Genomic DNA, 72,089 nt, shown 5'->3' on the forward strand with positions numbered 1-72,089 from the left:
ACCCCCCTGCCACTTCAAACCCCTCAGATTGTTTTTCAGAGTCCATAGTCTTTCATGATTCACCTCTCCTTCCAATTTACCCCAACTCCCTTCTCCTAACACCCCTTGTCCTCCTTGATATCTGTTATGCTCCATAAATAAGTGAAACCATATAATAATTGACTCTCTCTGCTTGACTTATTTCACTCAGCATAATCTCTTCCAGTCCCGTCCATGTTGCTTACAAAAGTTGGGTATTCATCCTTTCTGATGGAGGCATAATACTCCATAGTGTATATGGACCACATCTTCCTTATCCATTCGTCCGTTGACGGGCATCTTGGTTCTTTCCACAGTTTGGTGACCGTGGCCATTGCTGCTATAAACATTGGGGTACAGATGGCCCTTCTTTTCACGACATCTGTATCTTTGGGGTAAATACCCAGGAGTGCAATGGCAGGGTCATAGGGAAGTTCTATTTTTAATTTCTTGAGGAATCTCCACACTGTTCTCCAAAGAGGCTGCACCAACTTGCATTCCCACCAACAGTGGAAGAGGGTTCCCCTTTCTCCACATCCTCTCCAACACATGTTGTTTCCTGATTTGTTAATTTTGGCCATTCTAACTGGTGTAAGGTGATATCTCAATGTGGTTTTAATTTGAATCTCCCTGAGGGCTAGTGAGGATGAACATTTTTTCATGTGTCTGATAGCCATTTGTATGTCTTGATTGGAGAAGTGTCTGTTCATATCTTCTGCCCATTTTTTGATATGTTTGCCTGTTTCATGTGTGTTGAGTTTGAGGAGTTCATTATAGATCCTGGATATCAACCTTTTGTCTGTACTGTCATTTGCAAATATCTTCTCCCATTCCATGGGTTGCCTCTGTTTTTTTGACTGTTTTGTTTGCTGTGCAGAAGCTTTTGATTTTGATGAAGTCCCAAAAGTTTATTTTCGCTTTTGTTTCCTTTGCCTTTGGAGACATATCTTGAAAGAAGTTGCTGTGGCTGATATAGAAGAGATTACTGCCTATGTTCTTCTCCTCTAGGAGTCTGATGGATTTCTGTCTCACATTGAGGTGAAAATATATAAATATATATATATTTATAAATATAATAATATTTATATAAATAAATTTATATTTATATAAATAAATATATATATATTTTTAATTCCACATGTAAGTGATGCCATGCAGTATTTGCCTTTGTGTCTGGTTTATTTATTTCATTTGGCATAAATTATTCATCCATGTTGTCATGAATGTCAGGATGTCTTTTTCTTTTAAGGCTGAGTTTTATTTATATATGTATATGTATGATCATTTTTCTATCCATTTACTCATCTATCACCACTGAAGTAGTTTCTACACTTTAGCTTTTATGAATAATACTATAATGAACATTGGAATGCAGATATCTCTTCAATATCCTGTTTCCATACCCAGGGGTTGGATTTCTGGGTCACATAATAGTTCTATTTTTAGTATTTTGGGATCTTCCATACTTTTTTGCATAATGGTTGTACCTTTTTATATTCCCTACCACCTCCCAACAGTATATAAGGGTTCCCTTACTCCACATCTTTGCCAACAGTGTTATCTCTTTTCTCTTTTATAGACAGCCTAATAGGTGTGAGTTGATATTTCACTATAATTTCGATTTGCGTTTTCCTGGGGATTAGTGATACTGAGCATCTTTTCATGTATTTGTTAGCCATTTAATGTCTCCTTTGGAAAAATGTTTATTCAAGTCCTTTCCCCATTTTATAGTTGATATATATTTCTTTATATATCTATATAGATATATATCTATATCTCTCTATCATATATATATATATATATATATATATATATATTTGCTGTTGTGTTATTTGTGCTTACCTGTGCATTTTGGGTATTGACCCCTTATTGAATCTGTGATTTACAGATATTTATTACCATTTCATAGGTTGCCTTTTCATTATATTGATAGTTTCTTTTGCTATGTAGAAGAATTTTAGTTTGATGTAATCTTTCATATGTTTTTTGCTTTTCTTCCTTTGCTTTGGGTGTCAAATGGAAAAAAATTATTGCCAAGACCTATGCCAGGAAACTGACTCTCTATGTTTTCTTCCCTGAGTTTTATGGTTTCAGGTCCTGTATTCATATCTTTAATCCATTTTGAGTTGATTTTGTGAATGGTGTTAGGGATTCAGTTCCATTCTTTTATATGTAAATGTCCAGTCTTCCCAGCACAGTTTATTGAATAGCCTGTCCTTTCCCTATTGAAGATTCTTGTCTTCTTTGTTGTAAATTAACTGGTTGCATATGCATGGGTTTATTTCTGGGTGTTCTATTCTGTCCCATAGGTATGTGTGTTTAGAGAATGTTTAAGAGCCAATTTTAAAAGTCCCCAAATTTAAATAAGTCAGAAAAAGTAAAATATAATTTTATCAATCTGGATAAAATTTATACCTTACAAGTTTTATCCAGGAAGATAGAGATCCAATTTTGTAAGTAATAGGGAGATAGAATGGAGAAGTAAGATGTGATGTGTATATATATATATCTATAGATAGATAGATAGATAGATAGATGGATGGATGATAGATATACTATTTTATACACACACACACACACACACAATGGAATATTACTCAGCCATAGAAAAGAATGAAATCTTGCCATTTGCAACAATGTAGATAGAACTAGAGAATATTATGCTAGGTGAAATAAGTCAGTCAGAGGAAGATAAATACCATAAGATTTCACTCTTATGTAAAATTTAAGAAACAAAACAAATGATAACAGGTTAAAAAGAGAGAGGCAAACCGAAAAACAGAATCTTAACTCTAGTGAGCACACTGATGGTTACTAGAGGGGAGGGGAGGAGAACGGGTTAAACAGGTGATGGGGATTAAGGAGTGCACTTGTGATGAGCACTGGGTGTTGCATGGAAGTGTTGAATCACTAAATTGTATACCTGACATTAATATTGCATTGTATGGTAACTAATGGGAATTTAAATAAAAACTTCAAAGAAAGTAGTGAGGACATAGTAGATAATAATGAATTTGATCTAATGCTTAAAATGAACCAGAAAATCATGTTATTTTACTTGTATTACTCATTATATCAGCAATTACATAAAGGAGACCAATGTCTCCTGACTAGAATTTTAATATCATATAATTTGATGATAATGTTTATAAGTTCTTGAGTGAAGAGACTAATGGGCCCAGAGATACTGTAAGTTAAGCATGCCTAAGTCTCTACTTTGGAATGACCATGGACTAGAATCAACCATCACCACAAACCTCCAGGTAGTCATAGAGTTTCACTTGCATCCAATCAACTTCCTGTCTTTTGCTAAAGGGAAATCTCGTCTCTTAAAGTTCCATTAGGCATGTGCTCATCCTTTCACTTTCCCCCAACATCATATTCAGGGCATGGTGGATGTATAAATACACTTCTAACTTCTCTCTGCAATTGCAGACTTTGACTTCTGTCATTGCCTGAATGACACACACTCCTGGAGCTGGTAAAGCTCAGTGGGAACAGAGCCACCGAAAGTGTTACCAAGAAGGGGGAGTTGTAGAGGCCATTCAGTATTTCATTACTGAGACTACAGTTCTTCAAGACATTTTCATAGGCTACATGGCTTTCTGTAATAAACATCTGTATTTTCAATTTTGTTTTTCATACACTATTTTTTTTTAGAAATAATAGTCCTAATTCTGTTTAGAAAAAGAAATCAAGAGAAGAAAATAAATGTGATGGCCCAGACCTATTTTTATTCTTCTTCCTTTTTAGAGACCCCCTTGTTCACCCCTGTCAATATTGTAGCTAAAATATCATGTAATGCCAAGAAATTAGTTAATACAATATCCTTTCAAAAAGTAATAGTTATCAAGACTCTCAAAAGAAACATACTTTCTTAAGTCAGGCATGGGAAACCACAGGCAATGCTTAGTATCAGTGAATTCAGATACTATAGGAAAATAAATGCACCTTGTCCTGGTCACTCACTGTGTTGAACATTGCCCCTAGAGCAGGGGACCTTAGGATCTTAGCCACTTCAAATTAGAATGGGGAGATAGGGACCCAGTTTCCTGAGTTTCAAACTAATTATCTATGAATTTATTTTGGATTCAGAGGCTTACAACTCTTTCAGATGGATTTGACCTCCTCAGACATGAAATGTTAATTCTCCAGAAAAGCAAACAAATTGCTTTTATTTTTTAAGCAGCTTGGAAGAACGTAACAGGAAAGCAACACTCCCCTGCCCCCTCCTCCCCATGAGCAGCAGCAGCGGGAGACTTACTGACTCCCTTGGGCTGAGGTCCATTTACACGAAGCCTGTTGTTGCCTAAGGTAGGTAAGAGTGAGTGGTTAGCTTCTGAGCACCGCACCTAACCAGGTTCAGAGTGAATTTTCACTGCGATCAATACACTGCTCTCCAGGGAACATTCATGAATCGGTCATGTTGACACAGCCTTAAGCAGAGCCTGTGCTTTATGCAGGAAAACTAAAAGGGCACCTTGATGTAAATATTTTTCCATGGCTATATCCCCTGTAGAACTAGATCATCGGATATATATCGGACTTCGAAGCTGTTTCTTAAATAAAGAGCGATCATGTTGGTGGTGAAACCAGTGTTTGATGATGAAAACGATCTCTTATGTGTATGAATGAGATCTTTATCATCAAAATATTGTGAATTTGGTTTTGGTCTGTGCTTCAGCCATGAGTTTATTTTACTATTTGGCTAATCAGCTTTTGGCAAAATTATATGTAATATATTTGCAGACTAACGAAGACCCTGGGAACTCTTTGGTAATGGTATTCTCTATCTATCTATCTATATACCTATCTTTCTATCATCTGTCTTTTTTTTTTTTTACATATTTTACCTCCCTTGTTAAATTCTAGAGGTTGCTAATCATAGGGTACAAGATTTGCACCCTAATCCTAAACTCATTGCAATAATCTTTTGAGAAGGATCGGTGCTGAAACATGGTAAGATCAGAATGCATGTGGGTATTAGCATTACAGAGTTGAGCCTGGAAGATTAGATTAAATTTTATTTGTCTGTCGATTTACAATGAGCCATCAAACAAATAAATAAAGCACAATACCAGGCTGAGAGAAACTGAGTTATATAAACCAGGATTCTTAAAGTATTGAGAACATTGTTCTAGAGAGCTTCAGTATGGAGTAGACTGTTGCCATAGTAGAAAGTATTTATTCATGGCTCATGAAATGGTGGGAAGTTTACATATTTCAGAAATATGGTGTTAGCGTTATTCTTCATGGAGCAAAACACGTGTCTTTTTGATACTAGTAAATTTTGCTTCTAAATGGAAAAAAAATGTTATTGTCATATCAGAATATCAGTGCCAATGGTCAGTGTTCAGACCTCCACCTTTGGGTTCTAACATCCATCATGTCACAGTGGCTCTGACACCAGTGGTTAAAGTTGGGCACCCCAGTAGCCTACTGATGTCATCACACTCTCCTTCTTGCCCGTGAAAAAATGTCAGGTAGGAAAAAAATCGCAAATGCCCAACATACTCTCATTTAAGAAGCAGAGCTATAAGGAGAAGGAAGTCCATTGTTGGGTAGAAAGGAGTTTTTCTCTTGGTCCCTCATTTTGGAGAAAATCAGTGCTAGTATCTCCTACTCATGACTGTGGTGCTTTGAACACAAATGGGAAATCTAATGACATTATAAAGCACCTTTAAAGGAAATTGTTTTGCCTAAAGAAGTTTACAAATAGGGGAAGCATTCATTAGTAAGAAGGCAGGGCAATGCAACAGAGGGCCTCCAGAGAGACCTCCTCACCCCATGAGCCAAGGAATGTATCACCTCACTGCGTTTATTTCAGGAAAAGATGGTTAACTTTTCATTGCTGAAGGGTAGTCATGCTAAAGGGTCCATGGTTGAGTTGCTATGCATGAAACGCCTCTGAGTTGAATTCTTAAATTCTAGAAAATGAGGTTGCATCGTACATACACGAACACCCATGCAAGAACATGTATATAAACACTGTATGTGTGTGCATATACAAAATTGGTCTTGTAGAGAACCAGCATATTTGGGTCTGACATTTTTTAACAATATATTTTATCTTATTCTTGCTCATATTCAGAATATAAGAGTTGTTGAAATTTACCTCTTTGGTTTTGATCATCTTTCATACTATAGTTGGGGAGGCAGCCCACGTTATCTGCAGAGTAAAAGAACCTTTCTTAATGTGACAATGTTCATGAAAGTTCCATCCCAGCCTTATCTTGCTAACTTTGTCTGGACATACCTTAAGGCTTTTATTCTTATCTCTCACTTAGACTTCATTATCCACTTCATCCTTTCCACTTGTAGACTATGAATTATTTAATATTCAGGAGAAAAGTTCCTCCCTGCAAGAAACATTCTAAAATTGTTCCAATCATAAATTAATAGTCTTTCTTTCCCATCAATACTATGTTCATTTTTTTTTTCCTGCCCTGTAGTGGGACAAAAATCATCTGTGTTTCAAGGCCAAAGGACACAAATACAATTATCACATTTAAGGCTAGCATCATCTCTTTCTTTCTTTCTCTTTTTTTAAGATTTTATTTATTTATTTATTTGGTAAAGAGAGGGAAAGAGCGAGCCCAAGTAGGCAGAGCAAGCAGCAGGAAAGGGAGAGGCAGTCTCCCCGCTGAGCAGAGAGCCCAATGTAGGGCTCCATCCCAGAACCCTGGGATCATGACCTGAGCAGAAGGCAAACACTTAACCGACTAAGCCACCCAGGCACCTAGCATGATCTGTTTCTGAGATTAACTGAATGGTTAGTACTTATTAGCTTTCTTGGCTGAAATCTTGCTCTTTCTGACAATCTGTTTTCTATCCCAGTGGTTCTCAACTGTTATGCCGTTATCGTAGAGTATAATTCGAACTATCCATAAACTGTATCGCCAGATTTTGATGATAAATTTTAACTAGAGTTTTATCAATAAACTGTTGAAATAGTTTGAGAGAATACTGAGCAGGGTGGATCATATTAAAACTGTGGGGTTCACCTTGCTCCGAGTCATAATAGAATGCAGAATTCATACCAGAGAAAAATCTAATGTGTACTAAAACACAAACAATTTGCCTTTGGTGAAGTGGGAGAGCAAAGTTTATTCAACAGTGACACAGACATGAAGGCAGTCTGTGGGTTAGATTCAGCATGTGGCTGTTTTTCTAGACACCGAAACGCCATACCTCTACTGTTACTATCATAATTGCTGTTCGGTTGCTTGTTTCAGCTTTCAAACGTCTGCTGTCTTCATGTGTGTCTCTAACATTTTTGATAGATGCCCACCATCCCTCACCCTCTATTCTGAGGCTGAAATGCCTCCACAACCAGACATTTCATTTTAATTAATTTAATGACAAACCCCATCTGAACAGATTAGTCTGATTTAAAGTGAAGATGTATCCATATTGGTGGGGGTATTTTCGTGTATTTGATTGAGGGATGTTTGTTTCAGATCCCCATGGGGGTGTTATGCGATATCCGGTGTGGTGACCTTCCTGCTTTTCTACAGGTCCAATATATTCTGAATTCTAAATCACATGTAGTCTCACAAGTTTTGCAAGAGATTGTGGCCTTGTATTTATAATAGATCCCTCAAAACAAAGGTTCAGAATGACTAATATTCAATGAAGTTTTCCAAAAGGCACATCTGATCCTCCCTGTCTGTTCTTAAAACTCCTACCGTCTCTTCACTGACTTCTACATCTAAGCTCAATCCAACACACATAGTCCTTTGTGTCTTTGCCTCAGTGAATATCTCCATCATCTACTTTTCCTCCAGTCCTACTGAAGTTTGCAGAAATTCCCCAAATTCTTTTGCAATCTACTGAATTTCCACACTCAATTTCTCAGCTTGATTTATTTTTCTCTTCTGGCCAAGTCATTAACTCCTCTTAGGTTTTAGTTTATCAGTTTCATTTACTTCCCTCATAACCCTGAGTTGTTTGTTGTTACTTTCATGGGCTGCCATTGTTTCTTGAATTTTCTTCAACTGTAGCATTATTCTATGCCATAGAGTCCAATTTTCTATTAACTGTACTTTACTTAGTACTGTTCTTTTATATCTTTAAAGACTGGAACTCTCATGTTGGCCTCCTTGTGTTCTCATTGTTCAGCAGACAGATACAATTATCCCAGTTAGGGCTAGCAGCCTCTATAATAAATATTATTTATGCATGTATTTATATATTATATATATTTGTATATATTTATATATATTATATATTATTACATGATAAATATTTGCTTAATAAATGCAATCAAGAATGAATAAAACATAGCTTGAGTGTAGTTCTTTTTTTTTTTTTTTTTTTTTAAAGATTTTATTTATTTATTTGACAGAGACGGATCACAAGTAGGCAGAGAGGCAGGCAGAGAGAGAGAGGAGGAAGCAGGCTCCCTGCCGAGCAGAGAGCCCGATGCGGGACTCGATCCCAGGACCCTGAGATCATGACCTGAGCCGAAGGCAGTGGCTTAACCCACTGAGCCACCCAGGCGCCCCTTGAGTGTAGTTCTGAAGGGAGATTATATTTGTTATTTTTTGACGTTGTAGGTTGAAATGTATGTAAAGCTTTAATAATCTGGCATAACCAGCGTGTGGGATGGTTTAGCTATTTCTCTCAGACTCTAAATGCTCCAGTCTCATATTAACAAATTATATTCTACACATTTCTGTTTTAAGATCATGGGTGAGTACCCGAAATGAAAGCACCAGGTATTGTTAATAAAAACAGAGTTCATGTACTTAAAAAACCAAGAATGTGAAGGATGATATTGACATTTGATGAGGAAAACACCTGACAATTTTTTCCTAGTTATAATTTGATCATTTAATATTTTAATCAAATGAAAATTTAAAATTAGTTCACTGTTTATTAATTATTATTAGTTTATTAGTTTATCTTCAAGTTTTTAGGGGAATATGAACAGGAAGACAAAACTGATTTGAGTCCCTTTATAGTGTCTTGATGGATATGGTGTGAGGAGAAAGATGCATTTTAAGAGAGTCAAATCATTTTTTAGGTGATCTTTTAATTTTAATAGGATTTCAAATCTACAGATAACTTGTAAGAATAGTTAGTAGTAGAACTTCCCTATGACCCTGCCATTGCACTCCTGGGTATTTACCCCAAAGATACAGATGTCGTGAAAAGAAGGGCCATCTGTACCCCAATATTTATAGCAGCAATGGCCACGGTTGCCAAACTGTGGAAAGAACCAAGATGCCCTTCAATGGACGAGTGGATAAGGAAGATGTGGTCCATATACACTATGGAGTATTATGCCTCCATCAGAAAGGATGAATACCCAACTTTTGTAGCAACATGGACGGGACTGGAAGAGATTATGCTGAGTGAAATAAGTCAAGCAGAGAGAGTCAGCTATCATATGGTTTCACTTATCTGTGGAGCATAACAAATATCATGGAGGACAAGGGGTGTTAGAGAGGAGAAGGGAGTTGGGGTAAATTGGAAGGGGAGGTGAATCGTGAGAGACTATGGACTCTGAAAAACAATCTGAGGGTTTGAAGTGGCGGGGGGTGGGATGTTGGGGTACCAGGTGGTGGGTATTATAGAGGGCACAGATTGCATGGAGCACTGGGTGTGGTGAAAAAATAATGAATAATGTTTTTCTGAAAATAAATAAATGAATTTAATTTTTAAAAAAAAAGGAGCCCCACTATACTTTTTACCCAGATTCACCAATTGTTATCACACACAAGACACACACATTTTCTTTTTCTGAACCATTTGAAAGTAAGTTAGAGATACACCCTTCCCCTTTAGCCCTAAATAATTTAAGTGAAGTTCCAAAGAAAAATAGTTTGAGAGAATATTCTCTCACATGATTACAGTTCAGTTAACAAAATCAGGAATTTCAATATGGTTAGGTATGGTTATCTAATCCATTGTCAGTATTTATATGTTAAAAATTATCCTAATGATGCTTTATAATAAGCTGTGTGTTTTAGGTCTAGGTTTAAGTTGAAGATTAGGTACAGGATTTAGTTCTCATATCAATTTTTTAAAAATATTTTATTTTTATTTTATTCATGAGAAACACAAAGAGAGGCAGAGGCAAAGGGAGAAGCAGGCCACCTGGCCTGATGCAGAATTCGATCCCAGGACAGGACCAGAGCTGAAGGCAGGCGCTTAACCGACTGATCCACCCAGAAGCCCCTCATGAGTTTTCATATCTATTTAGTCTCCTTTAATCTGGATCAGTTCCTCAGCTTTTCTTTCTCTTTGGACATTAACATTTTGAAGAAGAAAAGTCATTTGTTTTGCAGAATGTTCCTCAATTTGGATTTGCCTGATGTCTCCTCATGACTGTATTTGAGTAACGCAGTTTTGGCAGGAATACCACAGAAGCGATGTGTTCTTCTCCCATGCCCCATATCAAGACTGGTGCTATGGGTTTATTCCAATATTGATAAGGCTCTATTTCTTAAGTAAATTTCTTTATCCAGTAAATATTTGTGTATACTTGTGAAGTTCTAACTTGAACTAAGGAACTATGCCAACTTCTGTTTTAAATATATTCAACATTTAGTCTAACCAAATTTCAGTAATTATTACAAATAATTGGGAACAAGAGAAGACATGGACTTTTATTTATCTATCTATCTATCTACTTACTTATTAGGAGTTTATTTATTTATGTATTTTTATATTTTATTTATTTATTTGAGAGAGAGAGATACAGGGAGAGAGGTAACACAAGCAGGCGGGTGGGAGAGGGAGAAGCAGGCTTCCAGCTGAGCAGGGAGCCAGATGCAGGGTTCTTTGTGGGGCTAGAGCCTAAGACACTGGGGTCAGGACCTGAGCCAAAGACGGCCACTTAAGGACTGAGTCCCTCAACCATCCCCTTAAGGAGTTTTATAGATCATTACAGATAGACATAGATATAAAAGCAAAGGATTTGAATACAATTTAATAACTATTTTCAACCTGTATTCTTAAAGCTTTTCTAATTACTCTTGAAAGAGTTTTCTTCTATTGTGCCCATAGAAGCATAATGTGAAAGGGACATTGTATGATTTAATCTCCAAAGTTCTGGGTGTTAGTCTACTCTAACGTGTTAACTCTGAGAACTTAAGCAAAGTGCACACAGTCTTAACATTTGTTAAGTGAGGATAATAATAGATAGGGTTCTTACTAAATGGGATCCTACTGGTAAATTAAATGAAAATATATTTGTGAAAACAGTTGTTAGTCTGAAAATTTCACACAGAGGTCAAAGGTATAATTTCATTTTGGTAAATATAATTTAAAAACTGTAATATTTGCAGTCAATCATCAAATACAGATTATACTACTAAATTTTTCATGGGAAAGTGGTAAGGATCAAATCTCATAATTGTTGTGAAAGCATGTTTGAAGTGACACACATTCACACACACAAAATTGCTTATGACGGTTTTGTTGATTTGCCAATATACACATTTCAGTCAGTTTTCTTATTTTTGTATAACTGTCTCCTTCATTTTTGAGACAAAACTGTGTCATTCTTTTGTATGTCCTTCTGCGTCCTCTTCAGTGTATTGTACTTAGAAAGCTCATTGATGTTGTTGGTTAAATGTTAAAAAATTATGAGCTATAGTTGATGTTTTTACTGGTGCATTAAATCTCATGCTAATAAAGTGCTCTGTAAATGCTTCTAGAACACAATTTATGGCACAGATCGAGAATCTTATTAATGTATTGGGGGCATAATGGTTGAATGCATGGAGGGATAGGACTGGCAAATGAATGGAGGATGTGGCTTCCTACCAGCCATGTTCTTGCAGAAGTCATTTGCTTCTTTTAAACATAGGATTTCCCTTCTTTAAATTATATGTCCCCTTAAACTTTTTTTTTTTCAAAAGTTCTCCCTTTTCTCAATTTTTGTCTCTGCCTTAAATGAATTCAAGAAAAAGAACATCTTGGGGCACCTGTTTGGCTCAGTCACTTACACCTCTGCCTTTGACTCAGGTCAAGATCTCAAGGTCCTGGGATCAAGCCCATGTTGGGCTCCCTGCTCAGTAGGGAGTCTGCTTCTCCTTCTGCCCACCCCCCCACTCATGTGTGCACGTGCTCTCTCCCTCTCACAAATAAATAAATATGCTTGTTTTAAAAAGAAAAGAAACATCTTGAACATATGTTTGAAAATACATAGTATCAACTTAGAAACTTATAAATAAAAAATGAATCTAGCACATGACTGTTTAGTCATTTTACAAATTCACAAGTAATAATAAAAATGAAAAAGTTACATTCTGTAGCCTGTTTGCATTACTCATCTTTTCATCTTTTCCCACTTAATCCTTTTTGGTCTCCCAAATAATAGTTACCGATGTGTCACTGGAAAGATCTGAAATGTGCATAAATGATAGTAAATGGTCTCTTCCAACTGTGACCACATCCAATTTAGCCTTGAGTAAAGAGCATTTTAACCTTGGCATGCACTGAACACCATTTCCTGTCAGCTTCAAAGAGCACACTTAAACCCAATTCCTTCAGATAGTTTCCTCAGCTTTCTTGGCTTCTGAAGAGAGTACAATTTATTGATGACTCTGCCCATGACTAGACATCCAGTGTCTGTGTTCTCAAAGACAACATTTTTGCTGCCTGAGTTTTTGGTAATCACACATAATAATCTTGTTTGAGTAATTTCTCAATAGCATTAAAGCACAGTCTATCAGATCTGTAGCCCTTATTATGACTGATTTCTCTCATCAGTGCCCTCCAGGCCAGCAGCGTATGGTAAGTGTTATTAAACCACCATTAATATGGCCATAAGATGATTTAACAAAGTGGCCAACAGGATAAAAAGCCAAATAATCTCAGGCCCAGAGTACGCTGAAGAGTGGGATATAGTAAAAGAGCCGTTTATAATGAGTATCTTATGGAGGGCTAAGTGAATGAACGGCTTGAGATGAGTTTGCCTTATTGAGTAGAAATCTATAGTAAACACTAAAGAACATGCTAACAAATTAAACACACACACACACACACACACCAGTAACCTCAAATCAAAAAGTTCTGACCTAACCCATCAACTGGGTATGTAGAAGAGTACAGAAAAAAGTTTCCTGAGGAGTCTATGATACCAGAATATACATAGAGGAAAACATGCTGACTTCTCGGAAAGAAAAATAAATGCTGCTTAAGCTATAGCTCTGCCACTTACTCTGTGGGTAAGATTTTGTTTGTTTGTTTGTTTGTTTGTTTAACTTCCTTGAAACTCAGGGTGAAATGGGCAAATGCAACTGATTCTGGAGAGTTGTGGTGAAAACAAATTAAAAGACATATGGAAGTCCCAAGTGCAGTGCTGAGGACATGGGCCTTCAATAAAAATCAGCTATAGTTCTTTAAAGCCTTTTTCATTCAAAGTCACTGTATGGCATATGCACTTCCTAATAAAATGATTACTTCAGTAAAAGGAAGCCTTTTTTCTCTTCTTTCTCCCTCCCCCTCCTTTCTTTAAATTTCATGAGTAATTAGCAGGGTCATTGTAAAGTAGGCAAAGAAATCGGACAAAATGCATATAATCCACTTCATATCACATTAATAACTTGTGAAATTATTGGTTGTCTAGCAGTTTAAAAGTAAGGAATAAAATAAGAACTAAAAATTATGTTCTTTTTTTACTCCTTAGAGAGGTAGAGATCATCCTTAGCTAATAATAATGTTTTTTGTTTTTATTTTTTTTCCTTAAGTAGAGGTTGGCAGGTAGAAGAAGCTGTCAGGTAGTTAGCAGTGAGGATCAATAAGTTAAGAAATTATAAGTAAACAAAAAATGTTGACTCCTTGAAGTTTGTATGGAAGATGAAATACATATGTATAAATGGATATCAAAATAAAATAAATACATTAATAAGTAAAGAACACATGTACAAGAAGACCAACTATAAGGAGTTCTCGCTCCGATTCTGGCATATCCTTAGTCTAACTGTCATTTCCTTTCAGAGTGTGGCAGAGATTTTATTAAGTAGAAGAACATGCTAGTACTTAAGTGACACTTTTCAGTGCCTCCAAATCTGGTCTAAAAATCTAGAAGGGCAGTCATGATCATTAAGGTTGTCTTCGATTTTAGCCCCAAAACCATACTGCCTTTGCACATGTCATATCGTCACCCATTTTCATGGTCCAGGCAGAATGGGACATGAAAATCAAAAGCTAAATCCCTTAAAAGTAAGAGACAATGTTTTCCTTTTCTGTATCAGTCAAAAATGGCCAGCAATAAATTCCAGTTTATTAAGTAAGATTCACATTTTTGATGAGTGATATTGTGGAAAATCTTTAGGAAAATTCCCAGATGGTTCATGACACTGTCAACATAGTACCTTATAATAATTTATCCTTCTTTAGGGAATGATTGATACTCATGGATTAATACCTCTTTTCCTGCATAAAGTGGACAAAGGTGACTGTGCCCTTTATCTGAAGAACAGTCTCTTGATGTGTACAGTGGGAAAAAGTGTAGTGACTACTAATCCTCCATGTGAAGCCACATTTCATTTGATTATTTGCTGACTGGCTATTTGATATGACTATCTCTGGAAAAAGATCAGACAAAAATGTCTTCCTTTGTACATTCCAATAATATAAAAGGGATCCAATAGGATTTCTCTATGTGCTCACCTTTGTATCTCTGGGAAAGCAATAGAAAACTGATACACTAACCACATGGTTAAAATTAATTGGACATTTAACACCAGGCTCTTGAAAAAGGTGTGTGGGTTTTGGAGGAGAGCCACCTATTTATTAAATACGGAGATGGAGAAAGAAGCCTTGCCCTATACCTTGATCTCCTCCTGGACTATGGCTAAGATGTAGGATGCCCTACCTAAAGCTGCTGACCCTCTCGAAAGCTATGGAGGATGTTTGGGTCTCAGAGTGTTAACTGAATAAGCAAGATGCCCACTGCCCTGAGTCGTTTGAAGGCTCTGTCTTCTAGCACTGGTCTTTCCTTGTCCACTGCTCTCATAGGCAGAATCCAAGAGTATTTATAGGTAGTCAAGTTTCCAGAGAAACGGAACCACTAGAATAGATAGGTAGATTTTGATAGATAAAGACACAGATATAGGTATAGATATAGATTAATAGATACGTATATATATACACATAGAGCGAGCACGTGTGCTACTCTAATGACTTGGCTTCTTCACTTATGGAGGCTGAGCGCCCATGCTCTGCTGCCTGCAAGCTGGAGACCTGGGCGAGCTGGTTAACATAATTCTAGTCCAGTTCTGAAGATCTGAGAACTGGGGAAGCCAGCGGGGTTAAATCCTAATCTTGTCCAAAGGCCAAAGAAGACCAATGAAGTAGGCAGGCAGGAATAAAAAGGAATGAATTCTCCCTTCCACTTTCTTGTCTGTTCAGGACTCAAGGATTTGATAGTATTCCCCAACATCTCGGAAGGCAGTTTGCTGAGCTCACCAGTACAAATGCTGATCTCATTTGCTGAAACACCCTTACAAACACACTGGAAATTATGGTTAGTCTGGGCAGCCCATGGCCAGTCTAGGTGACACAAAACTAAGCATCATTCCTGGGGGCTGTCTAGGTCACTGTTAACAGAAGCAGCAGCTGGATGCTCCTTGGTCCGTTTTTTTTTTTTCTCAAGGCCAGTGAGTTAGAAGTACTACACCAGTTACTATGCGCTCAACCACTTTCGTTTGCTGAGGAGAAAATGCTAGGAATTAAAAAATAAAACAGCTCATGATAAGGTGATCAGTGACTACTAGAAAATTCTCTTACTTTCGATAAGTAAATACAGTTCAAACAAAGACTGATACCTAGTAACTTTTCCTCATCTCCCAAGACCATATAGTCAAAAAGAACTTTAGATATCTTGTTTCCAGAAAAATTCAGCAATTGCAGTTAATTCCAAAATATTTATGGAGGTACCTATTTCCAAAATAGTTTTAAAAAATTATCATTGTAATAACCACCAATGTTTGTTGAGATCCAGGCACTGTGTCCATTGCCTTATATTTAATATATTTAATGCTTCACAGTGATCTCATAGAATACATAAAAATATTAGTCCTATTTAATTGGGTGGGGAATCAAACAATTATGCTATGTATTAACACCAAGAGGTCTTCTTTTTGAGCTTGAGACTTCTAATACCAGAGTGAGAATTATCCAGTAACATATAATATAATATGATAATAATAGTATAACCTAAAGTCAGAATTGAGTTTACTTACTTTTCATAAATGTGGAGAGGTGATCGTTTTAGAGATGGGTAAGGATGACTTCATGGCCTGGGTGGCATCTGAGATGAGTCTAGAAGGTTGTTATTGACTCTATCCATGAGCAATTAACATGCACTAGACTGCATATAACGTCTCTAATCATTATAATCATTAAAATTGTACTTATAAGAAAGGTGTTATTTCTATTATTAGAGACAAACTTATCAGAGAGCTCAAGTTAGTGGTTCTCAAACTTGAACATGCATCAGAATCACGTGGAATACTGGCTAAAGCACAGATTTCTGGGATCCACTCCCAAAGATTTTGGTAGATGTGAGGTATTATTGGAGATTTGGCATTTCTACCATGTTCCCTGGTGATGTTGATGTTGCTAGTCTGGGACCAAACTTTAGGAAGCACTGGTTTAAGTAATTTGACCCACATGAATCTCACACAGTTAGTATACAGCAGGGTTAGGATTTGAATCACAGATCTGTTTGCCTGTGTCAAAGGCTGTACTTCCTTTTGCTATCGAATCTATACACTGTCTAACTAAGTCTGGTTAGTGAATGCGTGCATTTCCTAAGTCTGTTCACTTTGTCCGCTGCTCTTCTTCCCTGGCTCTCCTTCCCCTCATTAATGCAATCGGTGGCTTAGGGAAATGATTTACTTGTTTGCAGGTACATGTGTTCTAGAATGGATCAAGAGACACACTCAGAGGAACACATCGTATTGAAAAGAGACATCTAAGAGATGACCTCTAATGAGAATTAAGTATTACCCTTTACCTACAAGTTAATCTTTGGAAACATCCACATTTAATATAATCAAAAAACATCAATTTTATTCCTACAGTATACCCCACATTTGCACAATGCTTTATTAAATTTTGAAAACTCCTGTGCATCTGTACTAATGTATTTCATTCTCATAGCAACTCTGTCTATTGGCAGGGCAAATTTCACATCTTAAAACAGAGGACACCTAAGATCAGAGGGTGAAGTGACTTCTTCAAGACCCTTTGGCTGGTAAATCTAATGAATTCCCGTGTAATACATATTCTCACCAGTAGAAAAGGATTCAAATGCATCTTTAAAGATTTAAAGAATAAGGCTTGGGGCGTCGGAGTGGCTCAGTGGGTTAAAGCCTCTGCCTTCGGCTCAGGTCATGATCTCAGGTCCTGGGATGGAGCCCCACATGGGCTCTCTGCTCAGCAGGGAGCCTGCTTCCTCCTCTCTCTCTGCTTGCATCTCTGCCTACTTGTGACCTCTGTCTGTCAAATAAATAGATAAAATCTTTTAAAAAAAAAGAATAAGGCTTTTTGCTAACAGATTGTTTTTTATTTAAAATATGATTATTCTTGGGACGCCTGGGTGGCGCAGTTGGTTGGACGACTGCCTTCGGCTCAGGGCGTGATCCTGGAGTCCCGGGATCGAGTCCCACATCAGGCTCCCAGCTCCATGGGGAGTCTGCTTCGCTCTCTGACCTTCTCCTCGCTCATGCTCTCTCTCACACTCTCTCTCTCAAATAAATAAATAAAATCTTTAAAAAAAAAAAAAAAAAAAGATCACATGATCTAAAAAAAAAAAAAATAAATAAAATATGATTATTCTTCATTACTGAAATAATGATTTTCTAATCAATAATTAATCTTAATCAATAATTAAGAATGGAAGTTTTCAGTAGTGGAAGCATAAGTAGAATTTTCAGTTCTAATCCCATTGCTAACATTAATACAGAGGGGTAAATATGATTACATTCTAAATAAAAGAAAGGCAAGGGAAATTCAGTATTAATTCCAATTTCTCAATATACATATATCTCTAATAATTCCACTTATATAACTAGAGATTGACTGGGTCTTCTGCCCAAAATAATGAAGATTACCCTTTTATAAAAGAATCTAGAACACCAGTAGTTTTGAAAGATGGTTCTTTTCACTTACATGGGGCAGGAAAACATCCTGCCTCGTATGGAGCTTCAGTGCTAAGGGGAGCTGAGTTGGTAAAGTGATATTTCTTCCTTTTTTAAATAATAATTGAAGAAATTTATGATAGTAGGCCTTCCTAGACTTAACTAGATTACCCTAGGCACTTAGGGAAAGAAGTCCCTAATGGAGCAGAGATCCTAAAAGTAGAACAAAAATTTCACAGTCTTTTACATCAAGAGGGACCTCTGTTTTGTGCCCGAGGTCCATTCAAATTGAAATCCATGCAATCCCTCTTTTACACTTATAAAAGGCAAGCTTTTTGAACCTACTTTGCTTCTCCTATTTGCCTCTGAGGAACTATCACAAAATGAACCAAATGTTTAACATGGCAAATTATGTTACTTATATAATAGGATTCCTGAAAACCCGCAGCACCGGTCTTGAAAGAAGCCGCAGAGAGGGGAAACGTTGTGGCAGAATATGTCACCTAAGGTTTTCGAGACAGAGCTTTGGGGAAGCGGCAACAGTGGCATATCCCAGTCCTTTCTGCTTTGCAGCAAAGATAAGTTAACTCAGTGTGGGAAAAGAGGTCAGGCTTTTTCTGTGGCAAACAAAGTTAAAAGCCACAAAAGCCTTGCAAGTGGTTGTACCAAGCACTAACCAAAGAACAAGCCTCTTGTGTACTCTGTGGAGAGGTCCGGGGTCGCACGTTGGTCGCGCCTCCTGCATGGAGGAAAGAGCGTGGTCACAGACTTCATCTTCACATACTGGGCTGATGACACACATTGACGAGGGCCTGGTCTCACACTTGAGCAGAGGACAGGATTTACATTGTTCTGTTCCCCAAGTTGTTGATCTCTTATGAGTAGCTCAGTCAGAGGCATCCTTTTATTGGGGAAAAATGCATTACTGTTTATAAGCTTTGAGCATCCTACAGATAAAAGTGCATCCCAGAGCTAAATTTCAACTCACTTTGTATCTGGAATCAAGGTATTTAAATAACGCAGACACACTCTTACAAAGACTCGTTCTACTGATTTCAGTGAGACTTTAACGACAATAGTCTCACATCTTCATAATTGCAGCTGGCACAGCACAGAAGCTTACTATTTCATTTTCCCTCAATTAGCCTTCCCGAAAGATGCTGAATATTCAGCATAATTATTTTAGGGCCAAAAAAAATTGCCTTCGGTGTGAACAGTAATCGTATCCCATGGCTAATCACTTGTAGTGATAAGTCCTGAAATAGTCTGATGCTTCTGTTTTATATTTTGTATTTACTGTACACTTAGAAAACCAGAGTTAATAAAGCAAACCGCATGTAGGATAGTTAAGGCAAAGTGTCAGAAGTTCAGAGTCTATGTTCGCATCATTTTTCTTTAAAAAATGTGATCATCCTAATGAAATAATGCTTTACTTTTGCCTTATTTTCTCTTTAAACATTTGTTGCACATTGCCCAGCATAGGCGTTGTTGGGTGATAACACTGACCCCTCACATGAAGGAGCTTTTACTTACCATTTAGTTAGAAACACTAGAAATAAACTTACTGATAGACAGACTCTGCCCATATAATGCGTGACACATTGTAAGAGCTCAGAAACATTGATGTTGAATGAATGAATGAATATGAAAAAAGAAACTTACATATATGAAGAGTAAATATGACTGTTGCTAAATGTTCTATAATAAACATGATAGACATCTGGCCTCTAATGTTAGAGAAAGGAGAGAGCAGCATGAATTGAGATGGTTAGGAGAGGTCTCTTCGAGCCCCTTAATCCTTATCTGTCTTTTTATATCAGCTCAAATAAAATGTATTAATTGAGATTGTGTGTGAAAACACTTTGTTAAACCACAGATTGCTGCTCAGTAAAAGGACATTGTATTTCATAAGGAAAAATGGAATTTGGTCTCAAATGATGGTCATTATTCGGTTGCCCAGGAATGCAATATATGTGTTTCTGTGACTGTAAAAAGGAGGCAGGAATGCCCAGGAGACAAGCAGAAGGCCAGTATGCCCATCTGTATTCTTATATGGAGTATAAGGTTAGTACTGGAAACATAAATTAGAGTTGGAGGGGTAGAATATGGGGACTCTTGTGTTATGGAAAATGGAGAGGCAGTGAAAAGTTTCAAACTGGCTGATCGCATGTGAAGAACATAGTGTTTTAACAGTGTAATCTGGAGGATTGTGAGTAGCAGAATTGCAAGTAAGGAGAGTTTAAAGTCTACCTCAGCAGGTGTTAGTTTAGTCTAGAAGATATTCCCCTAAACCATGGGGGACAGGATGGGAAGCTAGGGATAGAAAAGCTCTAGTAGTGGTCATTAAATCATATAATAATATGCAAAAGATATAAAAAACTTGTCTTAGTGTTGTTAATATTTAAATAATTATGAAGGTTTTTTATATAAGTGTATCATTCTCGGGACTCCATTCCACTCACTATATATAGGCATCTTTTGTGCATTATTTCCTTTTTTTCCATTAAAACAAATAAAAAACTTGATTACAATAAACTTCTATTAAGTTCATAAAATTGATTGGTTGAAACATCTCAGCTCAACTGGTGATCCGGCACAATTGGGGGAAAAAAAGGGTGAACAAAAGTCCTCACTGGGTTGTCTCAGATAATATTTTATAGAGATATTCTAAAGAAGTTTTTGGTAAAATGTAAGTATGGAAAATAAAATGAGCTCACTCTGTTTCTTAGCATGCACATTTCAGTAGATGCCAGATGAAATGTCTGTAGTTAACAATGGGTAACATTTTATTTCTCACAGTTTAAAATATTTTCTTCTATTTTTTTGTTATTCAGGAAGCTTAATCAAATTCAGTTATCAACACTTCATGTGTGAGGGAAAAATCCTTGAAAATGTGACCTCTGTCAAACCTTTGTCATATTTTTATTTCTGAGAAACTGGAGGAATAATATAGAATGATATGTATGAAAATTGTATCAAGGTGTCTGACTGAATTTAATTAAGAAAAGCACTTCATTTTAAATATGCTTTTGGCATCTTTGAGCATTATGTGGCATAGGTTTTCCAGAAAGTACGAGAAGATTGCAGTTTTTTAAAAACAGAATAATTGTCTAAAGTGAATCCAAAAACCAGAAAATGGAAATATAGTTGAAAACAAATGCATTAGAATAATAGCATGGAGAAACTGCTGAATAATATTTTTTTTATGGTACAGATGATCTCTAATATGAATATGGATGACTTTTCTCTAATATTGATAATAAAATGGGAGAAAGTATAAATACGTAAAAGTTATGAGGAATAGGAAGGTGGGCTTTTAACTTAGACATGTCCTAGAAATCTTACTTTTTTTTTTAAGATTTTATTTATTTATTTGACAGCGAGAGATCACAAGTAGGCAGAGAGGCAGGCAGAGAGAGAGGAGGAAGCAGGCTCCCCGCTGAGCAGAGAGCCCGACGCGGGGCTCGATCCCAGGACCCTGAGATCATGACCTGTGCCAAAGGCAGAGGCTTAATCCACTGAGCCACCCAGGCACCCCTAGAAATCTTACTTTTTAAGTTTTCTTACTTAAAAGAGAAGAAGTACTATTCAGCAATTGCCTTCTGGTATTTTTCTCTTTCAAAAGTTTAGGCAGCAAATGAGGAGATCTTGTGCTTAATTATTTCAAAAAAAGGGAATTTATCAATGATTAAAAACTGTTAAGAAATATTAAAAGAAATTGGCTATCTTTTTAGAGTTTAATTAGCCAAGAAGAAAAGTGTTATGTGGGGATAATTAGCTGCTAGCCACTAGAAGAGAGGAGTAGGGAATTTGGGTAAATTGGAAGGGGAGGTGAACCATGAGAGACTATGGACTCTGAAAAACAGTCTGAGGGGTTTGAAGTGGCGGGGGGGTTGGAGGTTGGGCTACCAGGTGGTGGGTATTATAGAGGGCACAGCTTGCATGGAGCACTGGGTGTGGTGAAAAAATAATGAATACTGTTTTTCTGAAAATAAATAAATTGGGGGAAAAAAAAAAGAAAGAAAGAGCTATTTGCTAGACAATGTATTCTTTACTTAGCTGGTGGATACCCTCTGAGATACAGTATCTTATCTGTATGGAAATCATAGTGCCAAATACTGCACCTATCCTCTTAGATCGGATCCCTTGTACTTTCGAGTACCTTCCTTCAAATTTTTGCCTGGGACCAGCCAACAATACTCAAGAAGGGTGTCCTGAGCCTAGACTCAACCCCTTCTGGGTTGTGGTTGCAGATTCTCTTGTATTCTCTCATGGCAGAAGAGACTGGGAATCTTTCTGGGGCCTCTTTTATAAAAGTGCTGAAGAGGCCTTCACCCCTGTGACCCCCGTCACCCCTGAAGTCTTCATCCACTGATACCATCATCTTTGGGTTTAGGATCTCACCATACACATTTTAGGAGGATACAAACAAACCATAGCACCACCACAAGTGATAACACTGCACCATAAATGTCCCAAGAATTTCCAAGACTCATGTCTGTGGGCTCATTTTTGAGCCCTATATTTGGGTCTTGGCTCCTAGAAGGCAGCCTGCAGACAGATAACTTCTTTTATGGTGTCACTTGAAATTGGGCTATTGAAACACTACATGCATACTGATCTGGATTCTTCAAATTATTTATATAGCCATGGGCCATGCACAAAACATTTATACAAAACCTCTACAAAACCTGTTAGTTACATTATTATTATTCAGAGATATAGTTTTAAAATCACCTAGAATAGCTGAATAACATTTGTTATAACAGTTATTGTGAAATTAAAACTCTAGTGACTGACATCAGGCAACCAACTATAGTTTCCCGGAAAAAGACATTTGAAAAGTGACATTTTAGCACCGTAAAGATAGTAAGGATGATTTATCAGAAAAGTCACATTTCTTTAAATATATTTGGCTTCATAAGAAACTCAGTATTTTTCCCCTTTAGACCCTACACTTTACCATGAACTAGCAAAATCTGTCATGTCCTAACATACCCGCTCTTTATAAACTAATGTAAAACAAACAAACAAACAAAACTGTCCAGAGTAATGCATTCTCAGGGAGGAGGGAAACACAGAGCTGAAGTCTGCGCAGCACCACCCTCACACCTTCGCTCCTGCCCATGACGTAGCATTTGCACCTTTTCCTCCTTGTATCAAGCAGCCGTCAAGCGCCCTCCACTCTTGTCCTGCTCCCTTTGCCCTTACTACCCTTCTCCAACGACAAACACAACACACACTCACTTTCAGAGGTCATGACAGTAGAAAAACAGTCCTATGCAATGGTGAGAATCTCAGAGCTCCAGGTGTGTAACGTATCACAGACTCTGCTACTTGGGGACAGGAGTCAGAGTGAGAACTGGTTTCTGTAAAGGAGATAATTTCCTCTACTGAATATTGTACTGAAAATGGGTCCTATTTGAAAAGGAATGCCTAGGAATGAATATCCTAGCTTATTATTATAATGAAATTAGTAATAAAACAGCGAGGAGACTTTGTCCATAGAATTTCCTGAAAGACATACATGAATCAAAACTAGGTTATATTATTACTCAATCTCAGATCTCTCAATTTTCTAGCTTACTAATATGATGGTGGTCAATGGGTTATTTAAAAACATGTTTCATTTTTCTGTTTTTCATTAGAGTTCCAGTTTTCCAAAGTATTGGAAGTGTGTTGAAAGGAAAAACCACTTAGTAAAAGACATATGAAAAAGACAGATTGGAGTTAGCAGATGTTGATCAGCTTATCCAATGCAATCAATGCATTTATGATTAACAAAACTAGGAATATATTTATATTCACTGAAAGTTTAGAGTAAAAGGATGGAGAGGTCTGTATTTAAAAGGGCACCAGTCTAAAACACTACAGACTACAAGAATGACCAGAAATGTAATATTGGATAGTGCATAAGTCCATCTGTGCACGAGTCTCATCATTTATAAGAATAAAGTGATTAAAATAAATTATCGCTTGGATCCTCTCCAGTTGTAGCAATTTATGCTTTAAGATCTTAATTTATATCATTCTATCAGGTAAGATTCGAAAGTTCAGAAAATAAATAATAAATTTTGGGGGGAGAAAAATTGTATCATATTAATGTGCTAAGTTTAGCAACACCTTTTCACTGTATTTAAATTAAACTTAATAAGTACAGTTTTGAAGAAGGAAATATCAGTTTTGAGACATAAGTTTTTTCTCAATGCATCTTACTTAATTTTGCATAGTTAAAAAGCCTACTATAGAACTAAGACTCTGTATGTGTGTGTGTGGCCCACATACTGATTAGCAATTCTATCCAGTTTGTTTGAATTTGGAATAATGTGTCTCCTATTGCCTTAAAATGGCAAAAACGTGAATTAAGATGGAAAACTGATTAGTTCAAAAAATAAACATTGTTATTAAAAGAAGAATATATCTTGCAGAACTGTTTAAGCCATGGAAAGAAAAATGTTATGGGATTAAATGTAAAAATTGAGTGAAAAATCAATGGAATAGAATACTTGTTTCCACTGATACTGTATCAAAAGGAGCTAAATTAGAGGTAATATAATTTAAAATTCTACAGAGTTTATTGGATGCTTTCCAAATTGCACAGGTGTGATCTTTTGGACTGAGAGAGATACTATGTTGGCAATGCAGAGAAACAGGTGGAAAAAATAACCCATCTTACGATAACGTGTGAAGACTAGAAAATATTGATGGCACATTGATATGATTAATAGTATGTAGGATTATTAGAAGGAAAACAAAATTGGCAGCATTAGTACTTGAAACAGGAACAGCTGAAAGAACTATTGAAGGAGCAGTTGGTGAGAAGAGAGAATAGATGCCGTCTTCAAACTTGGTATGGAAAGGATCTTTTGAAAAATTTGGAAATTTGCTATTTCAGTGGTTTCTAAGAAAAGAATAAAATTTACATGACTTTAGCCAACAAGTTATATTTTCCAAAGCATAGTCATTTATTTTATTTAGCAAGTGTTAACGTTGCCATTCTTAAGTGAGGACACAAGGACATAAAATAATTAGGTAGCTTTCTTAATGGGTGTAGATTATTGGAAAATTGAGATGAGAAAGCAAGTACTCTTGTTTCATGATTAACTCTCTTACCATTGTATTTAGTAGCTGGACATTGGAAATCTTTGTAAACCTGGAGGTAAAAAGACTATGAAAGTGAAAGAGAGGGGCACCTGGGTAGCTCATTCAGTCGGTTAAGCATCTGACTTCAGCTCAGGTTATGACCTCAGGATCCTGGGATCAATCTCCAAGGTAGGGGGTCTCTGGGTCAGTGGGGAGTCTATTTTTTGTTCTTCCTCTGCCCCTCTCCAACTTGTATGTGCACACAATCTCTCTTTCTCTCTCTCTCAAAGAAATAAATAATTTCTTAAAGTCAAAGAGAAAGTTATTTATTGTTTATAGCATTAGCTATGACACTGGTGTATATATGGGTAAGCATATTTAAGAAATCTAAGAAAAGAGATCAACAGGATTAGAATGGGGAATGAAATTAATAATAAAAAATAAGAATAGAAGAAATCTGCATGTGCAGAATTGGACTGCATATGGAAAAAAAAATGATTAGAGATTATCCAAAAAGGGTTTTTTTTTTTTTTTAAGATTTTATTTATTTCTTTGACAGAGCGAAATCACAAGCAGGCAGAGAGGCAGGCAGAGAGAGAGGAGGAAGCAGGCTCCCCGCTGAGCAGAGAGCCCGATGCGGGCCTCGATCCCAGGACCCTGAGATCATGACCTGAGCCGAAGGCAGCGGCCTAACCCACTGAGCCACCCAGGCGCCCCCAAAAAGGTTTTTTGTTTGTTTGTTTTTTTAAAGATAGAGGAAATCAGTATCAATAGCAGCCCATTTGTTGAAAATTCTTTAGGAGTCCTCTGCCTGGCATCTGGATGCTTTGTGATGTTTCCTCTGTAATCTAGCCTTTTTTCTACTTTTCATCATAAACTCAAACCCCCATCTTCTTTTAGATCCATAGTATTCTGTGAAACCTGGATACTTTACCCCAGAGCCTCATCACAGAAACATTTCATTCAACTATTCTGTCACTTGTGTATGAACTTCTAGCAGTAAATTCTTCATTCTCAGATCTTCTGTAAGGTGTATAAATCTTCTTTGACAAACTGACCTTTTTAATATACTGAAATTTAGTTCATGAGTAATTCTGTGCTGGCTTTCCAAGTAGGAAGCAATAACAAACTTTTTTTTTTTTTTTTAATTTTGTGCTTTCTGTTTTTAGTATGGAGATTAGTCCTGTGTATGTGGAATAAATAAAGAGATGATTTCTTGGTCCTTGAATGAATCACACTATTCCGTGTGCTACAACATATTTTATGGGGAAACATTTGCTTTACTAAATATTTGAAACAAATTTGAAGTTAAAAAAAAATTCTTGGTTTAAATTATTATTAAAAAAAAAACAAGGTATTTAAGAACAAGATCTTAAGAGTAAAAACATCTGCACATTTATCCATGTCCTCCACTCTCTTTGTCACAAATTGTTTTCCTGGTCAAAGCAACAGAACTGTTCATGGAACCTAAAGGTATACCTTAGAGTTCTCCATAGATGTCTGGAAAAAATGAATATGGTAGCCTCCATTCCCTGGATACTACACAAGAGGTAACATAAAATATCTCAGTTACTAAGTGTAATGGTTATTCAGTATTAATATAAAAACAAAAATGTGTAAGGCAAACTTCATGCAAGGGAACAAGAATTTGGAAGAGTTCAGAAAAATAAGAAAGGGGTAAAGGAGAAATAAATATAAATACATAGAGAATTAAATGTAAGAAAGGAGAAATGAAAAAAAAAAGAGAGAGAGGAACTTCAGAATAATTGCCAGTGGACTTAATTCCCCTGCAGAAAGACAGCAATATGGTTGTAGGAGAGTCAAAAACAAAAATCCATCTACAATATATTTAAAAATATATCTAAAATAAATTGGCAAAGAGAAGAGAAATAAAGGGCAGGCAAAGTGATATCTGATATATGTAAAGTAAGACAGCAGAAGTGACCGTTCAAGTGTAACTCAGTAGCAAAATATTTAAAAAGAATAAAAAGGGATAATTTTAATCAAAATTTAAAAACATGATAAAAGAGATATATCTGTACACTAAATGTAACACATTTATGAAACAAAAATCATAATTACAAGGAAAAATTGAGAATTGAAAGATAATATTAAGTAATTTAACTACCTATGATTCAGAGTTTGGTAGGCCAATAGACAAAGCACAGATGGTCATTAAGAACTTGATTAATACAGTCAAGGCTAGGAATACATATATTAATATCTTCAAAAATATTTCCATATGCTGACAGTATGCAGATAGTATTCTAGTCATTGGGAAAACGGTAATGCACAAACAACAACAATAATAATAAAAGAAACATACAGAAATTTCTTTTTTTTTTTTCATACAGAAATTTCTATCTTTCAAAGAGAGACTGTCCATTCTTCTCATGGCCAAGGATGTTATTTTTGTTTGTTTGTTTTAAATAACATATAATGGACCAAAAAGAAAATATTACTGAAGTACAGTAGCATTTCATAATGATTAATCTCAATTGCTATTATAGAATAGTACTTTTGGATAAATGAAGAAATAACTCAATGATTTCTTGGTTTGTGATGGTAAAAACCATAAGCACTTGTAGCTTAGAAAAAATATAAATAACCTCTGAATCAAAGACAAAGTAAAAGGAAAAAAAAAACCCCAAAATTATTTAGAGGTAATGAAGAAAAATTAGTGGGACACAAAGCTGTACTTAGAGGACCAGGAGGGTCTTAAGTACTCTTATAATTAACAAAGAAATGGTGTTATCTCAGACGGCAAGTAACTTTAAAGAATAAAATAAGAACAGTGAAACAAGTAAGACAGAAGTAAGGAATGCATAAGATAAAGCTGAAATTATAAAACAGAAAACAATAGGCAAGAAAGATAAAATCAAAAGATGATTCCCTGGATAGATTCCTAAAATGGAAATAATCGTTGGTGAGTCTGAGTAATGAAAGAAGAAATAAATTTAAAAGTATTACAGCATTTAAGACTGATAGAGGAGATATAACCATAAACATAGAAATGATTAAAAATGTATGTACACAACTTCCTAGTATTAATTTTAATATCTAGAGTAAAGGGAAATTTTTCTGGAAGTATATAAACTAATATAATTGACTCAAGGAGCCATATAACCATAGAGGAATTGAGAAAAATAACTGAAGACCTACATTTTTTTGTTAAACTGCCATGTTTCCATAGTTTTTTCACAAAATAATATCTAACTTTTAGAAAGCAAGAATTGCATTATTAAAACTATCCCAGATAATATAAAAATTTTTAGAAAAATGAATTTGCTTCATGAAGTTGTCATGTACTTAAATAAAACTTGGAAAAGTAATTTAAAGAATCAAATCATGAGGAGCACCTAGGAGGCGCAGTCAGTTAGGTGTTGTGACTCTTGGTTTCTGCTCAGGTCCTGATGAGAAACATTTAAGACCATAAAAGCCATCAATATAATTCATAAAACCAACATCAAGAACTTAAATAACATTTAATAATATTTAGCAAAGATTCCAAATAAATTGCTGTGTAAAATAGGCATAGATTGAAACTAATGTGTTAAAGACTATTTCAACGAGGACACTGTATTGAAGAGTGAAATAATAAAGCCATTTTCACTAAATTTGGATGTACATTATTGCAACTATCATTTAGCCCCATTTTGGAAGCACTATTTAATGAAATAGGACAGGAAAATGGAGTAGTAAATACAAATATTTGAAATAAAGAAATGAAAATATTTATGGTTTTAAGGGTATGTTTGCTTAGGTTGGAAGGCTAAGAGCCTTGAGGAGAACCAAGACAGGATTACTCAGTAAATCAGTTGAGTATGTAGAAAGTAAAAAGTTAGCAATAATTAGTTCAAGATAGAAATGGAAGTGAAAAGATAATTTAGAGAGAAGAGCTAAATCATGAGAAAAAAAACTGAAAGGTTTTATTAAAGTACAAAAATAGTGTAATAAATGGACATATTACAAAACGTTATGTTACATTGAAAATGTAAATCTATATACTTACTATTTTTGTTAACATCAAATTGTAAAAAATAACAAAAATTCTACAAAATAATTTAATATTCATTGGGAAGAAAACCTTTCAGCAGGAAGTCAGAAAATAGCAAAGGGTTAGGAGGGATTGGATTATTATAATATGTGAAGTTTTAATATATACCATATTTACTAAAAAAGAAATTTCTGAAGAAATTTAGAAAGAAAATAATTATTTAATAAAGTCCTGATATGTTTATTTATAAGACAATACCTATTCAGCAATAATTTGCATGGCAAATTAAATACAACTTTTACATAGATACATATCTATAGGGAAAAGGTATAATAAAATCATAAAATTGGAAGACAAATAATTGTGAGAATATTCACAACATACAGGAGAGATTAGTCATACCATACCAATTGTGTGAAAAATATTAAAAGTTTTTTTTTTTAAAAGAAGGACAACACCATCAATTTTCTTTCCTTCTCTCTCTCTTTCTTTCTTTCTTTCTTTCTGGCAAGAGAGAGCAGGAGCAGAGGGGCAGAGGTGGAGGGAGAAGCAGACTCCCAGCTGAGCAGGGAGCCCAACATGGAGCTGGATCCCAGGACTCTGGAATCATGACCTGAGCGGAAGGCAGACAGCTGACTGAGCCACCCAGGCGCCCTCAATTTTCTATGAATAAAAGGGCACATACAAGTAATACATATACAAAAACCTCAAAATGGCCAACTGGTATATACTTTGGTTCTTAGGAAAAAGAAGCGAAAATAAAAATGTAACCAAATAATGATGTGCTCTTCATCTGTTCATTAGATTGGCAAATATGGGGTTCAAATGAAGTGTTGGAAAAGAAGCAAATATGCCAGGGGTGTCTGGGTGGCTCAGTCGGTTAAGCATCTGATTCTTGGTTTTAGCTCAGGTCATGATCTCAGGGCTCTGGGATCCAGCCTGGTCATCGGGGTCCCTGCTCAGTGGGGAGTTGGCTTCCTGTCTCTCTTTCCCTCTGCCCCCTTCCTACTCATGCATACACTCTCTCTCTCAAATAAAGCTCAGTGGTTAAGTGTCCTCCTTCGGGTCAGATCCTGATCTCCAGGTCTTGGGATCGAGCCCCACGTGGGGCTTCCAGCTCAGCGGAGAGTCTGTTTCTCCCTCTGTCTCCCACTCCCCCTGCTTGAGCTCTCTCTGTCTCTCTCTAAGTTAGTAAATAAAATCTTTCTTTTTTTTTTTTTCTAAAAAAAAAAGAAAGAAACAAGTATGTCAATACTCCAAAAAATTATTGGTTAAAGGGTGAATAATTATAACATTTTGTAATCTGGCAATTTCATTTAAGTAAATATTCTGCATAATCTTTGACCCAAGATCCCACTTTGAGAAGTATTTAACAGAGTAAATAGCATCATAATGTATAGTGACTTCCCATATAAACACATACAAAAATTTTTTCACACTGTCTGTTTCAGCTAAGATGTAGAAATTATAACTTTTTCTCAGTAGGGAAAGATTGATTATGGTTATACAAAATATTAAACAACAAGAAAAAAAGTTACATCAATATATATATAGTAACCTGAAAGATGTTGTCACTAAGTATTCTAGTAATATATTACATGTGTTTCATATATGTGTTTGTATGTGTATATATTGTATGTATAAAATGTGACTACTCCTTTAATTTTTGATATCTTTATTTTGCAATTCTCAAATAATGCTCTAAAAGTGTAATACTTATTTACCCTTTTGAGATATAATACTCTTGTGTCTAAGGTGTACAAATAAAAGGTTTTATCTTTCCTACTGGATTCATTACCCTCAAAAGAAACAGAATGACTGATTTTGATGACAAACTTGAGAGCTGTTTTCTTAGAAACAGGTATTTAGTTCCATAGGTAGTTTTTATACAGAGAACATTATAGAGGACAGACTGCTCACCTTCTTCCTCCAGTGATAACTGTGATCTGAAAGAGAAATGAACCATTTTGTTGTACTAAAAATTTTATTCATGAACACAGTATTATTTTTTCACTTTTCTCTGGTGATAAGGTATAATTCTTTACCAATTACAGTCTGATAAACCCCGGTCTGTATCACCAGTCTGGGCCCTACTCTGCAGCTTCAGACTATTAACAGCACATCTCTGCATTAATGTCTCATGGGCCCCCATTTTAACATAATAAAAGCTGATCTGATAGGGATGGGAAGTTCTGTGAAGTGTTTAATCCTTCCTGCACTTGAACTTGTATCTGATATTGTTAGCTGTCTGATGTTGGGCAATTTATTTAACCTCTTTAATTGTTTCCTAAATTAAAAATGTGAATGTTAATAGCTATCTCATAGAGATACTTGAATTATTAGTTTAGCTTTGATCTAGTGATTAAAATATTTGTTATTGGTTTTATGGCCTTACAGCGTGTTGCGGTTTTTAAAGTTCCAAAACATGAGTATTTTGTGGGTGTTACATCGTTATTAAAGATGTCCCCGAACAGCTTGTCCATCTGTAGTACCACTCCCACATTTCTGACAGCCTCAAGCCCTCTCAAATCTTCTTTATTTCTTAGTTATTTGAACTCATCATCCTAGTAGTTTTGTGTTCACATGGACTGACCCATGTCTACTATAACATAGACAGGAAGCACCTTCTGATATCTACTTTCATCTCTGTGGGGGAAGGAGATTTATTTCACCATGGGTGGAACCATCCTTCCTTGACCAGCGAGAAGAAAAGTCAAAATTGCAATTTTCAGATCTGGGAGTCTTGGAAGCTTTATTCAAGTCACTGAACAGAGCAGAAAGTCACCAAAGCAAATAGGACTAGCTCCCTCAGACATTACAACAGCCAGAATGATGTGGTTACAGAAAGTTACAGAAACACCAAGACCAGGGAGCAGAAAATACTTTGTAATTGCAAAGAAGACTTAATATTTGTTGATACTTTAAAAAAATGTTTTTTAAAGATTTTATTTATTTATTTGACAGACAGAGATCACAAGTAGTCAGAGGCAGGCAGAGAGAGAGGAAGGGAAGCAGTCTCCCCGCTGAGCAGAGAGCCTGATGCAGGGCTCCATCTCAGGACCCTGGGATCATGACCTGAGCTGAAGGCAGAGGCTTTAACCCACTGAGCCATCCAGGTGCCCCAGTATTTGTTGATTCTTATAAAAGAATCAACTTCTAAAAAGTAAAACAACAATAACGATGTAGTAGTATTACCTGAAATATATTCTGAAAGAAGAGTACTGTAATTCTGCACTGAAATTGCAATCATTAATTTGATCTGTGAATTAACAGGGCCTGAGGCATTAAAGGCAGAGTGCAGCAGATTAGCATGGCCAAACCAGTACAGCAATGAGAATGAATCTATCTGTAGAACTTAGGTTTGATGTGTCAGGCTCAGTAGAAGATAGATTTTTCTCATTCAGGTTTATGCTGTTGAGGATTCAAACAAGAGATTTAGTAGTGGGAAAGAAAATAAGCCTAACTGAATAGTTTCATGTTGGAAGAGATGATATGATGAGGACAGCAAACAGATCAGAACTTGACCTTGGATTTTGGTTTAGGAGAAAGCAAAGAACTTGATATTGCCTCTAATAAAAATAATATTTGAGCAGCTGTAGAAGATTTCTTAGAAGAAGACTTAGCTTTCTGTGTTTGTCCTACTGAATTTGTTGTGTATTTAGAACCTACAGATTGAAATACTCAAGCTATTGGAGATCCAAAAAAAATTAAATGGAAAAAAATGAACATGAAGCACTTTACGCTCTGGGTGATAAGAGGAATTATGAGAGAGACAAAAGTAGCTGCCAGTCTTTTGTTAATGAAAGTGCATAAGGATTATATCTCTAACTTTTTTGGTGGGGTATCAATCACACATTAGCCTGTGTGCATAAGGAAGAGACCCAGAGGTATTTGTCTGAAATGTGAGCTCTTTGCTGCTAAATGTCAATCCACCCAAAGTAGGACCTTGTAGGCCCTGAAGGGCTGACACTCCTCCCTAAACATCTTACAGCCAGAGAGCCTGGTACAGGGGGGAATAGAGCTCAATTTCTAATATGATTTAGTCTAAAGATAATTAGAAAGTTAGTTCAGTCCCTAAAACCCTTCCAGAATTCACATGAGTTTGCTGGAACACTAATGGACTTTGCCTCATCAGAAATTTCCACTTGAACTTGCTTATTCTGAGTTATTTCAGTATTCACCAAAGAGAAGTTTGTGTACAGTTTTACAACTTAGGTATCTTCCGTCTCAGGGAGTGACTGATGATCTAGTTAGTGAGTCCAATCCCAGGTAACCACACAGGTCGGTCTCCGCAGATTGCCCCAAAGGGCAGCAAACGCTAATGACAATAAGCGTGGGACAATAATGACAATAAGAAAGTGGGACAAGAGAGAAAATAAAAAGAAACCCACTCAAATATTGGTAGTTTAATTACTCCTTAATAGAGAGCTGAGGGACACATAACCAAGACTCAAAAATGTATCCTTCTCTTCATTTTATAAATGTTGGCATTAGAGAAACTTTGAGTTTATTCGGTTGCCTTCTCTTCGTTTATAAGGGAGATTCTAAAAGGTCCAGTGCTAACAGCAGACAGAACTCAAAGCATAAACTTGATGTCTTGGCCTCTTCTCTTTTCCCTTTTCTCCTTTGCTTTTTGTCAGATCGCTCTGTTGAGCAGTAGTCACTGGGAGCACATTCAACTCCATTTAACTCCATTAACTCTCTCAGGTTAGTTAGATGCACAGATGATCTGCACTTGACGAACCCATTTTGTCCTCAGAGACTGCTGGCTCATAACTAAAATAGTCTTAAGAACACTGCCTGCTTTACTTATGGACCGAGATTCTTAAGTTTAAGATCATATAGACATATGATCATATGTATAGAGTTGTCTATAGTCTATATTATAGTCTATAATCTGCATATTACAATTGTAATCAGGTTTTTATAAAATAATTTTTAAGATTTAGGGGACAGATAAAAAAACTTATGAATTAATTTCCTTTCTCCAGAATTAACCTTATCATTGTGATGTTTTTGCATTGAAGAGAAGGGGGGGGAATGACTAAATTATGTTCCTTCATGTTGGCAATCACTAGATTATGTTCCCCGGTCTGGAAACTACAATGGCAGTGGGTAGACAGTCTCAAAGTGTGGATCCCTGAGACACTTTGAAGAGTTCATGAGACCAAAATCCTTTTCATAATAATGGTAAGCTCTCATTTGTCAATTTTCATTTTTTTCTCTCATGACCAGATAGTGTCGTTTTCCAGAGACAACATGACATGTGATATTATAACATATTGAATGGAGATTTGAAAATTCAGCTGTCTTCTATTAAGCCAGGCATTAAACAGTTTTTTTTTTTTAAATGTAAAACAATACCATTCTTCTCAAATTGTTTTGGGACATTGGAAAATAGTTATTCTTCATGAAAACATCTTGTCTACATTAACACCTGATGGACTTGTTGCTATTTTAAGCTAACTAAATAATTGAATAAATATATTTAAAATAAAGTAAATTTTGATATTACACCCAACATAAGCAAAATCTCTTAGGAGTTCCCACTAATCTTCAGAGTATAAAAGTTTCTGAGGTCAAAAATATTTGCAACTTAGGGGCACCTGGGAGGCTTAGTGGGTTAAGCCGCTGCCTTCGGCTCAGGTCATGATCTCAGGGTCCTGGGATTGAGTCCTGCATCGGGCTCTCTGCTCAGCGGGGAGCCTGCTTCCTCCTCTCTCTCTCTCTCTCTCTGCCTGCCTTTCTGCCTACTTGTGATCTCTCTCTGTCAAATAAATAAATAAAATCTTTTAAAAAAATATTTGCAACTTAAAAGTAGCAGAGGATGGTCAGTGGATTGGTAGGATACAATAATAATAAGTAATAATATTAATAGGTAAAATGTTTGCAACCTTTTTGAATTTACAAAATGCTTTTTATTTCTTTCAATGATTTGAATCTGTGCTATTTTGCATTATTAGATAATATTCCTTTTCATTTCTCTAATCTTCTCATGCCTTCAGTTCTCGTGTGTATTATATTGAAGACATTGGCAAAGGCCATTTCCCCCTCCAAGTTCCTAACACCAGAAGAGTGGAATACTGAAGTCCAGTTCTCAAAATGAGAGTTAAGAGGAGCGCCTGGTGGCTCAGTCAGCTGGGCCTCCAGCTCTTGATTTCGGGTTGGGTCATGATCTCAGAGTCCTGGGAGCAAGCCTTGGGTTGGGCTCCATGCTCAGTGGGGAATCTCCTTGATTTTCTCCCTCCCCCTCTGCCCCAACCCCTTGCATGCGAGTGTGTGTACTCTCTCTAAAATAAATATATCTTTAAAAATTAAATAAATTAAAATAAAGGTCAAGAGAAATGTGATGAAGACATCTTTGCTTTAGGCTCAGTTTCCTTTTGTGATCTACACTAGCCTCTTTCAGGTGAAATTTGGTCGATTCCATTACTCCAGTCAGCTTCTGCACCTGCTCCTCATGGGTCCTGCAGACCACACACCCCCCCTTTTTGAGGCCATCATAGGATTCTCCTGGCAGAATTTCCAAGACCCATATTGCTCTAAAGAGTCCATTTCTTTCCTTTATCACATGATTTCTAGACCTTTTAAACCTCCGTGTTGTAAGGTGTATTCCCACTTCTACTTCCTATCTGTTCTGAATTGTCAAAATTTCTGTTCCGTCCTCTATCCTGAGTTTACTTTTGCTTTACTTTACTTTAGATTTTATTGTTTAGATGTGAAGAACTTTACAGTTATATGAAGGAAGGAAAGTAGGGATGGGAGAAGATATTTTCTTGCTCTGCTTTATGTATGAATGTTTGTATGAATTAAGTATGTGTATATATATGTATATATGTATTACTCAGACAGCACAGGAAAGAAATGTGTCTGTGGTATGCAGAAGAGGAAGGAAAATCCCACTCAAGGGAAGGAAATGAGTTCAGATGGGAAGACTTGGTAGAAATCTAAATATGCTTCTTCTCTTGATTAATCACAATAAAACTGAAAACTCAGATGAAAAATTATTATATTTGAAATGACACCTCCTTGAAAGCTCAGACATCTATGAAAACTATTCTGAGAAGTTTGGGCTGATCTTTTGACATGAGGGCTTACTACCTAGACAATTCTGAACTCTAGTGCTTTCTAAGGGATGGTAGATGGAGAATACTGAAGGCTGAAAAGATTAAGAAAGAAGGGGGAGTGGCACCTGGGTGGCTCAGTGGTTTAAGCCTCTGCCTTCAGCTCAGGTCATGATCTCAGGGTCCTGGGATCGAGCCCCACGTCAGGCTCTCTGCTCAGAGGGGAGCCTGCTTCCCCCTTCTCTCTCTCTGCCTGCCTCTCTGCCTACTTGTGATCTCTGTCTGTCAAATAAATAAATAAAATCTTTAAAAAAAAATCATTTAAAAAAAAAAGAAAGAAGGGGGAAATGATGGTAAGAAAAAAAATTATGAGGGTCATTGTTGCCATTGTTGGTTGCTAACAGTTAGGGAAATGGGGAAAAAAAGGTATTTATGCATAGGGCAAAGGTCATAGAGAATATGGAAAAAAAATTTTTTAGTAGGCTGGTGAGATAATGGTTTATTTCTTCTGTCACCATTTTCATTGGCTTTTAGTTGTTATATTATTTCTTAAATAACATTTTACAAGCTGGTCGTTAGAAACTGATGATTAGGGTGCCTGGGTGGCTCAGTGGGTGAAGGCCTCTGCCTTTGGCTCAGGTCATGGTCCCAGGGTCCTGGGATCGAACCCCGCATTGGGCTCTCTGTTCAGCAGGGAGCCTGCTTCCCTCCCTCTCTCTCTGCCTGCCTCTCTGCCTACTTGTGATCTCTTGTCTGTCAAATAAATAAATAAAATATTTTTTAAAAAAAGAAAATGAAACTGATGATTAAATAAGTGATTAATTTTGCAGGCTCTAAGACATGACTTTAAAAGTGCTACCAGCCTTGAGGGGAAAATAAATAAATAAACAAACAAACAAATAAATAAATAACAGTTACATAAGCAATTATGTGGCAAATTGAAGTGTCAACACAGGCACTAATTAGTCTGCTGAGGTCACTTTTCATTGACTTTTGAAATAGATGTCATTCTGGGTGTTCATTTACATTCTAGAGAAAAAAGGTGTCATTTCTATTTTTTTAGTTCAAAAACATTTCCTCTGAGAACTGGACAGTCCAGCCAAAACTAACTTCTCCTGGTTGCCTAGAAATGCTGACAATTACTTTTACACTTGTGATTAAACAAAACAAAACTCACACAGAATCAACAACTTATCTAAAGAGATTATTTGAAAAGTCCTCAGTTCTGACAGAGACAAATGGTTTCAAGTTTTCTTTTGTGTTTATAGAAAACGCAGTTCTATTGAGTTGTTATTTTGAGCACTTCCCGATACAAGAAGAGTATAATGGGCTTTGGTAAGAAAATATGTAGTTTTTAATTTGAGGAGGCAGGTGGAGTAGTATAGCCATATATTCTGAATATCTCTGGAAGAGTCCAGAGCAAAGATGGTAACCCTATAATGAGTCACCTAGGAGAGAGGCTCTCAAAGAAATAACAAAATAAATGAAGCATCCCTTAATTTTGGCCTATTCCTTGCTTTATTCTTCTAACATTAGAAAACAACTGCATGTTTTTAGATTTTCAGAAGATTAGACTTTGGATTAAAATGTGAGGAAGTTGAAGAATGTTCCGTTGTTCTCATTGTCCTTTGTTTTCATTTCTTTTATGATATTGACCTAATCCATATATTTATTATTTATACATATGCCTTGTTTTCATGAGCACATATTGAATTCTTTGGGGTCTAGGTTCAAGATCTCTTTATACTTAGACCCTTTGGTGATTATAATAATATATATTTTTATTTTATTTAAATTTTAAAGATTTTATTTGAGAGAGAGCAAAAGACAGCACAGAGAGAGAGGAAGAGGGAGAAGCAAGACTTCCACTGAGCAGGGAACCAGAAGCAGGGCTTGATCCCTGGACCTTGGAATCATGACCTGAGCTAAGGCAGATGCTTAACCAACTGAGCCACCAAACACTCCAGTAATATGTATTTTTTTAAAGCAGTTAGTTTTCTCAGTGAATGAATAAAAGCTACAATTATATCACCTGTTCTCATCTGTGCTTGTATTTTCATTCTAGGTGGACAAGACAATATTATACATGTCCCTCATTCAACACTGTTTACTGAGTATTATATGTCAAAGCAAACATTGTCCTCAGTCTTGGAGGTATAAAAATGAGCAAGAGATAAAACGGAAGTTTTCTCATAGATAATTCTGTGCTTCTACTGCCATGTAGCCTAGGAAAGTACTAAATTCCATCTAGTTCCTTGGTGATTGTATAGATGTGTGAGTTCATGAAGCACAAGGGCTTTCAAGTGACACACGCATTTGTGGTTTAGTTAAGTTAATGTTTAGTGACTTTTTAATTTTTTCATTTTTTAAAAGATTGTATTTATTTATTTGTTTATTTGAGAGAGAGAAAAAAGCAGAGGGGTGGAGGGAGGGGGGCAAGCAGACTGTGCTGAGCATGGAGCCCCTTACAGGGCTCTATCTCATGACTTTGAGATCATGAACTGAGCTAAAATCAAGTCAGTTGCTTGACCCACTGAGCCACCCAGGCACACCAGTGGTCTCTTTTTTTAAACAGAGGATGAGAATTAATATTTACTTAAAGTAAAACTTTATATATTTTATTGTTTATCATTTTATCTGTAGTGCCTAGCATAGTAACTGTCACATCATAAGGACTCAATAAATATTTGTTTACTTGCTTACTGAGTAAAGGACAAATAAATGTATAGTGTTAGAAGAAATCATAGAAGAAAATCTGGTGGTCAAGTATCTTTAATTTATTAAGCCCAGAGATTTGTTCAAGACTCCTGCAAGTGTAAATTAAAATAATTTGTGACAATTGGAGTCTAGAGCCCTATTACCTTGACTTGTAGTCCAATGTTGAGTTCCTAGAGCATGTTGCAGTGTCACTACTTAAATCATTTTCTAAGTAAATTGAAAGTTGGGGAAGATAATGGCACATTTTAATTTTTAAAGTCAGCTTCAACACTTCCCTTCAAACAAGCTATGGATTAGCTAAGACTTATTAAATCATTTTATAGACCTGTATGTTCTATGAAGTGATTATCACCTTCACATAATTAAATTGTTTGGCTTAATCAAAGTCAGCCAATATCCTATTGCTTAACTTAGTCACCTGCTTTGAAGCTAAATACTCTTATGGAGGCTTTTAAATATCATCTGAGGTCATCATGTTTTGCTTAAAGTGAACATATGCTAAGAATTCACACTTCTATTTATGATCCAATTTCTACTTTAATCATTTATTAATGTAAAACATTTTGTTCCTGTTTTGAAGTAACTTTTTTTCCTGCTAGAGTCTTAATATAAATATAAATAATTCTAATTATTAGAATTATTAGAATCTACTCATTATTTTTAGATATGTAACAGACATTTTGTTAGGCATTTAGGACATTATTACTTTTTTTATTTTATTTTATTTATTTTTTTTAAAGATTATTTATTTATTTATTTGAGAGAGAGAGGAGGAAGCAGGCTCCCTGCTGAGCAGAGAGCCTGATGCGGGACTCGATCCCAGGACCCTGAGATCATGACCTGAGCCGAAGGCAGAGGCTTAACCCACTAAGCCACCCAGGCAGCCTATTACTTTATTTTAAATATCTTTCTTCCTAGCTAGTGTCCATTAATAATTCATCTTTCACTGTTACAAATTTCTCATGAAATCATGTGAAGTGATTGCTTTTCAGTATTGAAATGGGGATAATGTTGATTGATAACGTTCCAGAAAAGATCTATATCCTTATCTTGATATAATCTAGGTAATCCTGGGTTACCCAAAGGTCGTTGGAACCTCTTTCAAAACTCTTGGAAACATTAGTTGATAATGAGTGTTTCCTATTCTTATTGAAAATTAACCTTCCTTATGAGATTAGTTTGCAAGTGCAAGGATTGCCACTGTAGCATTAACTGCAGTAGAGAAAACTTGGAAATATCTTAAACTTCTTGATAGAATAACGAAATGCGGTAACTAAAAAACTTTAAAAAAATGATCAGGGACCAATAGGGGCATTACAAAGGAGTTCATTCTCCAAGAAGACATAGCAATGCCAAATGGGTATGCACCTAACAACAAAGCATTAAAATACATGACGTAAAACTTACAGAAAACTTACCTTATACATGAGGTAAAACTTCTAAAACTTACCTTGGGGTAAAACCCCAAGGAGAAATAAATCATATATAGTTGAAGATATCAACACTCCTCTGCCAGTAACTGATATATCAAACAGGCAGAAAATCAGCATGGATATAGATGATCTGAACAATGTTATCAACAGACTTGATCTAATTGACATTTATAGAATATGACATCCAGCAGCAGAAGAATACACATTCTACTCAAAGTCGTGTGGAACTTTATCAAAATAGACCACATTTTCTGACATAAAGCACACTATAACCCATTTAAAGTAATAGAAATCATGCAGAGTTTGCTGTCAGATTCCAGTGGAATTAAACTAGAATCAGTAACAGAAAGAGAGCTGGGAAGTCTCAAAATATTTTGAAATTAGATAAAATAATTCCAAATATCACATTGGGTTAAAGAAGTCTCAAGATAAATAAATAAAAAATTATATGTGTACGTTTTGAAGAATACAGTAATAATAATGTTTAGAAGGAGTTTTATAGCATTAAAAAACATACATTAGAAAATCAGAAAGACATAAATTGAATAACCCTAAACTTCTATCTTAGCAAAAGAGAGAGAGAGAGAGAGAGAAGGAAAAGGGAGAGGTGGGGTTGGGAAGAGGAGGAGAGGGAGAAGGGGAAGAAAAGGAGTAAGGGAGAGCTGGAAAAGGAAGGGAGAAAAAGAAAAAAAAAGAATAAATCAAAAGTAAGCAGGACAAATAGAAATAATAAAAAATAAAGTGATAAAATTGAAAACAGAAAACAATAGAGAAAATCAACAAAATCAAAAGCTAGTTCCTTGAGATGATCAATAAAACTGATAGACTTCTAGTCAATTTTTAGCAAAAAAAAAAAAAAGGGGGGGGCGGAGAAACACATACCAGAAATAAAAAAGGGATAATCAACTTGTGATTCCCTGAACATTAAAAGAACAACAAAAGAATATTATGAACAACTCCAGTTATCTAATCACAAATTTGATGACTTAAAAAATGGACCACTTTTCTTAAAGAATAGAACTCTTCAAAACTCATACAAGGAGGATGAGGTGGCCTAAATAGTCCTATAACTATTAGGAATATGAAATAATAATTAGTAACTCTTTTTATTAAAAAGTTCAGATGTATTGGGGCACCTGGGTGGCTCAGTCATTTAGTGTCTGCCTTTGGCTCAGGTCATGACCCCAGGGTCCTAAGATGAAGCCCTGCATTGGGCTCCCTGCTCAGCAGGATGCCTGCTTCTCCCTCTCCCAGTCCCCCGGCTTGTGTTGTTCCCTCTCTCTCTGTCAAATAAATAAATAAAAGTTAAAAACAAAAAGGTTAGATGTATTTACTGGTGAATTTTATCAAGCATTTATTAAGAAAAATAATGCCAATTCTTTAGAAACTAGTCCAGAAAATAAAAGTAGAAGAAATATTTCTTAATTAATTCTATAAACTCAGTGTTATCCTAATACTGAAACCAGAGTACAAGATAACAAGACAGGAAATTACAGACTAGTATCGCTAATGAATATAGATGCAAGGTCCCTCAACAAAATATAAGGAAATCAAATCTAACAAGTTTTAAAAAAAAGCTTCAAAACCTAGTGAGGTTTATTCCAGATATTGTAGGCTGCTTCAATATTAATTGATGTAAACCATCTCATAAATAGCCTAGAGAATAAAAATATTTGATCATATAATTTTAGAAGGAAAAACAAACTTTTTATTTAAAAGAAGGATAGATACTTAATAGAAATAAATATATTTTAGTAATTGCCTTTTTTGGTGTAAGAAATACATATTTTCATGGTTTTTAAAAAATTAATTTTACCTTAATGAACATTCTGAAAATACAAAATTTGAAATTATACATAAACCTCACTTGTTGCTACTGAAGTCATTTTTACTCTGTCTTCTAGTAAGTTTCTTATGATTAGGTAAATTAATACTACTTATTAACATGGTGTGTTTGAACAGGTATATGAAACTAGGCTTACATATTTCAAGCATCACTAACACAGAGAACATTATACTTTGAAATCAACCTGCACATTTTCCCCAACATGAACAGAAAAAAGACCACATCTAGAGATTCTTTTAATGATAAAGAAATAATTACTTTGATCGTTTTAATGTCCTGGTAGTAGTGATGCATTTATCAGTCTTATTTTCTATGTGATTTAATGTGGCAGTAGTAATAGAAAAGATTATCCTTTAGATTATTATTTTATACCTATGTCAAATGACAGCCAAATACATATTCCAAAATCTTGCCAAAAGCTATTCTATGGAATGAAGGTTTCCTCTTTATCTCTAATTAACTAACTGATTAATAAGCTCTTTCCCAGACAACTTGCTGTGTGTGTGTGTGTGTGTGTGTGTGTGTGTGTGTGTGTACACAATATGCAAGCTCCTATTTTACATTTCTTTAATTCAGTAAAGTACTTCATATCATTTTGGACATAATAGAAATGTTGTATAAGCAGATTTATGAGGAAATAAGTGCTCAAAATTGGACAGTCTCTCATATTGCCCATTTGTTTATGATAATGGTTCTCATGTTTATTAACTAAAATGAGAAATGTAATTATCTATTTCTTGAAAATCTGTCAGTTGTAAGTATGTCCTAATTAAATCTCTGTGTGGAAGTATCAAAATATCAGCAGGATTTAATTCAGTTATGTGTGAACAGTCAAGGTTTATATACATAGTTTAATTTCTGAGAAAGATGCCTGAAAAACTATTAACTTTGAAAGCAACACATACACAAAGAAGTATGATGAAAATTATAAAAAAACAAAGACAAATATTTTGTTAGTCTGCAGAGAAAAAATTAATTTGAATAAACATGCATAGGAATTTCAGTGTTAAGAATGCCATGGAAATGTAATTGCATAAGTCTGTATCATCATCATCACAGTTACTTTGAAATGACCTCATGTCACAATGTTCATTTTGGAACTTAAAAGTTAAAAAAAAAAAAAAGAATAGCTTTCTTGGTATCTTTCTTATTTTAAAGTCTTTAATCTTCTGCTTATTCCACATTTTTCATTTTCTTCTTATTTAACTTTTTTGGTTATTATTTGCCTTCTATATATATTTACATTTTTTAGTTATTTTGTATATTTTTTTTACTTTGTATCACTCATAGTATATAGTAAAGTTTTATTTTTCTGTTTTAGCCCAGAGTGAGAGTCAAAAATTTTTTAACCAGTTCATTTAGTCCATTTATATTTATTGTAATTCATAATATTTTGTTTTTATTTCTGCCACTTTATTTTGGGTTTTTTATTTCCTATGATCTTTATTTTTCTTTTTTTCTATCTTTTGGATTGATGAAGTTTCACTAAATATTTTTGTTTTTATTTTTTATTTTTATTATTTCATATATTTTTATTCTGTAAAATTTGAATTTATACTTTCTATTTTTTCAATTCTTATGTTTAAAATATAACTTTACCTGCAGTTTTTATGAACCTCAGATTTATTTAACTGATTTTCCTGAATAAATCTTTTTTTTCCCTTTAGTACTGATAATGTCACAACAAAACACAATGTATCTGCAATTCTTGATTATATCTTTCCATTTCAGGAATTGTGTTTCTTTGTTATAAATATTCAGGCTTTCATCAATTCTGATTTTCAATTTCCTCTTACGTTCTGTCACCTGGGGATTTCTTAAATATGCTTAATAATGTGTGTAAAAGAGAATTTTTTTTTTTTGTCCTTTCTAGGTGTTTACATGTGTTGGATGGTTATTTTAGGCCATGAGATGGAATAAACTGTAAGACTGTAAATTTTTTTCTCATTTTCTTTGTATGTGACTAAATCCACTTTGCACTCCTTTAGTCATCATAGGACTTCCATATGACATGGTGAGCTGCTTTGTGTGGCTGTCCTTATTATGAGGAGTTATATTTGTTCTACATAATAGATAATCTCTGGGAGATCTCAGAATTCACTAAATGTGTGCTTCCGCTGTCTGGCTTTTTCAGTTCCACACCATGCCCTGTGGCCCAATTTCATTTGCTGTTAGTTTCCTTCCTTTGTTGTCTTCCTCATTCTGCTCACTGAGTTTTTCCTGACTTCAAAATGGGCCTCAGTCCTGGCTATGTTTTTCTGAACCATGTTATAACATGGGTAAACTTCAAAACGCTAAGTGAATGAAGCTAAATGCAATACATCAGATATTGTATCAATTCCTGTATTTGAAATGTCTGGAAAAGGCAAATCGATAGATACAGAAAGTCCCAGATCACTGGTTGAGACTGGTAATGAGGATTGATTGGAAAAGAGCATAAGGGATCTTTCTGGAATGAAGAAATTATTCTAAAATGATTGTGGTGATGGTGCACAATATTCCTGGTAAATTCACCAGAAATACTTAATTGTACAATCACAGAGTGTGGAATTTATGGTATGTAAATTATACTTCAAAAAAGCTGTTTAAGAAAAATAAAGCTAAGTCTTCCTGAACTTTCTCTTTTCTTTAACCTGAAACACTAATGTGAATCTTGGAAGTAGAGCACATTGATTGCAACCTTGAAAAGAAACTTACCTGCAAAGTGTGGGGAGAGGGGAGTGTGATCTGTTGCTAGTATATAGTGAGCTCAGTATGGCCTGTTTTCGTCTGGACTTTTTTTATTATGAGGAAACAAGTATATGCATTTTTTTTCATTTTGTATTTTCAGTACTTATTATGCATATGTCCATGTTTATGGTGTTTCAATGCGATTTTAATTTCCAGTTTTTTAGTGTAAATGATGTCAAATGTCCTTTCCTATCTCTAGTTACTGTAAATGATCCTGCAGTATTGGGGTAATATTCTGAGTACTTAAAACTGCCAGTATAGCATGGACACCAGTCAATAGCTGCAGACACAGGGCAGATGGACCAGAGCAGATATTAGCTTTAACAGTTTAGGCATAACTGGATGGACTAGTTAATATCAGCCCAGCTTGTATCATTTCACATGGATATGAACATAATTATAGGATAATTTTTAGATGTAGAACTGAAGGGGGGAATAACAACTGCATTTATAATTTGGGTCCTTCTTTTTACTAAATTTCCTTTTATAGTTGAAATGGCAATTAACACTGCTCTCACAGAGGAGACTGATTGCTTTCTCACATATCTGGTGCTGCAACAAGACCAAACTTTTTGCCCTTTGGCCATCTGCGCAGTGAAAACTGGTCAGAGAAGTTTAATCTGAGTTTTTTATTATGATTGAGAGTACCTTTACACATGTTTATAGTCATGTATATTGTCTTTTCTGTGAATTGTTGGTTTATATTTTGTGTCTTTTTTTTTTCTTTCTAGTGCACTCATAGTATTTTTCTTATGGGATTTTAACAAGTTTTCATATGTATAAACATTGTTGCATAGTGGCATGATTTATAAGTAATTTTTTCTAGTTTCAGTTTGTACTTTGGGTTTGTTTATTTTGAGTTTTTCCCTGGAAACTATAAAATATAGTTAAATTAATCAATCTTTTCTTTTATGGCTTCTGGATTTTGGATTTATTTATAAAGATCTCCCACAGTCCAAAATTAATTTTTAATATCTGCTATGTTTTCTTTTAATGCTATTATACTATTTATTTTTCTTTTTGACATTTAAATATCTGATTCATGTACAGTTTATCCTGATGCAGGTGTGAAATGTGGGTTATTTTGCACTTAGTTATTTGTTTTTCCAAGTACATTAATTGAAAAAGAAAACAATTTAAAAAAAACCTTCCCTCACTGAGTTTAAATATCACCTCATCATAATCATAAACATAATAAAAATTATAATTATCTCATGTAGTTCATTGAATCGAACTTTTTATTGCCATTGACCTGTCATCTATAACTGTGTGGTAGAACACATTTTAACTATTGTAACTTAAAATATATTTTGACTAACAAGGAAAGTCTCTCATCTCTCTCTCTCTTTCCTGTTTTTTTAACTATTCATGCATGCCTTTATAATTGTCATGGATTTTTATTAGGATTAGATTAAATTTATTGATTAAATTATGGAGAGTTGGCATCTTTATAGTGTTGAGTTTTTCTTTCTAGAGACATGGTGTAACTTTTGATTTGTTTAGTATTTTCTTTTAAGATACTTTCTATTTATATAGATTTTTAAAGTTCATTTTTAAGAATTTGATTTATGATTGTTATTATTTTATTGTAAATTGGGTCATTTTTATTATTTTTACAAGGCTGGTGATTTTATATATATGAAGTTTATTATTTTCTGTGTACTGCTCTTGTCTCCAGCCTCCACCTCGTTGAATTATCTTTTTGCTTATGATGCTTTTGAAGGTGGCTTTCTTGGGTTTCCCAGGTAGATGGATATTTGCCTATAATTAATTGTTTTTCCCCCTCCTTTTCAATTAATTTTACTTATTTTTTTCTTTCTCTAATTGCATCAATTAGAGCAATCAGAACAATTTTAAACAGTAGTAATTTAAGTGTTAATTCTTGTGTTTTTCTTGACTATAAATGGGCATATCTCTAGTGTTTTTTCATTTTAGAATGATATCCTTGGACTTGTAAAAGATATTAAAGAAATATCCATCTGTCTCTGTTTTATTAAGAATTTACTCTTTAGGTGCCTGGGTGGCTCAGTCAATTAAGCAACTGCCTTGGCTTGGGTCATGATCCCAGGATCCTGGGATGGAGCCCCCGATCGGGCTCTCCTCTCAGCGGCGAGTCTGCTTCTCTCCCTCTCCCTCTGTGATCAATCTCGTTTTCACTCTTTCTCAAATAAACAAATAAAATCTTAAAAAAAAAAGAATTTACTCCTTAATAAAGAGAGATGTGGAAATGTGGATTTTTAGTCAAATGATTATATAACATTGATGGGCATGATTAAGTTATTTTTCCTTAGATCTATTCATTTTGTAATTTATATTAATAAATATTCTAATATTTCCAATGTTTTATTTAGTTTTTATTTTCATTATATTCGTAAATTATATCAGTGGTTCCATATTTTCGGAAATTTTGCTGACCTTGGTAACAATATTAAATTTTAGTTATAAGACTGTTTTAGAAGAATTTCTTCTTTATGCTCATGACAGTGCCCTTTATTTTATGATATAGTAGAATTTTACAATGAATTTTACAATGATTTGTTCTTTGTAAATCTTATTTGCTTTTCCTCACCTCTACTCCCACCCCCAAAGTTAATTGCTTTTTTATTTTTATTTTAAAGATTTTATTTATTTATTTGACAGAGATCACAATTAGACAGAGATGCAGGCAGAAAGAAAGAGAGAGGGGGAAGGAGGCTCCTCATGGAACAGAGAGCCCGACGTGGGGCTCCATCCCAGGACCTGGGGTTATGATCTGACCCAAAAGCACAGACTTTAACCCACTGAGCCACCCAGGCACCCAATTGCTTTTTAAAAATCTTCTATTATTCTTGGATCCATTCTGGTGAATTTTGATTTATTTAATTAAGTTTTTCAAATCTTTTGCATAGAGCTAATAATTTTTTTTATGAATTCTTTAATTCCCTCAATTTCTGTAGTTGCTTTCTATTTGGTATGTCTTATTTGCTCTTTCACACCCCCTTTCATTTTCTAATTTTGCTAACAAGCATAAATAGTAGGGGTTTTTTTTTTTAGAAGGAAACCTATTTTATAGATTTTTTTAAAAAAGATTTTTTTTATTTATTTGACAGAGAGAAATCACAAGTAGGCAGAGAGGCAGGCAGAGAGAGAGAGGGAAGTAGGCCCCCTGCTGAGCAGAGAGCCCGATGCGGGACTCGATCCCAGGACCCTGAGATCATGACCTGAGCGGAAGGCAGCGGCTTAACCCACTGAGCCACCCAGGCGCCCCTATTTTATAGATTTTTGTTAGAAGAGCAAGCTTGTGGATTTGTGTTTAACTCTTTTAAATAATTTATTTATTTTTAAAAATAATATAGTATTTTTGCTTCTATTATTAAATTTTGTATCTGCATCTTTCCTCCACTTAGGAGTTATATGTTTAGGTATATTATTTTTATTACTTAGTAACATAAATACTTAGCACTGTGAATTTTCCTCTGAGCATTGCATCATGTATACCTATGAATTTTAATCATGACTCTTCTTTTTTTTTATAATAAAGAGATACTTCAGAGTATTTCCTAGATGATAGACTCAACCATTTCTAGTGTTTTTTATTTTCTACTTTTTTTATTGACATCATAGAATGACAGTGTACTATTTTATTTCTTTTATGGCCAAATACAAGTCAATTTTTATGTATGTTTTATGAGGTAGAGAGTTACCAGTAACTATATTTAAATCCATATCTATAGCATCCATATATCTGTATCTCAATTAAAGACACTTTATTGATTACACTGTAGTTTCTAGTGCATTTTACAAAGTATTTCTGGTTTTTCCTACCTCAGGACATAGTATAGAATTGCATCTCTCTGCCCCCACCTTGTGGTTGGGTGGGGGAATGAAATAAATCGCAAGCCAAAGTGACACCTGCCATTTAATTGCTGGGGAGATGCCCCAGAAATTTTTCCCTACCTAACGCAGAAACTGGCAGCGTTAGAGACCATGGGTAATCTGCCGTCTGGTGTGTAGCCCTAGTGGGTACTCTGAGCAGAAGTCTTATCTGATGCTCAAAGATGTGTGGTAAAAGCAAGAAATAAACATTTGTTGTTTTTGAGCCATTAGATTTGAGGTACTGTTTGTCATTGCAGCTAAACCAAACCAATATCGATAGACACTTACATAATCTTACTTAATTTTGTTCATTTGATTTGTTATTTTGGGGAGAATTGCAGTGTTTGTCTATTGATGTGTTTCTGCCAGTTTCTACTTCAATCTTCTATAGTTTTTCTTTTGTGGAGGTTGATCCCAAGTTAACTGACATCTAAATCTCAGTGAGTGCTAGATTGTTATAATTGATTGCATCATTTATCATTATGAAATCACCTATTTTGTTTCATTTAGTGCCTCTTTGCATGATTTTAAAATCGAGATTCCAACACATGATTTTTTTTTTAATTTCTTAGATTCCGTTGGCCATCTTTTTATTTTCAACATTTCTAGATAACAAAGTTTTAGGTATTCTTCTTCTATAAACTGTAGAGTTTGAGAAGTTTAGAATAATTTTGTATAAATATCCAGAAGACCTATGATTACTCTCAATTCAGTCTTCTTGTATTTTAAGAATTCTCTTTTTAAAATAGATTTTAAAATTTTGTTCATTGTGTGGTTATTTTTGGTTTTTGTTTTTTGCTTTTTTTATTAACTCTATATTATGTTCTTTGTTTTTAAGACTTTGTTTATTTATCTGAGTGACAGAGAGAGCTGGGGGAGGGGCAGAGGAAGAAAGAGAGAATCTTAAGCAGACTCTGTACTGAGCTCAGAGACCAACTTGGAGCTCATTCTCACAACCCTGAAATCATCACTTGAGCTTAAATCAAGAGCTGGATGCTTAACAGACCACCCAGATGCCCCTCTGTATTATATTCTTAAGAATACACACACACACACACAAACACACACACACACACACACACACAAACACACAAATGCACGTACACACAATGTATAGATATGTAGGGGTTTTGTTTACTTTTCAACTAGAAACAAAGGTATAATCTGTACATTTCTTCCTTCTCACCCTGTTTTTCTCCTCTACCATCTATTTATTATATTTTCTTCACAAGATTTTAGTGTTAACGTTCATATAAAAGTATAATCTTTTTTTGTTCAGATTTATAGGTTTGGGAATTGTATTTTGACTTTTAGCAACATGCTCTCACTACTTCTTTGTTTTGTTTTGTTTTGTTTCCTTCTTTCAACTACCAGGTTTTCTTAGTTTTAATATTCCTTACCATAATTTCTGTTTTTATTAGTAGTAAACTCAAACAGATGTTCACTAACATTGACTTGGAAATGTTTTGAGTTCTTTCTTGGTTGGTTCTATTATATCCCTTAAGAAGAGTTAATGGGAACCTTGTTCCCTTGGTTCCTGCTTATGTACACTCGTATTTGTTGACTGTTGCTTTTGTATTTTGTATTAGAATGAGACTATTGCCAAGTGAAAATATTCTTTTATTTTTTCCTTCTTTAAAATTGTAGGTATTGCTTCAGTGACGTCTAGCTTTTAATGTGGCTGTGGAAAAATCAGAGACCACGCTGATTTTTCTTTTATAAGTGCCTTTATTGTTATTATACTTAGAATTCTTGAAATATAAAAGATTTTTTTAAGTATGACAAATTCATTAGGTTAGGGGCAAAATTCATTAGTTTGATCAGTTTGGAAAAATTTTCCCATGTCATGGTGACCTATTTAATATGTCATCAATTCTTCTTTGAAAGACCACTTTTAAAATTACATCTTTAAATAATTGTTTATTTCTGTTATTCACATTTTTTTTTCATGGATTTTAATAATGCATTTGGAGTATCTCTTTTGGAATCTTTCATCCCTATAATTTTCTCTAATTTTTAATCTCTATTTTTATTTCATTTTCAAAAGCCAATTTATTTATTGTGCTTTGCATCATTCATTGTATTGTTAGAACTATCCTGTTGCTTTCACCCATGTAATCTTCAAATATGAAATTCCGTTTTTTCCTCATTGTTTCCCAAGATCTACTAAATTACATTTTTTTAAAAGATTTTATTTATTTATTTGTCAGAGAGAGAGAGGAGCGAGAGTGAGCACAAGCAGACAGAGTGGCAGGCAGAGGCAGAGGTAGAAGCAGGTTCCCTGCTGAGCAAGGAGCCCGATGTGGGACTCGATCCCAGGACGCCGGGATCATGACCTGAGCCGAAGGCAGCCGCTTAACCAGCTGAGCCACCCAGGCGTCCCCATTTTATTTTATTTTATTTTTAAAGATTTTATTTATTTATTTGACAGACAGAGATCACAAGTAGGCAGAGAGGCAGGCAGAGAGAGAGGAAGGGAAGCAGGCTCCCTGCCGAGCAGAGAGCCTGACGCGGGGTTTGATCCCAGGACCCTGGGATCACGACCTGGGCCGAAGGCAGAGGCTTAACCCACTGAGCCACCCAGGCGCCCCCTGAATTACATTTTAAATCAGTATGTTGTCCTCTCTCTCTCCCTTTAGTTCTTTAACTTTGATTTATGATCTACTTTCTATTCTTCTTCATAGAGATTATCAACATTATTATTACTATTTTATTTTTTTTCACTTCATGGCAACATTTTCTGTGAGAATTCTTCCCTAGGCATTAATTTTTACTTTTTTTTTTCTTTTAAAAAGAATTCTTGCTGAAGGGAGTGCATTTTCTTGTATTAGCCACCTTTGAGGATATTTGTTTTAGAAGAGACTAGGGCAAATTCCAAGCTAATGGAAATTTCTTTGGTACCTGAGTCATTGTGTTAATTCTTTTGGTCTTTTCTTCTCAACATACTATGGAGATGAATAGAGGGGGTTAGGAAAAAGGAGGGTTACACAGAACATTTTTTTAAATTAATAAACTTTATTTTTACAGCAGTTTAGGTTTACAGCAAAATGGACTAGAAAGTCCAAGGAGTTCCCATGTATTCCCTTCCTCATACCTGCTTGGATTTTTCCATTATCAGTAACCCTCACCAGAGTGTTACATTTGTTGTGATTGATGAACGTACAATGAAACATTGTTATTCACCAAAATCCATAATTTACATTATGACTCACTCTTGGTGTTGTATATTCTATGGAATATGGAATAACTTATACTAAAAATTAGTATATAATAATATACATTATATGTGTGTATATATATAGTATGTATACTATACTGATGTATAGAATATGTTAGTATACAATAACATTGTACTATCATTCAGAACAGTTTCAGGACTCTTAAATTCTCTGTATTCTACCCATCTCTCCTCTCTAACACCTGGCAACCACTGATATTTTCATTATCTTTAGAGTTTTGTCTTTTACAGAATGTCATAGAGTTGGAATCACAATTTTTAGCCTTTTCACATTGGTTTCTTTCATCTAGTAATATGCACTTAAGTGCACTCCATGCCTTTTCATGGCTTGATTGCTCATTTGTTTTTAGCGCCGAATAATCTTCCATTGTCTGGATATTCCAGTATATTCATCCAGTTACCTACTGAAAGACATCTTGGTTGCTTCTAAGTTTTGGCAATTATTAATAAAGCTTCTATATAGATACATGTGCATGTTTTCATATGCTTTAATTTTGTGTGTTTTAATTTTCAGTTCCATTGAGTAAAGACCAAAGAATATAATTGCTGGATCTTATGGTAAGGAAATGTTTGGTTTTCTAAGGAACTGCTAAACTGACTTCCAAAGAGACTGAAAAATTACAAGTTTAATGAAGAAGAATAAAACCTATTAAATGTATTTGTAACAATAGAAAAAATAATTATTTGAAGAAAAATATATTTATTCATAGTCCTATTTTCTTCAAACACTCAGAAGGCTAAGTTTTCTATCCTGCATATTCTATCTAAAGGAAAAATTAATTTGAAAATTGAAAAAAAAAAAAAAAGAAACCATAGAGACCCAAACATTTAGCTCTGTTTTGAGGGTAAATTTATTTGTAGAGATTTGGCTTTTTATAACATTAGTATTAATTAATCTTTTTATATTTGACAAGTACTTCATCATTTTTTACAACTTATTTCTCATATAAAACATATGGACCACCCAACAAATAGCTCAAAAGAAAACAAAACAAAATAACTCTCCTTATTTTAGGCTATGTCTTTGCCAGTTCTGCTAACAATTTTGTAAAGTTAACAAGGCTCCTATAATTCTGTTTGGCATATAAAATTTGTATTAAACCTCTCCATGTTTAATAATGTCAGAATTCCATTAAATGCTTAACTCTTATTTTCATGGCACCAGGCCAAGGGGAAATATGCAGACTTAAGTAGATGAGAAGGGTGAAACTGACCTTTATAAACATCTTTGTATGCCGGTCATTCTTTTGCCTACAAATATTATATGTCCTTCCAACCATTCTGCAAGATAAGGGTTGTAATACTACTTATAAGTGAGAAATAGACACTTGGAGTATTTGGTAGAACTAAAGCTGTCTAACTCCAATGGGTGATCTTGCCTACTTCAATATACTGTATCCCAGTGACATTAAACCATACTCCAGATTCTTCCATTAACTAGAAGCATCAAAGAAAATATGCAGACAGCATGTGTGTCTGAAATATTTTATGTTTAGTGATGAGCAGTATAGCAATATGCAATGGGTAAAACATGGTCTTTTAACCCAAGGGGAATGTTGATTAAGAGATTGGACCTATTTCTTAGTAGATGTATTAACCTTTGGCAAATTATATAATATCTCTGTGTCTCAGTTTTCTCTTTCACAAAATGCAAGTAGTAATAACTACCTTGAAGTATGAGAATTTTCAACCATGTATTTTAATATGCTTTTTCTGAAACACCATGGTTTCAATAAATGCTATATTTTAATATATTAGAAAACATACCAGTTTCAGTTGTACAAATTGATCCTGTGTTATCAATCTGATTTCTCTGGCTGCTAAAATGCAAAGAATTTGTGAAGATATGAACATGGTTAGATCTCATTAATTCTGTATTTGCCTAGAAAGTAATGGAAGGGATCTTTTCCCCAAGACTAATAACTCTTTTCTTCTCTTTTTCTCTCTTTCTCCTTTCTTTCCTCTTTTTCTTCCTTCCCTCTTTTTCTTTTTCTTTTTCTTTCATTCTCTCCTTTCTTTCTGTCTTTCTCTCTTTTCTTTCTCTCCTTTCTCTCTTCCCTTTCCTTTCCTTTCCTCTCCTCCCTCCCTCCCTCCCTCCTTTCCTCCTTTTTTTCCTCTTTTCTTTCTTTGCTGTCTTTTTGTTTGAACTCAGAAGAAGGGAGAACCAGGGAACAACCATGCTGTGTGTCCCTCATATCAAATATATTAATTTCTCTTTCAGCTGTTTTGTATAATGGGATTTCATAAGATTTTGCTTTGAGAAAGAGCTCCTTAAAAAACAAACAAGCAAAAAACATGTATTTTTTGCCCAGTCTTTTTAGTTTATGAATATATAAAATCAGGCTCAGAATATGACACACAAACCTAGAAAATATGTCCCTAAATCATATAGAATCAGGATAATGATGTTCTGATGTCTAGGGAATTTCATTAATATGCAAACCCAAATTTGTAATAAAAAGTCAGGTCAGTTACAAGATAATAGGTGTGAATGGAAATTAGTTGTATGTGCTGCTTACCCCACCCCCACCCCAACATCTTCTCATTGAAAATCCTGAAATTTTGGATTTCTTTATATTAACAACCCGTCTTTGAAAATTTAAGTTCTCCATAAGGATAACTAAAGTAGAAATCATAATCATAAAATTAGTATCAGATTGTTTTCCTTTTACAAGGAAATTGTAGGACATTTCCTTTTACTCTGAAGGAAATGAATCTTCAATTGAATAAGATCATAGAGATAAAGGTACATTCGAAGCTTATTGAACTAGAATAAGAGACAAATTTAAGCGGGGGCATTACACTGAGAGACACTAACGCATCAGGGATCAGGAAATGATACTAGGACCTTTGTGTAAGTTTGGGGAAAGATTCTCGATAGCAGAGGACAACTTAAAGATGAGCTTTCCTCACTTGCAGTTCTGCTTTAGTTATGCATTCATTGTGAATTGAAGAAGGGTTTTCTTGGAATGTATGTTAGACTACATTTCCTGTGTTCTACTTTGGGAAGTTTGATTTTGTAGATCTGGTATGGCCTGTGACATTTCACTTTTAACAGTCTCCTAGGAGATGCAGATAGAGTGATGACCAGAGTTTGAGTAACAGTGAATTAGAGGATATGCAGAAACTAGAATTGTGGTTCCCAAACCTGGATGTATACAGGGTAGAATCAACCAGGTAGCTTATTAAAAAAATCCCCTGAGCACTTCCTCAGAGATTATGATTTAATAGGTCATGATGGGTAAAGGGAACCGATACTTGTAAAAGTTACTTTTAAAAGTAAATGATTCATACGTGCAGCAAATCTGAACCTACTGAAGGCCAACACTGGAAAGGCAACGAGGGTTCCAATGTGAATGACTCCAGTTGTTCCTGCTGGGAAGGGGTTAACTGCAGAGTGCTAACAGGCAAGCAGTCACTACCCTGTCTCAGTGGCTTTATTTCTGAGGCTAGGCAGACCCTGTGCTGATCTTCACATTTCACAAAAATCCAATTTATTTTTAAGGTGTTTTTTTTTTTTTTTTTTTGAGAGAGAGAGAGAGAACAAAAGCAGGGAGGAGGGGCAGAGGATGGGGGAAGCAGATCCCCCAGCGGAGCAGGGAGCCCAATGTGGGGCTCAATTCCAGGGACCCTGGGATCATGACCTGAGCTGAAGGCAGCCGTTTAACTGACAAAGCCAGCCAGGCACCCCAGAAATCCAGTATTTTGAGAAATTTCTAAAATATTCAAATATTGATAACCATATCAAATAAACTTTAAACTATTATGTGACTAAAAGGTGAAATGGTTAGGGCCAGATAAAGCCAACAAGACAGGTTGTAAACTTTTGATTCTGAGAATTTCCAAGCAAATGTTCTGTTGGTTCTAATTAGTGTCCAAATATGGTATAGATTTTTTATGTAGAATGACATCCAGTTCTTAAAAACAAATTGGAGTTTCAAGTAGGTTGAAAGAATGACCTTTTCTGTGTTTGATTGAAGATAGTAACCCAGATGAAGATGGCTTGAAAACTTTCAATACATATCCAAATATGATGAATTATTATCATTTTTAAAAGATTTTATTTATTTATTTGACAGAGAGAGAGAAAACAAGCAGGGAGCAGTGGGAGAGGGAGAAGCAGGCTCCTGCTGAGCAGGGAGCCTGCCACGGGGCTGGATCCAGGACCCCCAGGATCATGACTTGAGAGGAAGGCAGACGCTTAACCAACTGAGCCACAGAGGCATCTCGAATTATTATTATTTTGAAACAATAGGTAAATACTAAGATTTGAAAAGAAAACCACTTTGTATTGAAACTTATTATCCTAACGATCTGGTTTCTAACAGTTTGTCATACACACACACACACACACACACATACACCATTAAATCAAATCAAATCATTCAATATCTAATTTTGTCTTTATATCTATCCAGATTATTAGGTTTGCTCTAACTGTAGGAAATTTCCTGTCCCACAACTCACCAATTCAGGGATAACTGTGCCCTGAAATACTGTACATTTTATAACTATAAAGATTTCATGCTGTGTGTGTTTAAATTTGCAGTGCTATAAATGATGATAGCTCAACTAAAATATTATTAAAATTAAATATGTAAAGTTAAAAAGAACTCTAAACAAAACATTTTGTTTATACTGTTAGAGCATCTGTTAGTCTAACAGACCCTTCTGTGTAATTATTGATGAGGTCTATATAACAGTTCTCCTACTACTGAGTTAACTGAGTTTTTAAAAAATACAGCAAGTCTGTAATTGAAATATGTTTCAGAATTTTCACACACATGTGTTGCAAAATGACTGTATCATATAAATGTAAAGCATAAAAGGGAAGATTAGTCAGAAGTCATTCCATACTGTCATAAATACAACCAAATAATATCTCTTCCCTTTCACCTGACATCACATTTCATTCTAATACCAAAGGTAAAATGGAGATTCAAGTATTTCCAAGGTCAGAGGAATATCACATGATTTTACATAACATTAACTCACATTTGGTGCCAAGTACCTTCCTCCAATGTTTTGGTTTTAACAAGGATTAATAGCAGAGACTCCATTTCTCCAATCAGCAGTCACATGACCCTGACAGCTAGTTTTTGTGCTTTTGTCTGTATTCTCAAAATGTAAATCAGAACAAAAAGGAAGCTACAACTGCCAAAAATGACTTGCAGCTGAGGTCAAAAAGTCAAATGCCTACAGGGGACAAGCAGGTGACAGAAATGAGGGAAGAAGGGCAGAAATATATGCCCAGTCTACAGGTAGAACGGCTCTTCAGATACAGCTAATGGCTGTCGTGAACGATTGTAGGTCCTATGTTGTAGTATGAGATTGCTCAACAGAAGCCAGAAATCTGGATTTTTCAGGGACAGTGTTCTGCTTTTTTTAAACGTTTCCAATCTCTTGAAATGCCTTTATGACCTATGTAAGCCAAATAAAACACCTATGTGCAACATCAACCTCTAGCATAAAGGGGCGGAGATTGACAACTAAGGAAGTAGGGCAAAATTCGTAGAGCAACTATGTTCCAGAAAACACGTGTTGGAGAAATGTTACACAAATGCCCATGTGCTGAAACAAGCTCCTCGCTAAAAATGGGTCAGCAGAAGTTTGGTTAAATGTAAATGAGGTAGGGGGCTGGGGGCCGAGATAATGACAGACTTTTTATTCATTCATTCATTCATTCATTCATCCCTCCATTCATCATTCATTTATTCATCAAATATTTATAAGTCTTGTTCTAGGTACAGGGAATATAATGCTTAAGAGAGAGAGAGAGAGAGAGAAAGAGAAATCTTTTTTCCTTAGCGTTTACACCTCAATGAGGATATAGCCAAACAAATAAATACCTGATAAGTTTCAAAATCAAGCTATAATGCAGTAAGTGGTATCAAAGATATTCAATTATATTAATTATAGGATTGTCAAGTTGTGAGGCTTATGAAAAAAATGCCATGTAGTTCTTCTAGCTCTTCTGTAAAGGAAAAAAAGGTGAAAAGAGTTTTCATCTATGTTAGGTTGTTTATTTCTTGGATGAAAAATAGATGGCTTTTAAGCATAGAGACATAAAGTAGACTGGCGGTTGCCAGGAGCCGGGGGGGGGGGTGGGGAATTATAGTTTAATGGATCCAGGGTTTCTTTTCCATGATGAAAACAGTTCTGGAAGATGGATATTGTTGATAATTACACAACAATAGTAATGTACTTAAATCCACTGACATGTAAGCTTAAAAATGGTTAACATGGTAAATATTATTTGTGTGTATTTTACCACAATTAAAAAAAAATGGGGGAGGAAGAAAACTGAAAAGCAGGTGAAAACCAGAATGTAGTCTGTGGGTCATTGTTTGCTGACCCCTGGATTAGTGTATACCCTTCTAGGTTAGCTGATTGTGATACGATGTTACCTTTGACTTATGTTATAATCTGTAAATTGTAGACCACTCATAGCAGTGCAAAATAATAACTTTCTAAACACAAGAGAATAAATTCTGTCCGATACAAATTCAGTTGCTTACTTTCTCTTTATGGAAAAAATCATTTTCATGTCTATTTGTAAATTCAATATTTATTTTGTATAAACTTGTATTTCTTTTTTTTTTAAGATTTTATTTATTTATTTGACAGACACAGATCACAAGTAGGCAGAGAGGCAGGCAGAGAGAGAGAGGAGGAAGCAGGCTCCCCGCTGAGCAGAGAGCCCGATGTGGGGCTCGATCCCAGGACCCTGAGACCATGACCTGAGCCGAAGGCAGAGGCTTAACCCTCTGAGCCACCCAGGCGCCCCTAAACTTGTATTTCTTTGACTTTTCCTTTGAACTGCATATGGCATCTTGACTGGGTTCCTCATCTAATCCATTAAATGAAATCACATATGTTTGTTTTATATCTTTAGGAGATTTCTGATTTTATCTTTTTTGGAAAATAATTCATTAGCAGCATGCATATTGTTGACACCTGTTTCTCTGAGATGGAAGAACTATACATTTGTAAAATTGTGTGGCTGGCCATTATAATTTCTTCCCGGGGGTACTAGCTGAGTGGGCTATTTTAATCAATTATTAGTTAGATGCACCCTGCAGAGGTCACGCTTTCACCCTAGCTATTTGCTGCAGAAAGGAATTTATTAAAGGGCAAGAAATAGCTTTTAGATTTGCTAGGAGAGCTGAAGAAACAAACATTAGGCTGACTGTGGAGGTTGGTTTCACAAAGCCACCCGGTATGACTGGGGCTCAAAAAGAACTGATGACCTTGCCAACATCAGACTGGGAAACTTCATCTAATTGGGAAACCCAAGCTATAACTGCTGGCTCCAGACCCATCGGCATCTGCTAAAACCTAGCCAGCAGCCCTGCTTCATATCCCGCGGAATTCACTGCATATTGTCTGCGGTGCATCTGCTCGATGTAACCGAAACCACACACCTAGGTCTGAGGAATTCTGGGAAATGTACCTTGTGACCCTCTGTCTCTGTGAAACAGGAAATCACTTAAAGGAGCTCAGAATATATGCCATGACAGTTAATCTATGTACCTAGCACACCACTTTCCCCCAAATTATTGCCTCAGAATGGTGCTCATTCCAGCCCTTCTTGTTCTCCCGTTGTTTTGAAAAGCTAAGGCTGAGCATAATGGGAGTGGGGAAGGGTCCGCCCTCATGCACCGCCACCTCCTGGCTCTTTAAAACCAACAATGTGTTGTTTATGGTTTAAGGTTTGTTCAGCAATTATGAATAAAGCTGGCATAAACATTCACATACAGGATTTCATGAGAACATAAGGTTTTGTTTCTCTTGGATAAATACTTAAGAGTGCATGCTGAGATGGGTGGAAAATATATGTTTAATGCTATTAGAAACTGCCAAACTGTTTTCTAAAGGACTGTACCATATTGCTTTCCAACCAGCAGGTTAATGAAAAAGAAAAAGAAAAAAAAGTATTGCATAGTTCTTCCTTCACTTATTTCGCAGTGAATGGGAGTTCTGGATACTCTGTACCGTCACCCGTGCTTAGTACTGCTAAAATATTATTTTAGCCTTTCCTTGTAAATGTGTAGTGGTAACTGATTGTGGTGCTAATTTTCGTTTGCCCTTGATAAATGATGAATGATGTTGGGCATGTATTCATGTGCTTTTTTGCTATCCACACACCTATTTTGGTAAAACATTTTAAAAACTGTGTATATATTGTCGCATTTTTTGCTTTTCCATTGAGAGTTTTGAGAGCTCTTGCTGTAGTCTGAATGAATACTAGTGTTTTATAGGGTGTCTGTCGTACAGACAGCTCTTTCTGCCCACGGGTCCTGTCCCTGTGCTTAATAAAACCACCTTAAAAAAAAAAAAAAAAAGATGTGTGTCTTACAGATACTTTCCCCCAGTCTGTGGCTTGTCTTTAAACACACACACCACAGAGTTAATTTTGTTAATTTCTTAATTTATTATCGATAGTGAACCAATCTTAATGCATTTTTAACTCCATTCTGTAGTTATATTGAAACTATATTTTATATTGAAATCCACTCTTTGTGTTGTATAGTTCTATAGGTCTTGACGAGTGGTTAATATCACATATCCATCCATAAGGTACTGCACAGAATAGTTTTGCCACTCTAAAAATCTCCTGGGCTTCATTTATTCATCACATCTTCATACCCCCGAAACCCCTGGCAAAGAATGATCTTTTTACTGTCCCTATAGTCTGCCTTTTGCGGACATACATAAATTTCATCAAGACAGGTAAAACAGGAGGTTACCAACTGTCTTCAGGTTGGCTTCTTTTCACTTAACAATCTGCATCACGGGCCAGGTGGCTCATCACAGGTGTTGGCGGGGCGGGAGGCGGGGGGAAAGTCCCCTCACTGCCAAGAGATGCCTGATGGAAAGGCTCCTGCAGTTTTCCAGATCTGGGGCTGGGTAAGGAGGAAAGGGAGGGGAGTCAGGAGTACTGAGTGTGACTAGAGAAAACTATCTTAAAAGGTCTCTCTTGACCCTCATAAGGAAGCTCTGTTGAGATGCCTCGGCTCAAGGACCCAGATAAAGGGACCTTCAGAATGAAGGCACCTGGGCTAGGAATGGAACTCTCCATAAAAACATGGCGGCCCAAGGAAGCCGGAATCTCACTGCGGCTCTCTTCAGAGGTGGCAGAGACTGGAGGAAGGCGGTCCGTTCCCTCTTTGGGCGCCTGCCAGGTAAGGCTTTTGTCATTGTCTGTGGGTAGGCCTGAAAAAATCACACCTAGATTTTTTAGTCAAAAGCCAGAGTCCTCGGAAGATTTCGTTGTTTCAGTATGCTGTTCCCCTGATGACATACGGTGCTGAGGTGTTTACTTGCCATTTGTGCATCTTTGGTGAGGTTGTCTGCTCAGGTCTCTTGTCCATTTTTAACCTAGATTATTTTGGATATAAGTCCTTTATCAATGAACGTTTTCTCCTGGTCTGTGGCTTGTCCTTTCATTCTCTTAACAGTGTTTTTGACAGAACAGCTGTTTCTGATTTTAATTTAGTGCAATTTTTTTTTCAGTGTATTTGTTTATTTTTAATTTTTTATTAATGTATAATGTATTATTTGTTTCAGAGGTACAGGTCTGTGAATCATCAGTCTTTACACAATTCGCAGTATTCACCATAGCACATCCTTTCCCCAGTGTCCATCACCCAGGCACCCCACCCTCCCTACCTCCCCCCAGCCTTCAGTTTGTTTCCTGAGATTAAGAGCTTAATTAAGTGCAATTTAATTTGTTTTTCTTTCATAGATTCTGCTTTTGGTGCTGTCACTAAAGTTTCTTTTCACTGAAGCCAAGGACAGATTTTTCTCCTGTGTTATCTTCCAAAATTCTTAGAGTTTTAGATTTTACTATTAGATGCATGATCAACTTCAGTTAATTTTTTTAAGATTTATTTATTTATTTATTCCCTATAAGTCAAGTGGCCTTTCTTTTATCTCTGGCTTCTTTCAGGATTTTCCCTTTAATTTTCTGAAGTTTGAATATAATATATTTAACTAGATTTTTTTGAGGCATGGCAGGGGCATTTTTCCTGCCTGGTATTCTCTGATCTTTGGTCTGTGTTTTGGTATCTATCCATCATTCAATTTGGGAAATTCTCATCGTTACTTCTTCCACTATTTTTTATTGTTCCTTTCTCTTTTTCTTCTGGTATTTCCATAATGTATATGTTACATATTGTAATTCTTCCACAGTTCTTTAATTTTTTTATTCTGATTTTCGATTAGCATTTTCTATTAGCATTGGAATTTTATATTTATCCATCTTAAGAGCATTGGTTCTTTTATTGGCCATGCCTATGATGAACCCATCAAAGGAGTTCATTTCCATCACAGATTTCAAGCATTTTGTTTTGATTTGTTCTTATTTTCCATCTCTCAGCTTCCTTATTTGTTCTTGCATGTTGTCTTTTTCCATTAGAGCTCACAATATATTAATCATAGTTATTTAGAATTCATAATCTGATCCCCACTCAGCAGGGAGTCTGCTTGTCTCCCTCGCCCTTTGCCCCTCCCCTTATATGTAATCACTGGGCTCACATACTCTCTCTCAAATCAACAAACCCTTAATAATAAATAAATAAATACATAAATAAATTAATTCCTTATCTGAGAATCCAACTCTGTGTCTGGTTGTGATGCTTTCTGTGTCTCTTCAGACAATGTTTGTTCTTGCTGTTGCTTTTTTGTTTGTTTTTTCTCCCTTTTAGCATGCTTGTATTATTGAATTTGAATGTGATATATTTGGCAATAGGATCTTAATTTGCATAGAAACTTTGACTGTGTTTAATTTCTGTAGCAGCAGATGTTCCCTATGAACTCATTCTTAAATAGGGTCTGTGTCTTACAGCCCATTCAGTCGTGATACACTGTTGTATTGTAACACAATTGATGTGGTAAAAGATATTGGAGAGGAGAAGCATTCTATAATCTTATAATTATATATAAAATTATGGGCGAGTCCAAGGGCTATGACCTGATAAAAACATTTCTTTGCCTGTTAAAATAAATTGCACTCCTCTTACAGGAGATAGGAAAGTTACAGAAGTATGGACTTTTCTAAATGCCCTTCTTCTCTTCCAGGTCTGGTAAGGCTCTGGTAAAAGTAACTTTTCCTGGAGGGAATGCCTTTATCATAGTTATTTTCCTCTGGGCATATCTCAATATGGTTATTTTTCCTTCCTTTTCCTGATACAAGAGGGGATTTTTCTCTGAATATTGCCATAAGCACCTGATGGTATTCCAAAAGACAAAACCCAGAAAAGTGGGGGTGCTCCCTTAGAACTGGCTCCCCAGGAGTTTCTAACTCTCAGTCTTCAGGAAATCATCAATTACAATTTAAATGTTCTCATGAATTACTGTTTCTAGCAGCTTCTCTTTGTGGTAAGCTGGTCTCAGCTATGGTTCTTGGTGTTTGTCTCTCTCTCTCATTTTGAGGCAGTAGTCTTCAATTACCTGATGGATCAATGAAAAGTCATTGTGTTTTGCTTGTTTTGTTTTGCTTTTTGTTTAGTTTTTTCTCTTATTTTTACGATGGAAGTAATGACTTTCAAACTCTTTACATGACTCAGCTGAAACTGGAGTCCTCTGGATTATCCTTTTAATTTCTTCCTTTTTAAACAGTGTCTTTCAAAGTCTTTTTTTTTTTTGACAATTAGTTATGATGAAATTGAATCTGTATTTTGCTTTTGATGCTGATCTATGAAATCTTTATGTACCCAAGGTCACAAGAATTTTTGTTATTGTATTGTTTTGTTTTCCCAGAAGTCATACTTTTAGGCTTTGCATTTAGGTTTATTACCCATTTAATATTAATTTTTATATGGCATAAGGTATTCATTGAGGCTCCTTATTTTTTTTTCTTTGTATAAGGGTTTCAAATTTTTCAGTACTATTTGTTGAAAAGCCTATATAATTTCTTCTATGAATTGCCTGTGTAACTGTTGAAACTATTCTAAGCTTCTCTCTTCTGGTCCAGTTCTTTATATCTATCTTTTGTGAATACCACACCGTCTTGAATCAGGCAATGACTGTCTTATAATTTTGTTTACTTGTCAAAGTGGTTTTGGCTATGGCAGTATTCCAATTCTTTTGACCTGGTGGAAAGGACAATTAGAAAATCATATCCTGCTTTATCCTTTCTTTATGATTTAGGGGTCGAGGGATAAAAGGCCAATAAATGTTTCTTAAGATGACAGCCCATTCTTTCATCCACTTTAAATGAAAACAACAACAACAAAAAAAACCCCAAAAAACAAAAATGAAATTAAGAAATATCAGATTTAATCATAAAATTATGAAATGCTTCCTACTGATGTAGGAAATGCCTATGAAATGCTTCAGTAGGAATGAGAGTGCATATCCTTACTTTATTCCCCATCTTAGGGAAATAGCATTCAGTCTTTGACTACTTGGTAGAATGAGAGCTGAAGGTTTGTAGACTCTTAATCAGGTTGAGAAAGCTCTATCTATTTTCATTTTTCTAAACCTTTTTCCTGAAAAGACACTGACTTTTGTCATAAGCTTTTCTTGCAATGATTGAGATGATATATTTAGTTTTCTTTAATCTGTTGATATGGAGAATTACATTAATTGGTTTCTGACTGTCAAACCAGCATTGCATTCTAAGGATAAGAATGATTCTTGGCCCTGGTGTTTTATCTGTTTTATATATTGCTGGGTCTGATTTGTTCATTTTTGGTTGATAATTTTTGTATCTATGTTCATGAAGAATATTTGTCTGTTATTTTCTTTACTAGTAATGTCCTTGACTTATTTTTGACATAAGCATAATACTGGCCTCATAAAGTGGCTTGATGATATTCTGTCTTTTACTATTTTCTAAAGAATTTTGTGAATGATTAGTAGTATTATTTTTGAAATGTTTTTCAGATTCAAGAATAAAATGATCAGACCTTAAGTTTCAAGGTCTGTGAAAGGTCTGAGATTTAGGCTACTTCTAAATTAATAAGTTACATTGATGGTTTCATTGTTGAGGGTAGAAGACATGCAAATCTTGGCTCATGGATGGAGCATAATTCATTTCTCACAATAAGAGTAGCCATAGTTATCATCATTTTTGCCTCAATTTCCTGAACCCAATACCCACAGGATGATACAAAGAGATAAGGCGAGCCTTATCTCTTATTCTAAAGCCATAAATTGCTTTACAGGAGAAAAATAACTGAGTATTGGGAATTTAGAGTTTTCTAATGGGCAGTATACGTGCTTGGCCTTTGGTCTGGAAATATTGTCTCTACCTTCCAATACTATTTGCCATCCAAAGATCCTTGAGATTTTGCAGATAAACTGGGTAATCAGTGTCTTACTCCAAGACATGCAGAAATGCAAGAAATACAATTTCCACAATCACAAATTTAGTTTCTTAAAATAAATAATTATTCAGGTTAGCTATTTCATTTTGAGTGGGCTTTGGTAGTTTCATTTTTTTAAAGAGAACAGTCTTACTTCTTGTAAAGGAATACATTCAATCTATGAATTGTTAAATTGAGGGGCAAAGAGTATTTTTTACATTTTTTTTAGTCATCAAACTTACAGAATTTGTAATGACTTCCTCTTTTTTATTCCTATTATCAGAAATTTGTATTTTCTCCTTTTTTTTCCCCCATCGACCTGGTTTGAGATTAATCAATTAGCTCAAACTTTTTAAAGAACTGGTTTTTAGTTTAATTTTGGCTTTGTGATTTCATTGACTTATGTTTCTATCCTTTGTTATTTCATGCCCTGTTTTTCCTTTGTGTTTAACTTGCTCTTTTTAAAATAGATTCTTAAAGTGGATTATTGATTTTGAGACCTTTCTTCTTTCCTGATACAAACATATAATACCATTATATTTCTAAGCATTGGTTTAGAGGCATTCCACAAATTTTATTATATTTTGTTTTCATTTTTACTCAGTTCCAAATATTTTTAAACTTTTCCTGACCCATGAATTCTCCCTCTTTGACCTATGAGTTCTTTATATATTCCAAGTGTGGTTTTGTTTTGTTTACTTTTTGTTTTTGTTTTTTGTTTGTTTTGTTTTGGTTTTGTTTTTTTAAGAGAGAGCAAGAGCAAATGAGACTGCTTGGGAGCAGGAGGGGTGAGGGAGAGAGAGAGAGGAGAGAGGGAGAGAGGGAGAGAGTGAATCCCAAGTAAGCTCCACACTCACTACAGAGCATGACACAGGGCTGGATCTCAGGGTCCTGAGGTCATGACCTAAGCCGAAATTAGGAGTCCTGACTGAGCCCCTGTATTTAAAGTGGTTTTGTGATCAGCTTTCTCATTTTCTGTTTCATTTCTTTCTTTCTTTCTTTTTTTTTTGGTAAAGATTTTATTTATTTATTTGACAGATAGCTAGAGAGAGAGTGTGATTGGGGAGGAGAGAGAAGCAGGCTCCCTGTTAACAGAGGGCTCCATCCCAGGATCACAACCTGAGCCAAGGGCAGACTCTTAACCAACTGAGCCACCCAGGTGCCCAGGTTTCATTTCTTTTAACTTGTCTTTTTTTTTTTTTTTTTTGATATCCTTACTTCATTCTTGGTATATTGCTTAGCTATATAGTCCAGGCCAGTGATGCTCTCTTTAGTTAATCTGTTGGGTTTTTATTTCATCAGTTTATATTTTTTAACTATGGGAATTAGCATTTTTCTTAAGTATCTTTATTTCTCATGGTGACTCTTCTCACCATCTCTATTACTTATTATCTCTTTAAATATCTTATGTAATTATTTTTCTGCATGGGATAATAACAATCTTGGCAAGTCTTTAGCAATAAAATACTATACTGTTCATCTGTCTTGACTTTCAGTAGTTGTCTTCTCAGTTTGGTGATGCTGTGCTTGTGCGTAGAGTGTGTGTGTATGTGTGTGTTTGAGATCATGAGAGATTTTAATCACTGGCAGTTTTGTTGCCTAACTTGGGAATACTGTGGAAAAAGAGTTTGACTTTGCTCTTGAGGTCCTAACTTTCCCCCCTCTTTTTGAGGCTGTAATTCCTAGAAGTCCATTCCAGCTCTTGGTCCTGGGTGTTCCTATGTTGCCTTTGGGTGGCACATTTGGGTTTAAAGATTTTGTTTATTATTTATTTGACAGACAGAGATCACAAGTAGGCAGAGAGGCAGGCAGGGAGAGAGGGGGAAGCAGGCTCCCCGCTGAGCAGAGAGCCCGATGCGGGGCTCAATCCCAGGACCCTGGGATCATGACTTGAGCCGAAAGTAGAGGCTTTAACCCACTGAGCCACCCAGGTGCCCCAGCACATTTGGGTTTCTGACCAACATCATCTTCTCGTCCCCACCCATATAGAATGGGGTTTTATATTTGTTTGTTGCCTTAGGAGGTCTGGGGAGACCAGTTATGCTATCAAGAGTATGTCCAATCTGGGAGTCTAGTTGTGGATCAGGGATAGTTATTCATAGATTAGAAAACATAGTTAATACCAGTTAGTATAATCATTATATATTAGTTATTACAGTTCAGAATGATCTAAACTTATTTTTAAGAAATTTCTTAACAAGTCTTCTCACTGCTGGGCTGTATCTTCCACATGACTATAAATGAGAACATTGTGTTCTGTCCTTAATTAAAATCTACATTGATCTCCCCGCCCCTTGCTTGCAGAATAAAATCCAAGCTTTCCAGCACAACATTCAAGTCCTTTTTGGCATGTTTCCAATCTATCTTCTAAACAACCTCTTCTAGAACTTTTCTGTATAATCTACACATGGGTTGCATCAGAACATTCTAAGTTCAACTGAATACACTGTAATCCTTTATCAACTATTGTTCTTGGTGTTTCCTCTGTCTACACTGCCACTCTTTTGTTGAAAATCAGATACATTTGTTTCATCCTTCAAACATGTGCACTCCAGTGAAGGCTTATCTAAATTTACTTTTATAAGAAAAATAAATGATAACTCTCCTTTTTTCATGTACTCAGAGCCATTTTTTATGCCCTGTTACAGTTCATGGTTTTAAACTTAATTTTTCATGTCTATTTTGCCTTATTTATGATGATGTTCTTAAGAATGGGGAAAGCATCCCCAGAATATAGCTATGAATATATGCAGGTGGATTAAAAAAATAAAATGCTGGGGCCCAGCCATTGATAGTATCTGGACAGAAACAATATGTTATACGGAAATGTTCTATAATTGAGGTAGAAAAAACACATTTTCAGTTATATATATCCATTTACTCTGGCTCTGATCAAGTTTATCGTTGTTGACTACATTAAGGTTTACTTTTACAATCTACAGAAAAATAAACACTTGCTTCCATTGAAATATGTTAGGTATATAACATCTTCCTACTTTGAAGAACATTATGAAAAATGGCTCAAAGAAACACAATGCATATATAATGAAAGGTGTCTTTTGAGATTGTTATTTACTACTTTACTTGGTCTTATTTGAGAAGAACAGAAAATTCTGTTATTTTAATCAAGAACGATTCATTGATCCTGAAATACTGGTTTATTATTTATTATTTATTATTCCTTATATCCCCTGACTCATATATTGTATTTCCTTCTGCTTTATTTTCTAGAAATACCTTTTTTTAAAAAATGTGTAACTAATTTCTCGTAGCTCTATTGGACATCCTGGCATGAATTTTGTTTAATTCTACCTTACATTAATATGTTTTTCTTTATTTTCTCCTTGACTTTATGATTATAATAATCCTGGTCATCATGTTATATTGTGTATATTATTACAAATCTGTCTAAAAAAATTTGGGGGATTATGAGACTTTATCAATCATTAAATTAATCAGTTCTTTTAGCTTACTCATACAGTTATGAAAAATAGCTGAGTAGGAGTAAGAGTAAGTGAAAATGCATTGCAAATTATTGAGCATTTTGTTTATAAAAAGTTATCTCTTGATCCCATGGTTAATGGTGGTATACCATTGTCTGTGATTTATAACCAAATTAGAGTCAAACAGAGACTTATCTAATCAATTTGTATATATGATCTCTTTTCAAAACTAATAAATTATTACATAATTTTTAATTAGGAAAATTCTCAGAGTTATTAACACTACTACTACTACTACTACTACTAATTTATACTTTTTTAAAAAAGATTTTATATATTTGACAGACAGAGATCACAAATAGGCAGAGAGGCAGGCAGAGAGAAAGAGGGGGAAGCAGGCTCCCGGCCGAGCAGAGAGCCCAGTGCAGGGCTCAATCCCAGGACCCTGAGATCATGACCCAAGCCAAAGGCAGAGGTTTTAACCCACTGAGCCACCCAGATGCCCCTAATTTATACTTTTATCTAGCACCAAATCCGTGGCTATAATAGTCTGTGGATGCATCTTTAAAAAATCTTTCACCTTCCCAAAAGAGCTACATTGAGGTTTTTACACAGGATTCTTAACTACCATAATGTAGTGTAAATAAAATGAATTCTCATCTTGCTCAAATTAGTTGAAGCTGAAATATAGAAATCCTGAAAATGTACCAGCAACTAGATTGCAGGAAGGATTACATTACATAATGTATTCTTACTAGACATTCCTTAAATGTTCCTTTTGTTTTCTTCTTTCCTTAGTTACATTGGGAATTATACGAATAAACAGAATCTACAAAGGCACCCTCTTAACTTTTGTTTCCTGTAAGACCTCAAAAAACATTTGGCTCAGAAACCTGTCATTCCATTGACTGAACCAAGTATTTCATCCCCAGTATACTTAATCCTCAAAACACTCTTCCACTCTGCTCCCTCAACCTCTCCCACTTTAGAGGGGGGAAAAAAAAGAAACAAAAAATAATGATTGACTTGATTTTTATTTTGATGTAAAAGACCATGTTCTTTACCCTAAGAAGTGAACAAAGATTTCTTTCCTCTGCAGTTTTAAAGGGTCTGTTTTATACTCCATGTGAATAAAAATAGAAAATTAGAAAATAAACCACTTCTTTATAGGAAGATATAAAAAAAACCTTCTAGATGCACCAATTAAAACATGCCTAAATCAATTGTACATTTATCTAAATTACAAATATGTTCAGCAGGCACTCTCATTTTAGAGTGTTCACTTTTAATCTTTGACATGGATACACATCAATTCAGTAAAACTGCATAATTTATTTTATCAGAGATTTTCTATCTTTGCCTGCCGGCTACATAGAACCTAAATTAGAATTTTTCAAATTATACAATGGATATTCTCACTTGCAAAGATATTTAAAATTTTTGGCTATTCAAAAATCAGTTACTAGATACAGAATTTACATGAAATTAATTCTGTGGCTGCTTTCTCAATATTATAGAATGGTATACAATTATTTCTAAAATAGTTCTTTTCTATTTTAGTTATGCTACTTAAATATTATGTCTTCAGCTTTCAGTGTCAATTAAACATTACTGTATGTGCTTATAAATTTTAATGTCTAATTAAATTTCGATGTTCAAAACTTCATTATTCAATTCTGAGATCTATGAATCAACAAGAACTTGCTAACAGTGCCAAAAAAGAAAATAGTTAGTATTAGTGGAATCACTAACATAAATGTAAATGCTTATTCATACACATTCAGATCAATTTAACTAACATTTTTTTCTTCTTGTAAGCTTCATGGATCCAAGGTACTGATCTTCTCCCTTTGATGAATTATAGCAGTTGTTCTCAACTGGGGAATATTTTTTGTCACCAGGGGTCCATTTGGCAATTTCTGGAGACATCTTTTGTTGTCCGAAGGTGGGATACCTACTCGGTGGGGGACAGTGTTGTTCCTGAGCATCTTACACTCTACAGGGTTCCCCCCTCTTCCCTAACAAAGAATTATCCAGTCCAAAATGTTAATATTGCCAAGATTGAGAAACACTGCCTCCCAGGCTATTAGAAGGTGATGTAGTTGCCTAAGTAACTTCTGTTAAACTAACAATAATTACTAATGGATTCCAGGACTCATGAGGGGTATTCTATTTACCTTTCCTAATTTAATCTTCACTTCAAGGTGATTTAGCTTCACTTCCAAGTCAGTACTATTTAAATCATTTTATAGACATATGAGAAATCTGTATCTCATATAGAAAATATTAATAATAGTCTATCATTTCATTCAAAACCCATATTACACTAACCAAGAACTACTGGAATTTCAGCAAAACAGGACAAGTGATGGTAATGTCACATTTATTTTAGTTCCATTATTAGATATAAATAATATAAGAGAGCAAATAATTCACCAAGCAGCTGAGTTTCCAGACAGAGAAGGAATGGACTACCATATGAGTCCCAGGGTTCACTATCAGGCTAGAAAGCAACTAACTTTTTGAGCATGTACTATTCTATGCACTTTCTAAACATATTCTGGTAAATATTATCTCATTTAACTCTAAATGAGATGCTACCCTCTGAAATAGATATACTGCCTTGCATTTTGTACTGGGAAAATAAAGCATAAGAAATTTGGCAAATAACACGGAGCCAATCATTATTAGCACACTGGATTTATACCCTAAATGCGCCTGGTTACAAAGTAATGCTCTTTCTTGTTGTATGTGATCTCTTCTTGTTTTTCCTCAGAGGTGAAAAATTTTACTGTCAGGGCTAAGAGAGGATACCCTAGATTGGTAGTGATTACAGACAAACAGTGCATAAGTAATAGCATATAAATTATAAGTTTTAAAGCTAAGTGTAATCTAGATTAAAATGTTGTACTTATTAGGAATGGCTTTGGCTGCAGTTAATAAAAAACTAATTGTGGCTGAGCAATAGGAATTCCTCCCATAATGAGAAGTGAGGTAATTCTTCTCATTATAATGAAAGTGTTATAGTGTTTCCATGAAGTCGGGATCCTTGGTCAGCACCTTTTTTATTCTCTTGGCCTTTTCTTCATGGTCACAAGTTGTTTGGAGGATCGTCAAGCGTTTTATCATACTACAGAGAGCAGAGAAGAGAGAAGCAGATGGGGCTTTATTTTTACAATAATTTGGGGGGGTATGAAAAAGAACTTTTCCAGAAGCCCTATTAGACTTGCTTTACATTTTATTG

This window comes from Neovison vison, chromosome 9 (genome assembly GCF_020171115.1).
Source record: "Neovison vison isolate M4711 chromosome 9, ASM_NN_V1, whole genome shotgun sequence".
Lineage (NCBI taxonomy): Eukaryota > Metazoa > Chordata > Mammalia > Carnivora > Mustelidae > Neogale > Neogale vison.